This window comes from Oncorhynchus mykiss, chromosome 29 (genome assembly GCF_057628025.1).
Source record: "Oncorhynchus mykiss isolate SJ-2025 chromosome 29, ASM5762802v1, whole genome shotgun sequence".
NCBI classification, from domain to species: domain Eukaryota; kingdom Metazoa; phylum Chordata; class Actinopteri; order Salmoniformes; family Salmonidae; genus Oncorhynchus; species Oncorhynchus mykiss.
Genome location: NC_143050.1, coordinates 441955 through 514043, shown reverse-complemented (window position 1 = coordinate 514043; position 72089 = coordinate 441955). Strand labels below are relative to the sequence as shown.

The 72089-nt window shown below is 43.3% G+C and overlaps 2 protein-coding genes across 4 annotated transcripts in view; both read left to right on the top strand.

Moving 5' to 3' along the window:
• Positions 1-18822, top strand: part of LOC110510300 (dixin) — a 71895-nt gene extending 53073 nt beyond the window's left edge. For 2 of the 3 annotated variants that reach the window (XM_036967768.2, XM_090226283.1), the window contains exons 12-20: positions 3274-3327; positions 3720-3791; positions 3895-4005; positions 10282-10422; positions 10930-10996; positions 16230-16338; positions 16575-16683; positions 17665-17744; positions 17819-18822. In XM_036967768.2, coding sequence (XP_036823663.2) covers positions 3274-3327; positions 3720-3791; positions 3895-4005; positions 10282-10422; positions 10930-10996; positions 16230-16338; positions 16575-16683; positions 17665-17744; positions 17819-17840 — 765 coding nt within the window. In that variant the 3' untranslated portion in view covers positions 17841-18822. Of the gene's footprint in view, positions 1-3273; positions 3328-3719; positions 3792-3894; positions 4006-10281; positions 10429-10929; positions 10997-16229; positions 16339-16574; positions 16684-17664; positions 17745-17818 lie in introns of all 3 variants that reach the window. The other variant, XM_036967767.2, reaches the window with a different exon arrangement.
• A 15694-nt stretch (positions 18823-34516) lies between these two features.
• On the top strand, positions 34517-68229 carry LOC110509478 (dihydrolipoyllysine-residue acetyltransferase component of pyruvate dehydrogenase complex). Its single transcript, XM_036968234.2, has 14 exons — positions 34517-35266; positions 43041-43142; positions 49079-49200; positions 49310-49439; positions 49555-49681; positions 50911-51098; positions 54092-54227; positions 54309-54379; positions 54742-54855; positions 58480-58587; positions 60464-60582; positions 62622-62784; positions 62911-63047; positions 65075-68229. The coding sequence occupies exons 1-14, from the start codon at positions 35018-35020 to the stop codon at positions 65202-65204; spliced, it is 1896 nt and encodes a 631-aa protein (XP_036824129.1). The 5' UTR covers positions 34517-35017; the 3' UTR covers positions 65205-68229.
• The last annotated feature ends 3860 nt before the right edge of the window (positions 68230-72089 follow it).

Here is a 72089-nt window from a genome sequence, read left to right as displayed (position 1 = left end):
GAGGGTTAGCACGTTTAAATGCTTTACTCACGTTGGCTGCGGTGAAGGAGAGCTCTCAGGTTTTGGTAGCGGGTCGTGTCGTTGGCACTGTATTGACCTCAAAGCTAGCAAAGAAGTTGTTTAGTTTGTCTGGGAGCAGGACATCGTGGTCAGCGACGGGGCAGGTTTTCTTTTTGTAGTCTGTGATTGACTGTAGACCCTGCCACATACCTCTCGTGTCTGAGCCGTTGAATTTTGGCTCTACTTTGTCTCTATACTGACGCGTAGCTTGTTTGATTGCCTTGCGGAGGGAATAGCTACACTGTTTATATTTGGTCATGTTTCCGGTCGCCTTGCCCTGATTTAAAGCAGTGGTTCACGCTTTCAGTTTTGCACGAATGCTGCCATCAATCCACGGTTTCTGGTTGGGGAATGTTTTAATAGTTGCTGTGGGTACAACATCACCATTGCACTTGCTAATAAACTTTCTCACCGAATCAGCGTATTCATCAATGTTATTGTTTGCCACTATGCGGAACATATCCCAATCCACGTGATTGAAGCAATCTTGAAGCGTGGAATCAGATTGGTCGGACCAGCGTTGAGCAGATCTGAGCATGGGCGTTTCCTGTTTTAGTTTCTGTCTATAGGCTGGGAGCAACAAAATGGAGTCATGGTCAGATTTTCCGAAAGGAGGGCGGGGCAGGGCTTTGTATGCGTCACGGAACAATGATCCAGGGTTTTACCAGCCCTGGTAGCACAATCGATATGCTAATACATTTAGGGAGTCTTGTTTTCAGATTAGCCTTGTTAAAATCCCCAGCTACAATGAATGCAGCCTCAGGATATGTGGTTTACAGTTTACATAGAGTCAAATAAAGTTCGTTCAGGGCCATCGATGTGTCTGCTTGGGGGGGATATATATGGCTATGATTATAATCGAAGAGAATTCTCTTGGTAGATAATGCGGTCAACATTTGATTGTAAGGAATTCTAGGTCAGGTGAGCAAAAGGACTTGAGTTCCTGTATGTTATGATCACACCACAACTCGTTAATCATAAGGCATACCCCCCCGCCCCTCCTCTTACCAGAAATATGTTTGTTTCTGTCTGCACGATGTGTGAAGAAACCAGGTGGCTGTACCGACTCCGATAGCGTGTCTCGAGTGAGCCACGCTTCCGTGAAACGAAGAACGTTACAATCTCTGATGTCACTCTGGAAGGCAACCCTTGCTCAGATTTTGTCTACCTTGTTGTCAAGAGAGGCAAGGAAGCCCGAGAGGCAGCCTCAAACATTTTTTGGGTGTGCACACGAGGAGTGTGGCAGAGTCAGGTTGGAGACCTGAGCCCACTCCCCGTGCTTACCGTAGCGAACATGTGACTGGTCAGGCCCCGTGCTATAGGGTGATGCTCACGGTGTCGAGGCGGAGCATTCACAAGCCGGTGTGCTCGGTGCCAGCGTCCCGGTACCAGAACGGGTGGTGCCTGCTCTGTGCTCGAGACCGCCAGTGCACCTCCACGGCCCAGTGTATCCGGTGCCTCGGCCAAGGAAGAGGCCTCCTGTATGTCTCCCCAGCCTGGTGAGTCCTGTGCCTGTTCCCAGAACCAGGTATCCCGTGTATCTCCCCAGCCCGGTTCGACCTATGCCTGCACTCTGGAGGGGCCGGGCTAAAGTGGTCATCCAGCCTGGATGAGTGGTGTCCAAGGCTGCGCCCCAGAGCTCCAGTGCTCCGCCACAGCCCGGTTCGTCCGGTGCCTCCTCTACGCACCAGGCCTCCTGTAGGTCTCCCCTGTAGCAGCCCCACGCACCAGGCTGTCTCTGCGTCTCCTCCCTCCAGAGTCGCCCTCCAGTCCAGAGCTTCCAGAGGCGCCCTCCAGTCCGGAGCTTCCAGAGGCGCCCTCCAGTCCGGAACTTTCAGAGGCGCCCTCCAGTCCGGAGCTTCCAGAGGCGCCCTCCAGTCCGGAGCTTCCAGAGGCGCCCTCCAGTCCGGAGCTTCCAGAGGCGCCCTCCAGTCCGGAGCTTCCAGAGGCGCCCTCCAGTCCGGAGCTTCCAGAGGCGCCCTCCAGTCCGGAGCTTCCAGAGGCGCCCTCCAGTCCGGAGCTTCCAGAGGTGCCCTCCAGTCCGGAGCTTCCAGAGGCGCCCTCCAGTCCGGAGCTTCCAGAGGCGCCCTCCAGTCCGGAGCTCCCAGAGGCGCCCTCCAGTCCGGAGCTTCCAGAGGCGCCCTTCAGTCCGGAGCTTCCAGAGGCGCCCTTCAGTCCGGAGCTTACCACGAGGGTCCCTTCAGTCCGGAGCTTACCACGAGGGTCCCTTCAGTCCAGAGCTCTCTACAAGGGTCCGGGGTCGGCGGCGAGGGTTCTCGCTCTAGAGGCGCCACCTAAGTGGGCCAAGCCAGAGGTGGAGCGGGGTCAGAAATGCCCACCCAGAGTATCCCCTATAGGTTCAGGTTTTGGAGTCCGCACCATTGGGGGGGGGGGGGGGTACTGTCACACCCTGACCTTAGAGTTTTTTATGTCTCTATTTTGGTTTGGTCAGGGTGTTGTATTTCTTTGTTTTCACCGGGTATGGTTCTCAATCAGGGACAGCTGTCTATCATTGTCTCTGATTGGGAACCATACTTAAGTAGCTTTTCCCCACATGGTTTTGTGTGGGTAGTTAATTTCTGTTTAGTGTTTTGCACCTTTCAGGACTGTTTTGGTTATTCCCTTTGTTATTTTGTTATCGTGTTCAGTTTTAATAAAGAAAGCATGAACACTTACCAAGCTGCGCTTTGGTCCGATGATTCCTCTTCTTCAGACGACAAATACCTTGACCTATATATACTTGCATTCCTATGTTTCAAATTCGCGTTGTAGTTCTTGTTTTTTATTTTAATTAAATGTTTCCTTCTATTTTCTATTATTATCTGTGTTTATTATCACTGCATTGTGGGAAAGAGGTCTCAAGGTAACAATGTCACTGTACTGTTTTACACCTGCTGTATCCTGTGAACGTGGCCAATAAACGTTAACTTGATTACAATATTTTAGCTGTTAATGTAACTGGTTACCGTTTTTTTGGTAATCAGATGACATGTAATCCGTTACTTCCCAACCATCATCAACATCAAACCAACTTCCTCTTACACAAGAATGTTAATGGATGTGTTCTGGCTATCAGGTCAACGAGGAGGTCTGACAATACACTGATAGTGGGACTACCTATCTCACCGCAGTGGCTATTAAGTTCCTTCTACACACACACACACACATACACACACACTCCCATCCATATTGACCCAGTCGGTTGTGTCATAGGCGGAGCTACAGAGGAAGTTGGATGAGAGGAGCAGGTTGCTGAGTGAGTGCAAGGTAAGACACACATCCTCTCTCTCTCTCTCTCTCTCTCTCTGAGGTTCTCAGTCTGGGACTGTACAGAGGAGTAGGATCTCTCTCTCTCTGAGGTCTACAGTCTGGAACTGTATAGGGGAGTAGTTTCTCTCTCTATCTGAGGTCTACAGCCTAGAACTGTATAGGGTAGTAGGTTCTCTCTCAGGTCTACAGTCTGGAACTGTACAGGGGAGTAGGATCTCTATCTGAGGTCTACAGTCTGGAACTGTACAGGGGAGTAGGTTCTCTCTCTCTCTGAGGTCTACAGTCTGGAACTGTACAGGGGAGTAGGTTCTCTTTCTCTGATGTCTACAGTCTGGAACTGTACAGGGGAGCAGGATGTTCCATTTATGTGTGTGTGTGTCTGTATGTAGAAGGAACTTGGACAGAAGGACCGACTGCTGCAGCAGCACAAACACAAACTGGAGGATGGCCAGCTGCAGAAGGTAGTACCACAGACACACAGACAGGCAGACACTACACCACAGATCTTTGTTCTTTTTTTCAGTTTTACATATACATCATGTGTGTTTGCATATGTGTGTACAGGCTGGCTTGCAGAGAGAGCTGGAGTGTAAAGACAACATGTTGCAGGAGATGATGAGTCGTCATGGTGACCAGGCCCCGCCCCACCTCACGGCCACACCCCTTCCCTCTGGGGTAAGTCTACTGGCTTTTATTTAGAAAAGAGCCTAGCAACAAATGCAGCTACTTTTGAGGCTACCTTGGAGAGTTTAGCCACTGAGTTTTTTTTTAAGCTGCCTTCAATGGCAAAAAAAAGAGGCCAATAATAGATTTGATTGATCTGGGGGCCTACAAAAGGGGCCGCCAGTTGCCGATCCCCGATCTAATGCCTTCAAGTGAAAAGCCAATAGTGATTCTCACAGAAAAAATATTGGGAACACTGCTGGCAGTTTTATGGAAGTAGAAAAACTTGGACATAATTCTTCTTCTTCAGCACTGAACTCCTATTACACTTTTAAGCTGGAAACGCAGTTCAGACTTTTATATTTGTGTAAACTGGTCTGGATTGACATTTTCATATCTTGTCTACTTTTTAAACTGTTAAACTTTGCGTCCTCCGTCCATTTCATGGCATTTCCTCAACATTCTAAAGGTCCCATTGTGATGTCATCACTTCCAACATTCCATTGACTGTAAATGCAACAATGCAACTTTTGACACAAATCAGCAACTTTCACCACTTTTCCAACAATTTAGACAAGTTAGATGATATGATAACTTGGTCTACTTCCTTGCAATTCAAATTATTATCTGGTACCGATCCATCGTTATAGCTGTTTTAGTAACCGCATCAACAACATTTTCGGGAACTTTTTATAATCTGACATTTTTACTACTTTCCCAAAAAGTTAGATGGTATGACATTTCCGCCTACTTCTCTACTACTGAAATCTGTTGTCGGAACAATCTAATGACGCAGCAGTTGTAGTAACCACATTAACATATTTTCCTGGCACTTTTTCAAAACAACTGCCGTTTTGACCACTCCCCCAACAAGTCAGAGAAAAACGTATAGGGTATGAAATGTTCCTTTACTTCTCTGCTTTTCAAATGTGAGGTAGAGCTGTTTTAGTAACCCATCAACTGCTTTCATTAAATATGCAGTAAGTCATGTCAGAAGTCAGCAGATTCATTTACTTACCAACAACAGCTGCAAATTTCAATGAATCTACTGTACATCACATTTAAAGTTCACTTTCCTTGCTTTGTCTAACAACACTCATGAATCTAGAAAATACGTTTTGTGGATCATAGTTCAGTATTTATATAGCACAAATGGAGAAGGGCTGGCTGTATGTTGATCTTGCTGCTTTGATTGGGTAGAGTGAAGCTGTCTCCATTCACCCGCTTCATATTTCACCCGATCACTTCTCATCTTTCAGTTTTCACACGCAACAACTTTAGTTTAGACACTGACCACAACTACTGACCACAACCACACAACTACTGACCACAGCGACACAACTACTGAACCACAACTACTGATCACAACCACAAAACTACTGACCACAACTAGCTACTGACCACATCTAGTGACCACAACGACACGAATACTGACCACAACTAGCTACTGACCACATCGAGCTACAACGACTACTGACAACAACTAGCTACTGACCACATCTAGCGACCACACATACTGACCACAACGCCACAGACTGACCACAACTAGCTACTGACCACATTGACACAACTACTGACCACAACAACACGAATACTGACAACAACTATCGACTGACCACAACTAGCTACTGACCACAACGACACAAATACTGACCACAACAAGCTACTGACCACAACTACTGACCACAATGACATAAATATTGACCACAACCACTGACCATAACTAGCTAATGACCACAACCGCTGACCATAACTAGCTAATGACCACAACAGCTGACCATAACTAGCTAATGACCACAACCACTGACCATAAATAGCTACTGACCACAACTACTGACTATAACTACTGACCATAAATAGCTACTGACCACAACTACTGACTATAACTACTGACCATAAATAGCTACTGACCACAACTACTGACTATAACTACTGACCATAAATAGCTACTGACCACAACTACTGATCACAACCACAAAACTACTGACCATAGCTAGCTACTGACCACAATGACACAAATACTGACCACAACTAGCTACTGACCACAACCACTGACCACAACGACACAAATATTGACCACAACTACTGAACCTCAACCACCCAACTACTGACCACATCTACTGACCACAACTACTGACTACAACTACTGACCATAACTAGCTACTGACCACAACTGCCCACAACTACTGAACCACACAACTAATTATCACAACCACAAAACTACTGACCACAACTAATGACCACAACCACAAAACTACTGACTACAACTACAATTACTTACCACAATTAATAAACCACACAACTACTTACTAAAAGTTCTGATCAAAACCACACAACTACTGAACCACACAACTACTTACCAAAACTACTGACAACTACTGACCACAACAAATGAACCACACAACTTCTGACCAAATATACTGACCAAAACAACCGACCACAATCACACAACTACTGAACCACACAACTAATGACCACAACCATAAAACTACTGACCACAACTAAAATTATAACTACTTAAATGTGCATACATTTGCATATATAATACTCACCAACAATAATTGTTCTCTTGAACCGTTCAAGCTATACACCAAGGCCACTTTCACATATTCAAGCTACCCTATCCTAATCAATACATTTAATTATTTCATCTACACACTGAAAAAACTAGTCACCACCATTACTACTGCAGACACTACCACTACTATAACTTAATTCAAAGCCGTAAATACTTTAAAACAAGCTAGCAAGCACACATACCTTTCTAGTTAGGGGCACTTTCTGAAGGCAAAGCACCACTCTAGATTTCTTCCATAGTCTTATTATTAGTCTATTCATTCTGCCCACTCTTGAATATAAACTATTTAATAAGCTATTTATTAAAATGAAACCAACTTCCAAATGTCCAGACTGCCCCAACTTACATTGCTAGAGAAAATATTTGTTGATAGCATTTCAACTTTTTGAACTATAACAATATTTCAATGGGGAGAAAAGGCCATCGTCTTGAATGGTAAAAAAAAAATCTACAATTGTAGACCTAGAAGCGTGCCTTTACGCATTAATCATTCTAGTCTTCTCTTTATGCTTTGGGTCCATGGTCAGCACACATCTTCGGGGCTTTGTGTGAGGAACCCCCACAAACAAAATCGGTTGCACTGCACATAGTTTTCATGGGCCTTGTTTCGTGTGCATAATCTCTATGAAGCAATTGCGCGGCATGGTCTCTCGGAAAAGTCCTCCCCAAAATGACTCCACATCCATGCTCTTTCCATCGTACGCCCCGCGGACATCAGACCAAAATGACTCCACATCCATGCTCTTTCCATCGTACGCCCCGCGGACATCAGACCAAAATGACTCCACATCCATGCTCTTTCCACCGTACGCCCCGCGGACATCAGACCAAAATGACTCCACATCCATGCTCTTTCCATCGTACGCCCCGCGGACATCAGACCAAAATCACTCCACATCCATGCTCTTTCCATCGTACGCCCCGCGGACATACAAGAGTGCAATAAATGCTTAGAGATCATCCATAGACATGTCTCACGTACTGTTTCCTTTTCTGTGAGCAACAATCTCTGATGTGCTGGAATATCTGCATGTCACATAAACTCGTCTCTACCCAAACCGTCCCTCCCAGACTCCTGTCTCACCATGCCATCTCTCTCAGACACCTGTCTCTACCCAAACCGTCCCACCCAGACTCCTGTCTCACCATGCCATCCCTCTCAGACTCCTGTCTCACCGTGCCATCTCTCCCAGACTCCTGTCTCACCATGCCATCCCTCCCAGACTCATGTCTCACCGTGCCATCTCTCCCAGACTCCTGTCTCACTGTGTCATTCCCACCGGACTCCTGTTTCACCGTGCCGTCCCTCCCAGTCTCCTGTCTCACCGTACCGTCCCTCCCAGACTCCTGTCTCACCGTGCCGTCCCTCCCAGACTCCTTGCTCACCGTGCCTTCCCTCCCAGACTCCTGTCTCACTGTGCCATCCCTCCCAGACTCCTGTCTCACTGTGCCATCTCTTCCAGACTCCTGTCTCACTGTGTCATTCCCACTGGACTCCTGTCTCACCATGCCATCTCTTCCAGACTCCTGTCTCACTGTGTCATTTCCACCGGACTCCTGTCTCACCGTGCCGTCCCTCCCAGACTCCTGTCTCACCGTGCCGTTCCTCCCAGACTCCTGTCTCACTGCGCCATCCCTGCCAGACTTTTGTCTCACTGTGCCATCCCTCCCAGACTCCTGTCTCACCGGCTCAGGCATTGGAGGCTTGAAGTCAACATCAGAATCAGAAAACTCTTCATCAGCAACATTGATTTCAAGCTCACTATCTGATCCTCCATCCGACTCCAACTCATCTAAATTCTGCAGCATTTGCAATTTTGTCAGTGCCTCCATTCGTTTGGTTTGCCATTGTGAACTACACATATGTTGTACTCAGTGTCTGATTTGACACTCTGAGGAGAAATTATCTACCATTTCCAACCTTTCAAAATAACAGAATTATACCGCCCACAACACCCACAATTCTTCATTCATCATTACACTATTGTTCTAGATTCAATCACTCTTCGCCCTCCTCATCATTTAGTTCATGAAGTCACAATTATCAGTTTCTATCGCCCATTCATCCATGCTCTTTCTGATACTATATAGAAATCACAATGATTCACCTGCATGTGACTCTGAAGGAGGATTTGATAAAGTGATGCTCCTTTCCCTGCATCTGTCAATTACCAGATACCAACTTTCCCAGAAATACTCCTCAGTTTCATCAGCTGTCTCAGTGGCTGGTCTCAGACGATCCCGCAGGTGAAGAAGCCGGATGTGGAGGTCCTGGGCTGGCCTGGTTACACAAGGTCTGTGGTTGTGAGGCCGGTTGGACGTACTGCCAAATTCTCTAAAACGACGTTGGAGGCAGCTTATGGTAGAGAAATTAACTTCTCTGGCAACAGCTCTGAAGGAAATTCCTGCTGTCAGCATGCCAATTGCACGCTCCCTCAAAACTTGAGAAATTTGTGGCGTTGTGTGACAAAAATGCACATTTTAAAGTGGCCTTTTATTGTCCACAGCACAAGGTACACCTGTGTAATGATCATCCTGTTTAATCAGCTTCTTGATATGCCACACCTGTCAGGGGGATGGATTATCTTGGCAAAGGAGAAATGCTCACTAATAAATTTGTGCACAAAATTGGAGAATAATAAGCTTTTTGTTCGTGTAGAAAAATGTGGGATCTTTTATTTCAGCTCATTATGACCCCTCTGTGGAAAGATGAGACTCCCGATGTGTCACGTTCGTCGTAATAATGAACGGACCAAGGTGCAGCGCGATATTCCACATATTTATTTAGTGAAACGCACAAAACAAAGAAAGAATGAAACAAACAATGAACCGTGACTACAGAGGTGCTATGTACACTCGCTCAAAACAATATCCCACAAACACCAGTGGGAAAAATAACTACTTAAATATGATCCCCAATTAGAGACAACGATTAACAGCTGCCTCTAATTGGGAATCATACTAAAACACCAACATAGAAAAAACAAACTAGAACCCCACATAGAACATATAAACTAGACTAAACCCCTAGTCACGCCCTGACCTACTCTACCATAGAAAATAAATTTGAATGCACAGAGATACCGTGACAAGATCCTGAGGCCCATTGTTGTGCCATTCATCTACCACCATCACCTCATGTTTCAGCATGATAATGCCCGGCCCCCTGCCGGAAGGATCTGTACACAATTCCCGGAAGCTGAAAATGTCCCAGTTCTTACATGGCCTTTATACTCACCAGACATGTCACCCATTGAGCATGTTTGGGATGCTCTGGATTGACTTGTACGACAGAGTGTTCCAGTTCCCACCAATATCCAGCAACTTCACACAGTCATTTGAAGAGGAGTGGGAACATTCCACAGACCACAATCAACAGCCTGATCAACTCTATGTGAAGGAGATGTGTCGCGCTGCATGAGGCAAATGGTGGTCACACCAGATACTGACTGGTTTCACGCCCTTACTTTTTTTTTTAAAGGTATCTGTGACCAACATATCTGTATTCCTAGTCATGTAAAATCCATAGATTAGGGCCTAATGAATTTATTTCAATCCTCTGGTTTCCTTATATGAACTGTAACTCAGTAAAATCTTTGAAAATGTTGCATGTTGTATATATTTTTTTGTTCAGTGTACATATACTGTGTGTGTTTGTGTGTGTGTGTGTGTGTGTGTGTGTGTGTGTGTGTGTGTGTGTGTGTGTGTAGGCTGAGGAGCTGCAGCTGGTGCGGTCAGCGTTGAGGAGTCTGAGAGGAGTGTTCCGAGAGCAGGATCCTCAACACCACACTCTGGATACACTGGAGCAGGGCATCACATCACTGACCGACAGACTGACACACACACACCAGGTACAGGTACACAGATCCACCAGGTACACACCAGGTACACAGACCCACTAGGTACACAGACGCACCCAGGTACACACTAGGTACACAGACCCACCAGGTACACAGACCCACCAGGTACACACCAGGTACACAGACCCACCAGGTACACAGACGCACCCAGGAACACAGACCCACTAGGTACACAGACGCACCCAGGTACACACCAGGTACACAGACCCACCAGGTACACACCAGGTACAGGTACACAGACCCACCAAGTACACAGACCCACCAGGTACACACCAGGTACACAGACGCTCCCAGGTACACACCAGGTACACAGACCCACCAGGTACACAGACCCACCAGGTACACACCAGGTACACAGACCCACCAGGTACACAGACCCACCAGGTATCCACCAAGTACACAGACCCACCAGGTACACAGACCCACCAGGTACACAGACTCTCTCTTTCAACTTGTGCTATTAGAAATCCCTTGACTGTCGTGTGTTGTGTTCCTTAGGGGAAGGGGAAGTCTTCAGGATGCAACAGAGCCACACACAACCAGCACGACTCCTGGCCTCCAAGCAGTAAGATCACACACCGATGCCACAACGCATTATATTTTACAGCGAATGCTGCAGCAGAGGCGAACTCTTTCGTCCATTCGTGAGCGACACATTGGTGGTGGCTCCGTGGGAAACTTAATAAAAATAATTAAGTAGGTCATCTTAATATTATTTCACACCTTGATAGCTCTTCTTTGTCTATAAAAAATTACGGGAACGTTGACATGAGAATGAGAATATATTTGTTCGTATGGACAGTAAATGAAAATATTCGGATGGTTAAAGGCCAACATTTGGTAGTTTCAATGAAATAACACTTTGTAACATGACTATAGAAAGGGATTGGGGAACTCGTTTAAACCCGCCTATAGGGCTTATCTTCTTCCTGAAGAACAACAACCATTCACTGTTTATAATATCAAAAATAGTCTACCATGTGACTTACAGTATATCAAGGCCATGTCTACTTACTAAAAATAAAAAAATTGGATGAAGCCGCTTTTTCTCAAAAATAGTTATAACATATATTATCTATATTATACCTTATGTATACAGTTGAAGTCAGAAGTTCACATACCCTGAGGTTGGACTCAGTAAAACTCGTTTTTCAACCATTCCACAAACTTCTTGTTAACAAACTATAGTTTTGGCAAGTCAGTTAGGACCTCTACTTTGTCCATGACACAAATTATTTTTCCAACAATTGTTTACAGGCAGATTATTTCACTTATAATTCACTGGATCACAATTCCAGTGGGTCAGAAGTTTACATACACTAAGTTGACTGTGCCTTTAAACAGCTTGGAAAATTCCAGAAAATGATGTCATGGCTTTAGAAGCTTCTGATAGGCTGACTGAGTCAATTGGAGGTGGACCTGTGGATGTATTTCAAGGCCGACCTTCAAACTCAGTGCCTCTTTGCTTGACATAATGGGAAAATCAAAATAAATCAGGCAAGACCTCAGAAAAGAAATTGTAGGCCCCCACAAGTCTGGGTTCCCAGAACAACAGCAAACGACCATGTGTACATGCTTGACGAAACAGGTACAAAAGTATGTATATCCATAGTAAAATGAGTCCTATATTGACATAACCTGAAAGGCCGCTCAGCAAGTGTAACAGTATAACTTCAGACCGTCCCCTCGCCCATACCCGGGCGCGAACCAGGGACCCTCTGCACACATCAACAACAGTCACCCACGAAGCATCGTTACCCATCACTCCACAAAAGCCGCGGCTCTTGCAGAGCAAGGGGAACTAAAACTTCAAGGTCTCAGAGCAAGTGACGTCACCGCTAACTAACTAAACATCCGTTACACAGGGAAGAAGCCACTGCTCCAAAACCACCATAAAAAAGCAGACTACGGTTTGCAACTGCACATAGGGACAAAGATCATACTTTTGGAGAAATTTCCTCTGGTCTGATGAAACAAAAATATAACTTTTTGCCCATAATGACCATCATTTGGAGGAAAAAGAGGGAGGCTTGCAAGCCGAAGAACACCATCCCAACCGTGAAGAACGGGGGTGGCAGCATCATGTTGTGGGGGTGCTTTCCTGCAGGAGGGACTGGTGCACTTCACAAAATAGATGGCATCATGAGGAAGGCAAAGTTGTTGCAAAATGCCTTAAGGACAACAAAGTCAAGGTATTGGAGTGGCCACAAAGCCCTGAACTCAATCCCATAGAACATTTGTGGGCAGAACTGAAAAAACGTGTGCGGCCTACAAACCTGACTCAGTTACAGCAGCTCTGTCAGGAGGAATGTGCCAAAATGCACCCAAGTTATTGTGGGAAGTTTGTGGAAGGCTTCCCAAAACATTTGATCCAAGTTAAACAATTTAAAGGCAATGCTACCAAATACTAATTGAGTGTATGTAAACTTCTGATCCACTGGGAATGTAATGAAAATTAAAGCTGAAATAAATAATCCTCTCTACTATTATTCTGACATTTCACATTCTTAAAATAAAGTGGTGATTCATCAGAGAAAATGACTTTACCCCAGTCCTCAGCAGTCCAATCCCTATACCCTTTTCAGAATATCAGTCTGTCTCTAATGTTTTTCCTGGAGAGAAGTGGCTTCTTTGCTGCCCTTCTTGACACCAGGCCATCCTCCAAAAGTCTTTGCCTCACTGTGCGTGTAGATGCACTCACACCTGCCTGCTGCCATTCCTGAGCAGCTCTGTACTGGTGGTGCCCCGATCCTGCAGCTGAATCAACTTTAGGAGACGGTCCTGGCACTTGCTGGACTTTCTTGGGCACCCTGAAGCCTTCTTCACAACAATTGAACCGCTCTCCTTGAAGTTCTTGATGATCCGATAAATGGTTGATTTAGGTGCAATCTTACTGGCAGCAATATCCTTGCCTGTGAAGCCCTTTTTGTGCAAAGCAATGATGATGGCACATGTTTCCTTGCAGTTAACCATGGTTGACAGAGGTAGAAAAATTAAAATTCCAGTCTGTTATTCGAACTCAATCAGCATGACAGAGTGATCTCCAGCCTTGTCCTCGTCAACACCGACACCTGTGTTAATGAGAGAATCACTGACATGATGTCAGCTGATCCTTTTGTTGCAGGTCTGAAATGCAGTAGAAATGTTTTATTGGGATTCAGTTAATTTGCATGGCAAATGGGACTTTACAATGAATTGCAATTAATCTGATCACTCTTCCATGTAGTCATGGCTCTATGTAGTACTGTGTGCCTCCCATAGTCTGTTCTGGACTTGGGGATTGTGAAGAGACCTCTTATGTCTTGTGGGGTATGCATGGGTGTCCGAGCTGTGTGCCAGTAGTGTAGACAGACAGTTTGGTGCATTCAACATTCAACACCTCTCACAAATAAAAGTAGTGTTGAATTCAATCTCTCCTCCACTTTCAGCCAGGAGAGATTGACATGCATATTATTAATGTTAGCTCTCTGTGTACATCCAAGGGCCAGCCATGCTGCCCTTTTCTGAGCCAATTGCATTTTCCCTAAGTCCTTTTTTGTGGCACCTGACCACACGACTGAACAGTAGTCAAGGTGCAACAAAACTAGGGCCTGTAGGACCTGCCTTGTTGATCGTGTTGTTAAGAAGATAGAGCAGTGCTTTATTATGGACAGACTTCTCCCCATCTTAGCTACTACTGCATCAATGTGTTTTGACCAGGACAGTTTACAATCTAGGATTACTCCAAGCCGTTTAGTCATCTCAACTTGCCCAATTTCCCCATTATTTATTACAAGATTTAGTTGAGGTTTTGCGTTTAGTGAGTGTTTTGTTCCATATACAATGCTTTTAGTTTTAGAAATATTTAGGGATAACTTTATCTGTGCCACCCACTGAAACTAACTGCAGCACTTTGTTGAGTGTTGCAGTCATTTCAGTTGCTGTAGTCGCTGACGTGTATAGTGTTGAATCATCCACATACACAGACACTCTGGCTTTACTCAAAGTCAGAGGCATGTCGTTAGTAAAGATTGAAAAAAGCAAGGGGCCTAAACAGCTGCCCTGGGGAATTCCTGATTCTAACTGGATTATATTTGATAGGATTCCATTAAAGAACACCATCTGTGTTCTGTTAGACAAGTAACTCTTTATCCACATTATAGCAGGGGGTGTAAAGCCATAACACATACGTTTTTCCAGCAGCAGACTATGATCAATAATGTCAAAAGCCACACTGAAGTCTAACAAGACAGCACCCACAATCATTTTATCATCAATTTCTCTCAGCCAATCATCAGTCATTTGTGTAAGTGCTGTGCTTGTTGAGTGTCCTTCCCTATAAGCATGCTGAAAGTCTGTTGTCAATTTGTTTACTGTAAAATAGCATTGTATCTAGTCAAACACAATTTTTTGTGTTGGTAACAGGCTGATTGGTTGGCTATTTGAGCCAGTAAAGGAGCTTTACTATTCTTGGGTAGCAGAATGACTTTAGCTTCCCTCCAGGCCTGAGGGCACACTCTAGTAGGCATAAATTGAAGATGTGGCAAATAGGAGTGTCAATTTCGTCTGCTATTATCCTCAGTAATTTTCCATCCAGATTGTCAGACCCTGGTGGCTTGTCATTGTTGATAGACAACAATAATGTTTTCACCTCTTCCACACTGACTTTACAGAATTCAAAAGTACATTCTTGTCTTTCATGATTTGGTCTGAAAAACTTGGATGTGTAATGTCAGCGTTTATTGCTGGCATGCCATCCCTAAGTTTGCTTATCTTGCCAATGAAAAAGTCATTAAAGTAGTTTGCAATATCAGTGGGCTTTGTGATGAATGAGCCATCTGATTCAATAAATGAAGGAGCCGAGTTGGCTTTTTTCCCAAAAATGTAAGTTGCCCTTTTTACTATCATTCTTTATATAATTTATTTGTTTCATAGTGTAGTTTGTTTCTTTTTATTTTGTTTAGTCACATGATTTCGCAATTTACAATATGCTTGCCAATCAGTTGTGCAGCAAGACGTATTTGCCATTCCTTTTGCCTCATCCCTCTCAACCATACAATTTTTAAATTCCTCGTCAATCCAAGGGGATTTAACAGTTTTTACAGTCATTTTCTTAATGGCTTATTAGTAACTGGAATAGTAGTTTCATAGATGTGTCAAGTGCAGCGTCTGGTTGCTCCTCATTACTCACCACAGAGCAGCAAACATTCTTTACATCATCAACATATGAATCACTACAAAACGTATTGTATGACCTCTTATTCACTATATCAGGCCCAGCCTGTCCTCTTATTCACTATATCAGGCCCAGCCTGTCCTCTTATTCACTATATCAGGCCCAGCCTGTCCTCTTATTCACTATATCAGGCCCAGCGTTTGGAACGTAGGTTTTCCTAGATATGGCTACTATATTGTGATCACTACATCCTATGGATCTGGATACTGCTTTAAAGCAAATATCTGAAGCATTAATTAAGATGTGACCAATACATGTTAATGATTTCATTCCTGTGCTGTTTGTAACTACCCTGGTAGGTTGACTGACAACCTGAACCAGTTTACAGGCTGTGGTTACAGTTTGCAGTTTTTTCCTGAGTGGGCAGCTTGATGATAGCCGGTTAATATTTAAAATCACCCAAAAAAATACTTCTCTGTTGACGCAATTTTTGAAGGAGGTACCACTGTATTGTACACGGTCGTTGAGTGCACAAGGGGGTCTCCGCAGGCCTTCCCTGGCATGTGTTGCTTGACAAAAAGTCAAGTCAGCCACACACATGAAATGTCCCCTTTTTCTGATGGTGTGTGTGTGTGTGTTTCAGAGATGGCCCACTCCTACAGTAGTCCATTGCTGAGCTCGTGTGGTTCCACTAAGGTCCTCTACTTTACAGACCACTCACACACACCCTGCATGATCCACATCAACAAGAGGTACGTGTGTTTACCTAACTTCTAATCATAAGTCAAGGGGTATGAATACTTTCTGAAGGCACTGGAGACTATTCACATTCAGCCAACGTATTTATTTGTATGTAGAGATGTATTAAACAAAAGCAATGACAGGATCATGTGCAACGGAGGAACTATAAAATGTCAAGAGTCAGGATGATCATGTAGGGTGCATAGTCCGGGTGAGAAGATTATTGGAAACATTTGATGTGTGTTAGGTTGGGGAAAGTCACTCTGAGAGATGTGAAGACTGCAGTAGACAGAGATGACAACTACAGATTCCACTTCAAAGCCCTCGACCCCGAGTTTGGTACCGTTAAAGAAGAGGTGAGGAGGGAAGGAGAAAAGAGAGATGAGGGAGAGTAGAGCAGGGGGAGTGAAGAGGGGAGAGGGGAGGAGGGGGTGGGAGGAGGGGCGGGGGAGGAGAGTAGAGCAGGGGGAGTGAAGAGGGGAGAGGAAAGGAGAAGAGGGGCAGAGGACAGGAGGGGGTGGAAGGAGGGGGATGAGGGGCAGAGGACAGGAGGGGTGGAAGGAGGGGGAGGAGAGGAGGGGGCTAGAGAGGAGAGAAGGGGCAGAGGACATGAGGGGGGCGGAGAGGAGGGGCGGGGGAGGAGAGGAGGGGCAGAGGACAGGAGGGGGTGGAAGGAGGGGGAGGAGGGGCAGAGGACAGGAGGGGGTGGAAGGAGGGGGAGGAGGGGCAGAGGACAGGAGGGGTGGAAGGAGGGGGAGGAGAGGAGGGGGCTAGAGAGGAGAGAAGGGGCAGAGGACATGAGGGGGGCGGAGAGGAGGGGCGGGGGAGGAGAGGAGGGGCAGAGGACAGGAGGGGCAGAGGGGAGGAGAGGAGGTGGAGTAGAGAAGGGGGAGGAGAGGAGGGGCGGGGAGGAGAGGAGGGGCAGAGGACAGGAGGGGCAGAGGGGAGGAGAGGAGGTGGAGGAGAGAAGGGGGAGGAGAGGAGGGGCAGAGGACAGGAGGGGGGCGGAGAGGAGGGGTAGAGGACAGGAGGGGGCGTGGGAGGAGAGGAGGGGTAGAGGACAGGAGGAGAGGAGGGGCGGGAGAGGAGAGGAGGGGCAGAGGACAGGAGGGGGCGGAGAGGAGAGGAGGGGGGGTAGAGGACAGGAGGGGTGGGGGAGGAGAGGAGGGGTAGAGGACAGGAGGGGCGGGGGAGGAGAGGAGGGGCAGAGGACAGGAGGGGGGAGAGGAGGGGGGGGCAGGGGGGCGGAGAGAAGGGGTAGAAGGAGGGAGGGGTCTGGTGATCTATACCTGAATACAGTCACACTTGATATTTTGTGTGTGTGTGTGTATATATAGGTATTTGAAGACGAGGCGTTGGTTCCAGGCTGGGAGGGGAAGATAGTGGCCTGGGTGGAAGAGGACAACGGAGAGGAGAGGTACGCACTCAAACACATACACACACACTTCTCCGTCAGTGTTCAGTCTGTCATTGTTCTTTACTTTTCCACAGGATTAAAGGACCTAGCTGCTGAGGAACTGAAGGTCCTAGCTGCTGAGGAACTGAAGGGAACTAGCTGCTGAGGAACTAAAGGACCTAGCTGCTGAGGAACTAGAGGACCTAGCTGCTGAGGAACTGAAGGGAACTAGCTGCTGAGGAACTGAAGGACCTAGCTGCTGAGGAACTAAAGGACATAGCTGCTGAGGAACTAAAGGACATAGCTGCTGAGGAACTAAAGGACCTAGCTGCTGAGGAACTAAAGGACATAGCTGCTGAGGATCTAAAGGACCTAGCTGCTGAGGATCTAAAGGACCTACAGTTGAAGTCGGAAGTTTACATACACTTAGGTTGGAGTCATTAAAACAACCACTCCACACATTTATTGTTAACAAACTATGGTTTTGGCAAATCTTCTTTGTGCATGACACAAGTAATGTTTCCAACAATTGTTTACAGACAGATTATTTCACTTATAATTAATTCACTGTATCACAATTCCAGTAGGTCAGAAGTTTACATAAACTAAGTTCGCTGTGCCTTTAAACAGCTTGGAAAATTCCAGAAAATGATGTCATGGCTTTAGAAGCTTCTGATAGGCTAATTGACATAATTTGAGTCAATTGGAGGTGTACGTGTGGATGTATTTCAAGGCCTACCTTCAAACTCAGTGCCTCTTTGCTTGACATCATGGGAAAATCAAAAGAAATGTAAACCTCCGACTTCAACTGCTGCTGCTGAGGAACTAAAGGACACGCAGTGCATTCGGAAAGTATTCAGACCCCTTGACTTTTTTCAAATGTTGTTACGTCACAGCCTTATTCTAAAATAGATTTTTTTTTAAATACACAATACCCCATAATGACAAAGCAAAAACTGGTTTTCAGACATTTTTGCAAATGTATTTAAAAAAAAATGTAATATCACATTTACATAAGTATTCAGACCCCTTACTCAATACTTTGTTGAAGCACCTTAGGCAGCGATTAAAGCCTCAAGTCTTCTTGGGTATGACGCTACAAGCTTGTCACAACTGTATTTGGGGAGTTGTTCCCATTCTGCTCTGCAGAACCTCTCAAGCTCGGTCAGGTTGGATGGGGGGCGTTGATGCACACCTATTTTCAGGTCTCTCAAGAGATGTTGGGTTCAAGTCTGGGCTCTGGCTGGGCCACTCAATGACATTCAAAGACTTGTCCCGAAGCCACTCCTGCGTTGTCTTGGATGTGTGCTTAGGGTCATTGTCCTGTTGGATGGTGAGCCTTCGCCCCAGTCTGAGGTCCTGAGCACTCTGGAGCAGGTTTTCATCAAGGATCTCTGTACTTTGCTCCGTTCATCTTTGCCTTGATCCTGATTAGTCCTGAAAAACATCCCCACAGCATGATGCTCCCACCACCACGCTTCACCATAGGGATGGTGCCAGGTTTTCTCCAGACATGATGCTTTGCATTCAGGCCAAACAGTTCAATCTTGGTTTCATCAGACCTGAGAATCTTGTTTCTCATGGTCTGAGAGTCTTTAGGTGCCTTTTGGAAAACTCTAAGCGGGCTGTCATGTAACTTTTACTGAGGAGTGGCTTTCGTCTGGCCAGTCTACCATAAAGGCCTGATTGGTGGACTGCTGCAGAGATGTTTATCCTTCTGGAAGATTATTCCATTTCCACAGACAAGCTCTGTCAGTGACCATCGGGTTCTTGGTAACCTCGCTGACCATGACCCTCCTCCCCCGATTGCTCAGTTTGGCTGGCCAGCCAGCTCTAGGAAGAGTGTTTGTTGTTCCAAATTTCTTCCATTTAAGAAAGGGCCTAGCGAGGTGTTGCTAAGGAACACACTGTTACTAAAGGACCTAGCGAGGTGTTGCTGAGGAACACACTGTTACTAAAGGACCTAGCGAGGTGCTGCTGAGGACCACACGGTTACTAAAGGACCTAGTGAGGTGTTGCTAAGGAACACACTGTTACTAAAGGACCTAGCGAGGTGCTGCTGAGGAACACACTGTTACTAAAGGACCTAGCGATGTGTTGCTAAGGAACACACTGTTACTAAAGGACCTAGCGAGGTGCTGCTGAGGAACACACTGTTACTAAAGGACCTAGCGAGGTGTTGCTGAGGAACACAGTGTTACTAAAGGACCTAGCGAGGTGCTGCTGAGGAACACACTGTTACTAAAGGACCTAGCGAGGTGTTGCTAAGGAACACACTGTTACTAAAGGACCTAGCGAGGTGTTGCTGAGGAACACAGTGTTACTAAAGGACCTAGCGAGGTGTTGCTGAGGAACACACTGTTACTAAAGGACCTAGCGAGGTGTTGCTGAGGAACACAGTGTTACTAAAGGACCTAGCGAGGTGTTGCTGAGGAACACACTGTTACTAAAGGACCTAGCGAGGTGCTGCTGAGGACCACACGGTTACTAAAGGATCTAGCGAGGTGTTGCTAAGGAACACACTGTTACTAAAGGACCTAGCGAGGTGCTGCTGAGGAACACACTGTTACTAAAGGACCTAGCGATGTGTTGCTAAGGAACACACTGTTACTAAAGGACCTAGCGAGGTGCTGCTGAGGAACACACTGTTACTAAAGGACCTAGCGAGGTGTTGCTAAGGAACACACTGTTACTAAAGGACCTAGCGAGGTGTTGCTGAGGAACACAGTGTTACTAAAGGACCTAGCGAGGTGTTGCTGAGGAACACACTGTTACTAAAGGACCTAGCGAGGTGTTGCTGAGGAACACACTGTTACTAAAGGACCTAGCGATGTGTTGCTGAGCAACACAGTGTTACTAAAGGACCTAGCGAGGTGTTGCTGAGGAACACACTGTTACTAAAGGACCTAGCGAGGTGTTGCTGAGGAACACAGTGTTACTAAAGGACCTAGCGAGGTGTTGTTGAGGAACACACTGTTACTAAAGGACCTAGCGAGGTGTTGCTGAGGAACACACTGTTACTAAAGGACCTAGCGATGTGTTGCTGAGCAACACAGTGTTACTAAAGGACCTAGCGAGGTGTTGCTGAGGAACACACGGTTACTAAAGGACCTAGCGAGGTGTTGCTGAGGAACACAGTGTTACTAAAGGACCTAGCGAGGTGTTGCTGAGGAACACAGTGTTACTAAAGGACCTAGCGAGGTGTTGCTGAGGAACACAGTGTTACTAAATCCTTTGAGAACTGTGCCTTATGAAGGACATGCTTGGTTTTAAAGGTTTTTATTTAGAATTAAGAATGAATTATGTTTTGTATTGTTTACAGAGGAGAGTGTTTTTGCAGTAGAGTTGAACATCAGAACACTGAGCTGTTGCAAAAGCAGGATCAGTAAGTTAAGCCAGATAACTCTTATTAGGGGTAAAATATAGTTCTTGATTTACTGATATATTTATAAAGCTGAACTTGAATATGGTTGTCAAGTCAGTTATACAATGATGCCAGGTATACCTTGACGTTATTGCCATGATGCCAGTTATACCTTGACGTTATTGCCATGATGCTAGGTTATCCTTGACGTTATTGCCATGATGCTAGGTTATCCTTGACGTTATTGCCATGATGCTAGGTTATCCTTGACGTTATTGCCATGATGCCAGTTATACCTTGACGTTATTGCCATGATGCTAGGTTATCCTTGACCTTATTGACATGATGCCAGGTATACCTTGACGTTATTGCCATGATGCCAGTTATACCTTGACGTTATTGCCATGATGCTAGGTTATCCTTGACGTTATTGCCATGATGCTAGGTTATCCTTGACGTTATTGCCATGATGCTAGGTTATCCTTGACGTTATTGCCATGATGCCAGTCATACCTTGATGTTATTGCCATGATGCTAGGTTATCCTTGACGTTATTGCCATGATGCCAGTTATACCTTGACGTTATTGCCATGATGATAGGTTATCCTTGACGTTATTGCCATGATGCCAGGTATACCATGACGTTATTGCCATGATGCCAGGTTATCCTTGACGTTATTGCCATGATGCTAGGTTATCCTTGACGTTATTGCCATGATGCTAGGTTATCCTTGACGTTATTGCCATGATGCCAGTTATACCTTGACGTTATTGCCATGATGCTAGGTTATCCTTGACGTTATTGCCATGATGCTAGGTTATCCTTGACGTTATTGCCATGATGCCAGTTATACCTTGACGTTATTGCCATGATGCTAGGTTTTCCTTGACGTTATTGCCATGATGCTAGGTTATCCTTGACGTTATTGCCATGATGCCAGGAATACCTTGACGTTATTGCCATGATGCCAGTTATACCTTGACGTTATTGCCATGATGCCAGTTATACCTTGACATTATTGCCATGATGCTAGGTTATCCTTGACGTTATTACCATGATACTAGGTTATCCTTGACGTTATTGCCATGATGCTAGGTTATCCTTGACGTTATTGCCATGATGCCAGTTATACCTTGACGTTATTGCCATGATGCTAGGTTATCCTTGACGTTATTGCCATGATGCTAGGTTATCCTTGACGTTATTGCCATGATGCCAGTTATACCTTGACTTTATTGCCATGATGCTAGGTTATCCTTGACGTTATTGCCATGATGCCAGTTATACCTTGACGTTATTGCCATGATGCTAGGTTATCCTTGACGTTATTGCCATGATGCCAGGTATACCTTGACGTTATTGCCATGATGCTAGGTTATCCTTGACGTTATTGCCATGATGCCAGTTATACCTTGACGTTATTGCCATGATGCCAGGTATACCTTGACGCTATTGCCATGATGCCAGGTATACCTTGACGTTATTGCCATGATGCCAGGTATACCTTGACGCTATTGCCATGATGCCAGGTATACCTTGACGTTATTGCCATGATGCTAGGTTATCCTTGACGTTATTGCCATGATGCCAGGTATACCTTGACGTTATTGCCATGATGCTAGGTTATCCTTGACGCTATTGCCATGATGCCAGGTATACCTTGACGTTATTGCCATGATGCCAGTTATACCTTGACGTTATTGCCATGATGCCAGGTATACCTTGACATTATTGCCATGATGCCTGTTATACCTTGACGTTATTGCCATGATGCCAGTGTCAAGTCTCTGACATTATTTTAAACGTGTTTTAGTCGGCTAACTGATTGATCCTGCGGTCTGGAACAGCCCCACGTCTCTGTTCAACCACCAGACCTCCATGTTTTAATAAACACTCCGAACCAGACAGACATGTTTTAATAAACACTCTAAACCAGACAGACATGTTTTAATAAACACTCCGAACCAGACAGACATGTTTTAATAAACACTCCGAACCAGACAGACATGTTTTAATAAACACTCCGAACCAGACAGACATGTTTTAATAAACACTCTGAACCACCAGACAGACATGTTTTAATAAACACTCCGAACCAGACAGACATGTTTTAATAAACACTCCGAACCAGACAGACATGTTTTAATAAACACTCCGAACTACCAGACAGACATGTTTTAATAAACACTCCGAACCAGACAGACATGTTTTAATAAACACTCCGAACCAGACAGACATGTTTTAATAAACACTCCGAACCAGACAGACATGTTTTAATAAACACTCTGAACCAGACAGACATGTTTTAATAAACACTCCGAACCAGACAGACATGTTTTAATAAACACTCCGAACCACCAGACAGACATGTTTTAATAAACACTCCGAACCAGACAGACATGTTTTAATAAACACTCTGAACCACCAGACAGACATGTTTTAATAAACACTCTGAACCACCAGACAGACATGTTTTAATAAACACTCCGAACCACCAGACAGACATGTTTTAATAAACACTCTGAACCACCAGACAGACATGTTTTAATAAACACTCCGAACCAGACAGACATGTTTTAATAAACACTCCGAACCACCAGACAGACATGTTTTAATAAACACTCTGAACCACCAGACAGACATGTTTTAATAAACACTCCGAACTACCAGACAGACATGTTTTAATAGACACTCCGAACCACCAGACAGACATGTTTTAATAAACACTCCGAACCAGACAGACATGTTTTAATAAACACTCTGAACCACCAGACATGTTTTAATAAACACTCCGAACCAGACAGACATGTTTTAATAAACACTCCGAACCACCAGACAGACATGTTTTAATAAACACTCCGAACCAGACAGACATGTTTTAATAAACACTCTGAACCAGACAGACATGTTTTAATAAACACTCCGAACCAGACAGACATGTTTTAATAAACACTCTGAACCACCAGACAGACATGTTTTAATAAACACTCTGAACCAGACAGACATGTTTTAATAAACACTCTAAACCACCAGACAGACATGTTTTAATAAACACTCCGAACCAGACAGACATGTTTTAATAAACACTCCGAACCAGACAGACATGTTTTAATAAACACTCTGAACCACCAGACAGACATGTTTTAATAAACACTCTGAACCAGACAGACATGTTTTAATAAACACTCTGAACCACCAGACAGACATGTTTTAATAAACACTCCGAACCAGACAGACATGTTTTAATAAACACTCCGAACCAGACAGACATGTTTTAATAAACACTCTGAACCAGACAGACATGTTTTAATAAACACTCTGAACCAGACAGACATGTTTTAATAAACACTCCGAACCACCAGACAGACATGTTTTAATAAACACTCTGAACCACCAGACAGACATGTTTTAATAAACACTCCGAACCACCAGACAGACATGTTTTAATAAACACTCCGAACCAGACAGAGATGTGTTTCTATTAAATCGACTTGTTGCGTGATGACTTAGTGCACATAAAAATACCTTTTGCGGGTAAAATCCCATTTACCGAATAAAAATTACATGTTAAATTGCATTTTCAACTCTACTGATGTTGCGTTATAGTAAGTGTGCCCATTCTGGTATTGGCACATGCGTTCTAGCCAAGAGCGCTGTTGGCTAGAGTGCATGTATGGCCTACATAATGAGATTATTATGGACAAAATAGTACCATTTTGTAAAACGGCAGCCAAGCGTCGATGATCATGTCACCATAATAAGACCCTCAATATTTATTGGAAATACGCATCACTGTGCACTTTCACCACCCTGTGAAGTTCATCATTTATTTAATCTGTAGCCAAATAAACTGCATGCTTTCCTGACAAGTTGTAGTGGGAGGACTATGCGTCATCCTATGACTCCAAGTTTACTTCGATATGATGGTTATTATATGAATATTTGCGCATAAAAGCATTTGACATTTCTCGCATAATTAATTTTACTGACACAAAAACATCCCACCTTGTCTAGCGTATTTTGTTTTGTCGACATTTGGAAAGTCAGGCCTGTCAGGACATTTTTTATCCGACATGTACTTTACTCTTATTAAAAGGTTGGATGGAAACCTGGTTACTATAAACTCCTAGTCCGCCATAGTGGACACGTCATAATACCCATAAAACCTAGCGGTCAAACACGGAAATTGTTCCAATTGTTTTTCCACCATTAATTTTTCAAAGGTAATTTTCTCAAACACTTCAAATGGAGTATGTATTTGGTATAGGCTTACCTTGGCGTGATGTTTTGATAAACGTGTAAATTGTATCAATATATTTGACTCAAATTTGAAATGCTAATTAGCTACAGAGAAGACCTCAGCAAGACTACAACTTCCTGCAGGAAGCTGCTGCAGGTCATCTCTAGCCGACAGTCAGCTACAGTTCACCAGCGCAATCCGAGCCCTGAGCCCAATCCATGATGAATCCATGTGCTGTATTGAAATCAATTGAATAAAGTGTTGAAAATATGTTTGTATTACTTAGCCTAGATATACAGTGCCTTGCGAAAGTATTCGGCCCCCTTGAACTTTGTGACCTTTTGCCACATTTCAGGCTTCAAACATAAAGATATATTGTATATTATATATTGTGAAGAATCAACAACAAGTGGGACACAATCATGAAGTGGAACGACATTTATTGGATATTTCAAACTTTTTTGACAAATCAAAAACTGAAAAATTGGACGTACAAAATTATTCAGCCCCTTTACTTTCAGTGCAGCAAACTCTCTCCAGAAGTTCAGTGAGGATCTCTGAATGATCCAATGTTGACCTAAATGACTAATGATGATAAATACAATCCACCTTTGTGTAATCAAGTCTCCGTATAAATACACCTGCACTGTGATAGTCTCAGAGGTCCGTTAAAAGCGCAGAGAGCATCATGAAGAACAAGGAACACACCAGGCAGGTCCGAGATACTGTTGTGAAGAAGTTTAAAGCCGGATTTGGATACAAAAAGATTTCCCAAGCTTTAAACATCCCAAGGAGCACTGTGCAAGCGATAATATTGAAATGGAAGGAGTATCAGACCACTGCAAATCTACCAAGACCTGGCCGTCCCTCTAAACTTTCAGCTCATACAAGGAGAAGACTGATCAGAGATGCAGCCAAGAGGCCCATGATCACTCTGGATGAACTGCAGAGATCTACAGCTGAGGTGGGAGACTCTGTCCATAGGACAACAATCAGTCGTATATTGCACAAATCTGGCCTTTATGGAAGAGTGGCAAGAAGAAAGCCATTTCTTAAAGATATCCATAAAAAGTGTTGTTTAAAGTTTGCCACAAGCCACCTGGGAGACACACCAAACATGTGGAAGAAGGTGCTCTGGTCAGATGAAACCAAAATTGAACTTTTTGGCAACAATGCAAAACGTTATGTTTGGCGTAAAAGCAACACAGCTGAACACACCATCCCCACTGTCAAACATGGTGGTGGCAGCATCATGGCTTGGGCATGCTTTTCTTCAGCAGGGACAGGGAAGATGGTTAAAATTGATGGGAAGATGGATGGAGCCAAATACAGGACCATTCTGGAAGAAAACCTGATGGAGTCTGCAAAAGACTTGAGACTGGGACGGAGATGTGTCTTCCAACAAGACAATGATCCAAAACATAAAGCAAAATCTACAATGGAATGGTTCAAAAATAAACATATCCAGGTGTTAGAATGGCCAAGTCAAAGTCCAGACCTGAATCCAATCGAGAATCTGTGGAAAGAACTGAAAACTGCTGTTCACAAATGCTCTCCATCCAACCTCACTAAGCTCAAGCTGTTTTGCAAGGAGGAATGGGAAAAAATGTCAGTCTCTCGATGTGCAAAACTGATAGAGACATACCCCAAGCGACTTACAGCTGTAATCGCAGCAAAAGGTGGCGCTACAAAGTATTAACTTAAGGGGGCTGAATAATTTTGCACGCCCAATTATTCAGTTTTTATTTTGTTAAAAAAGTTTGAAATATCCAATAAATGTCGTTCCACTTCATGATTGTGTCCCACTTGTTGTTGATTCTTCACAAAAAAATACAGTTTTATATCTTTATGTTTGAAGCCTGAAATGTGGCAAAAGGTCACAAAGTTCAAGGGGGCCGAATACTTTCGCAAGGCACTGTATATGTTTGTACAGTATGTCGGCGGTGGTGTCTATTTCAGCTTTACTTGGCTTATCATGAAGTGGCGGGCCAGCAGGCTGACCTCGGCCGTCAGGTGAACGGTGTTTCCTCCGACACATTGGTGCGGCTGGCTTCCGGGTTAAGCGGGCGGGTGTTAAGAAGCGCGGTTTGGCGGGTCATCTTTCGGAGGACGCATGACTCGACCTTCGTCTCCCGAGCCCGTTGGGGAGTTGGCAGCAATGAGACAAGATCGAATTTGGGGAGAAAAATGGGGTAAAAAAATGTATACAAATGTTGTCATTGATGAGAATGAATCTAAAAATCGATTGACATTCAGAATTGATTTTGTTTAGACATCCAGCTGTTATTGTAGTTTCATGACCAGAGACAATCTTCAAAGGCACAGTATTTATTTATTCACAGTATTTATTTATTCACAGTATTTATTTATTCACAGTATTTATCCATTCAGAGTATTTATTTATTCAGAGTATTTATTTATTCAGAGTATTTATTTATTCACAGTATTTATTTATTCAGAGTATTTATTTATTCACAGTATTTATTTATTCATAGTATTTATTCATTTAGAGTATTTATGTATTCCGAGTATTTATTCATTCAGAGTATTTATGTATTCGGAGTATTTATGTATTCAGAGTATTTATTTATTCACAGTATTTATTTATTCACAGTATTTATTTATTCACAGTATTTATTTATTCACAGTATTTATTTATTCCGAGTATTTATTCCTTCACAGTATTTATTCATTCAGAGTATTTATTTATTCAGAGTATTTATTTATTCAGAGAATTTATTCACAGTATTTATTTATTCAGAGTGGTACATCCATTTATACAGTCTTGATTTATAGGATCCTTCCCACTATTTGATTGACATGTCAACTGATAAAGTTTTAATTTATAACTTGTGATTTTATGGAAAAACTTCACATGTCCTCATGTGAAAATTAGTTAAATATTCTATAGCTGTAATGAAATTTTACTTTACTAACTTTAACTTATCTTTATTTAAATAGCACAAGGTGTTCAAAGTCATGCATTAATAAGCATGTGGCACTTAACATCCTCCTCTCTAGGTGACAAGGGGATTCTCTACCACATGCGAATGTCTCCATGGAGCTCATAAGCGTAGCCTGCAGCCTATTTTGGCTGTTCACAATAAGGGCCGTATGGATGTGGAATGCGAGTGGAGGAAGCGAGCAGTGCCCAACCAGGTGCAGTCAGTTGAGGACCTGTACCCGGCTGAATTGGGGCTGGCCATTGTAAGTTCAGAGTCACTCGTCTCAACAGTGCGTGTGTGCTGGAGGTGAGCAAAAGCTCGGGAGAGAAGGGTGAGTGTGGTGAGGGTACCTGTACCAGACAGGGGGAGACAGACCAGGGAGAGAGGGGTGAGTGTAGTGGAGGTACCTGTACCAGACAGGGAGGACAGACCAGTCCTGGAGGTACCTGTACCAGACAGGGGGAGTCACTCGTCCCAACAGTGCGTGTGTGCTGGAGGTGAGCAAAAGCTCGGGAGAGAGGGGTGAGTGTGGTGAGGGTACCTGTACCAGACAGGGGGAGACAGACCAGGGAGAGAGGGGTGAGTGTAGTGGAGGTACCTGTACCAGACAGGGAGGACAGACCAGGGAGAGAGGGGTGAGTGTGGTGAAGGTACCTGTATCAGACAGAGGGAGACAGACCATGGCAGACGGTGAACAGAGAGGGTTGAGTGTAGTGAAGGTACCTGTACCAGACAGGGAGGACAGACCAGGGAGAGAGGGGTGAGTGTGGTGGGGGTACCTGTACCAGACAGGGGGAGACAGACCAGGGAGAGAGGGGTGAGTGTAGTGGAGGTACCTGTACCAGACAGGGGGAGACAGGACAGGGAGAGAGGGGGAAGTGTGGTGGGGGTACCTGTACCAGACAGGGGGAGACAGGACAGGGAGAGAGGGGTGAGTGTGGTGGAGGTACCTGTACCAGACAGGGGGAGACAGGACAGGGAGAGATGGGTGAGTGTGGTGGAGGTACCTGTACCAGACAGGGGGAGACAGGACAGGGAGAGAGGGGTGAGTGTGGTGGAGGTACCTGTACCAGACAGGGGGGGACAGGACAGGGAGAGAGGAGTGAGTGTGGTGGAGGTACCTGTACCAGACAGGGGGAGACAGGACAGGGAGTGAGGGGTGAGTGTGGTGGAGGTACCTGTACCAGACAGGGGGAGACAGACCAGGGCAGACGGTGAACAGAGAGGGGTGAGTGTGGTGAGGGTACCTGTACCAGACAGGGGGAGACAGACCAGGAGGTACCTGTACCAGACAGGGGGAGATAGACCAGGGCAGACGGTGAACAGATCACCAGGTGGAATCCAAGCAGCAGTGCAGCGGGCAACGGGACTAGGTGTCACACCCACTTGGGAGAAACCTTTATTTCCGAAGGCAGATTTGTTGTAGAAAATACCAGTGAATGGTCTTTGAACAGCAAGAGGGACTTCAATGACTCCTGACACTTGTTGGGCCCAAAGGCCTTTTACTTCACACCTTAGTGCTAAAACATGTTGAAAAATGTGAGAGCTCCCATCAAGCTGTGTCTCTCTCTCTGAGGGGGGGAATTAATGGGAATATATGCAAATTAGTATTAATACCATATACATGTAAATGTAGATGTTTTTTGCATTGGATATATTTACCATATCATATGGAGGCAGAAACATAAACATTTTAACCTTATCCTAAGTAAGTAGACAAATTGCAAATTACAAAATCCTTCCAATAGAAAAAACAAACAATTAAGTTATGAATTGAACTTTAATTAAATGGGTTGACTCTTCACATGGAATGATTTCCCTGAACAACAAAAGGGAATATTGAATGATCCCCAATGATCCATCACATCTCCCAAATATCTTTTCAACATCTGTAAAATGATAGTCTAGAAACTAAAGCTTTGGTTGTCTTCCTCTCAGGCTTCCATGTCTTCTCCCTGGACCTCCTCAATGTCCACCTCTTGAACATCAGACTGTGAGACCTCATCATCACTGTCACGTTCAACCCTTGTTGAGGATGGCTCGCTGTCAGGCTCAAAAAGCCTCAAACTTGCCTGGATGGCCACCAATTTTTCACTCCTTGTATTGGTCAGCCTGTTGCGTGCTATGGTGTGTGTGTTTCCAAACAAGGACCAGTTGCGCTCTGAGGCGGCTGATGTTGGTGGGATTTGGAGGATGATGGAGGCAACAGGGGAAAAATCCTCAGATCCACAACGTCCCTTCCACCAGGTGGCTGATGAGATATGTTGGCATGTCTGCCATATTGCATCTCAATCCCAAAGCCTTTGCTTGGAAGTGTACTTCACCAGACTGCCAAGAACCTTGCCCTCATCCAGACCAAGGTTGCGAGACACGGTAGTGATGACACCATAGGCCTTGTTGATCTCTGCACCAACATGTACGCTGCGGCTTGTATGGGCTTCAGGCAGAAGTCTTCACGCTTTTTAAAAATGTATTTCAGGACTGAAGTTTCCTCTGCTTGGAGAACAGTGAAGTGGGCAGGACTTTTGCGGGTTTCAGGCTGCTTACCACTCTCTCCCAAAATACATAATCTAGGAGGATCCTCTTGATGGGGCTGTCCATATCGGCAGACTGTGATATGGCCATTTCTTGGAGAGACTCCTTCGCCTCCAGGAGACTGTCAAACATGATGACAACACCACCCCAGTGGGTGTTGCTGGGCAGCTTCAATGTGGTGCTCTTATTCTTCTCACTTTGCTTGGTGAGGTAGATTGCTGCTATAACTTGATGACCCTTCACATACCTAACCATTTCCTTGGCTCTCTTGTAGAGTGCATCCATTGTTTTCAGTGCCATGATGTCCTTGAGGAGCAGATTCAATGCATGAGCAGCACAGACAATGGGTGTGATGTGAAGGTAGGACTCCACTTTAGACCAAGCAGCCTCCATGTTCGCAGCATTGTCTGTCACCAGTGCAAATACCTTCTGTGGTCCAAGGTCATTGATGACTGCCTTCAGCTCATCTGCAATGTAGAGACCGGTATGTCTGTTGTCCCTTGTGTCTGTGTAGAATACTGGTTGAGGGGTGGAGATGATGTAGTTAATTATTCCTTGCCCACGAACATTCGACCACCCATCAGGGATGACTGCAACACAGTCTGCTTTCTCTATGATTTGCTTGACCTTCACTTGAACTCTGTTGAACTCTGCATCCAGCACCTGAGTAGATAAAGTGTGTCTGGTTGGAGGGGTGTATGCTGGGCGAAGACCATTCAGAAATCTCTTCCAATACACATGCTACCATGTTGTCATGTTGTGTTGCTACCATGCTGTGTTGTCATGTGTTGCTGCCTATGTTGTTGTATTACGTCTCTCTTTATGTAGTGTTGTGTTGTCTCTCTTGTCATGATGTGTGTTTTGTCCTATATTCATATTATATTTCTTTATTTTTAATCCCAGGCCCCCGTCCCCACAGGAGGTCTTTTGCCTTTTGGTAGGCCACCAATGTAAATAAGAATTTGTTCTTAACTGACTTGCCTAGTTAAATAAAATAAAATAATAATTGAAATTGCCTGTGAGCATCAGAGGTGAACCAGTTGTACACACAGCTTGAGCATGACATTCATCAGCATTTCTCTGACTACGTTCCTCCATTGAGACAAAAAAAACTTCGGATTCCAGGAGGACCATGAGCTGTTGCTGTCGATAAGGTGTCTGATTCATCATTTTCACCTTGATTAGAAGGGACTTTTGTCAGAGGTTGCTTGTTGTGAGCGCTGAGGGAACTTTATGCACTGGGCCAGATGATTCTGCATCTTTGCTTCATTCTTCACATATGATTTGGCACAGTATTTGCAAATGTACACAGCTTTTCCTTCTACATTAGCTGCAGTGATATATCTCCACACATCAGATAGTGCCCGTGGCATTTTCCTGTGAAGATTTGTTAAATAGTTAATCAGTTAGATTAAACAACTCCTTTGTAAGATAAATGTTTTAAAATGAAACATGTATGGGAACAGGTGAATAAACACTCCTCAGTTAGCAGGCTCAAGCAAGCTAAACACCACATGGTAGCAAAAACTAACTAGTAGAAATTGTTACCAAGTTAGAAATTATTTAAACACACTTTGAAGTAGGCTACTATTTACTAGTTAACAAAAAAACACGTATGTCATAAAATATATTTCCCCCACCCAGTACTGTAATCAAAACTTACCAGAAAACATGTAGTCCTTGGCTCAGACAGTGTAGTAGTGTGGGCTCAATAGCATCTCAAGATCTTGTGAATCAGTTGTACATGTGATGGAAGAATGCACTGTTCATGCAGAGGGTTGCAATTCCATTGAATTGGGGATAGTTTAACCAAAATATGCTACAAGACCTAGAATTGCCTAATGTGTATCCCTCAAAAAAAGTTTACTGTTATAAGCCAACTTTTTTGATGAATTTAAGCAAAATTCCCAACATTCCTGGGCTTAACTTCCCATGGAAAATTTCCTGAGAAATTCCATCCCATTGCAACCCTAGTTATTGCTCTAATGTTCTATTATCATGACTCTATGTTATTATTCTACTATGAGAGATACTAGATACACACTGTGACAGCAATTCACTGTAATAGGTACACATGTTGTGTCTGGCACAAGTGCCGATTAAACTGATTTGGATTTCAAAGACTGCCATTATTGTAAATGTGTGATATTACAACATTGATGTGTGATAACTTTTTTTATCAGGGCACATGTTTTTTTTGCAAATGTATGCCTTTATTTCCATATGACTTATATTAACTGAATACTCAATGATGAGTAACACCACAGCTATGTGTTCTTCTGTCAGGGTTGTGGTCAAATGCATGTCATTTAAAGACAATTTAGCAAATTAACAAAAATCCAATTCAATTTGAAAATGTTCCTAATTGCAAAAACATGAAACATAATTTGGGTATTCCAGAACTGTAATTTACATGTAAATAAACATAACCCTGTTTTATGTTTTTAATACTGCAGTGTGTGCCAGAGATGGTACCATTCAGCTTGTGTGGGGATGACAAAGAAGGACTTCAACAAAGCCAAAACAGAAAATGATTGGAAGGGGCATCTTTGCTGTTAAACTAGAGACGTATAAATAAATTACTGTGCCGTGTAGCTACTTTAAAATGTGGAACTGTTGCACTAACAATGCAAACATTGATTTGGTATACATTTTAAGATTGTAAACATTGTACAACTTCATATAGAACCAATTGCACTTTAAATTAAAATTTCTTTAAAGTTATTGCAAATAAATGCATATCTTCACTCTTTTCTGAGACAATCACTGAATTTGATTTCTTCACATTTAAATGCAATATTTGAGATTTTATGTATTTCTATCAAATGAAAACTGGAATTTCTACTCAAAGCAAAGGATGTAAAAGTATACTAGACAGGTATAAAATAAATCCTACCTAATTTGATGATTCTGTTATAATCAGTGAAAACGTTATTGATTTATATAGCTTTAAATGGAATTTTATACATGTTATATTTCTATAAAATCCAAACTGGAATTTTTCCTCAAAACAAAGGTTGTACAACAAATGCTAGACATTTATAGAATAAATCACACATAGTTTGATGTTTCTGTGACAAATAGTGAAATAGTTCTTGATTTTTACATGGCTTTTGGTGAATGTCTGTTGAACGTCTGAATGTGTGAATATTGTAATGAAACAGCAGGGAACGGGTTTTGAACCCTCGACCTTCTAGGCTGAAGTCCAGCGCGCTAGCGACTGTACCACAAAAGCGCTTGTAAACCCAGGTTCGTTGCAATATAAAGCCAATTTTTACCTCGGTAAAAGGCTCACATACTTACTAGGTTACTTGCTACTTGTCGGTGAGAGTTTGTATGGAGTGATGTGGAGGTTTCTCCCACCCTGCACCTTGAGTGATTATGTAAAAACTTGCGACAGGATGTGTAGTTCTGTATGATAACTACATTAGCAGATTATTATGTGTTTACATTTTGGAGGTTAAATACAGGCGAATATATTGATAAAAGTGACCTGAGAGAGAATTGCGTGGTTATCAAAACATTACGCCATTGTAAGCCTACACGAAACACAGACATTATATGAAGTAGTTCTAAAATCCCCTACCAAAAAAATGAATGGCGTAAAAACAATTAGAATAATTTCCTGGTTTTATCTAGTTGTACTCAATTGAATACATCAATCCAGCCCAAACCGGCCTGTCAGCGCCCTCGGGTGGCGCTACTACCAAACTACAGGGCTCCCAGAGCAGCCGCTTTGTGATTTTTTTACGACAGTAGAACGAGTCCTCAACGTTGCCAGATAGAGATAGTTTTCTTTTAGAATTATAGTTGTTACTCACTGTGACAACTAGACAAACACTAGTAGAGACTGGCTTTATGGTGTTATCTAAATAATTGGGTAAATACACGTGGCTATATTCATCCTAATGTCATACTGATTAAGTAAATATAACACGGCAAAAAAAAAAATGAGTACACATGAAATGACGTCGGAGAGTTTCATCTGCAATTCAACCTGGCAACCTAGTTTAGGACGGGCGTAGGACGAGGGAAGGAGAGCCGTAAAGCGTTGTGTTGTGATGAGAGAGGTCATTGGAAAGTGAGCACAGAGCTACCTGGGCTGGTTCGGGGGACAGAAAGATACTTTATTGCTACCAGCTATTCCGGTACCGGAGTAGATCCAGCGGAATTTAAAAGGTCTTTAGCGACTAAACTAACCAAGACGAAATGCTTCGTCTCGTCCTGCGGCTGAGGAATTCTTCAGCGATTCCCCGGTGCCGTGGTGCCCTACCTGGGCCTGCCCTGAGCTCTCGCCCCTCTCCGGGACCTTGTCATCTGAGGCTTTACCATGGTTTTGTCCGGTCAAGGGCTGTTTGCAATGGAGGTAGTTTGAACACCGTGGTGTTCGCCAGCAGAACAGCCCCGCTGCCCGCCAGCGGCACCCAGCGCTTCTACAGCCTACCACCGCACCAGAAGGTAACTTTAGTGATGTAGCTTGCCAGCTAGCTAGTTAACTTTGTGCTTGTGTGGGCTATGACTAGAAGTCTTCTCGGATCCTAAAATTCAGTTCCTAACAGCATTGGATGCGTTAGATTCCTACCTGACCCCGACAGGATCCTGTAATTAAAAAAAAAAAATCAATATCCGATCCGAGGTGGACCAGATCCCAAAACATGTCTGAGGTGAGAGAGAATTGCATCCAAGTTGGTTCTGTTCTGTATCCGACCCAAATAGATCCGAAAGATAAAAATGCAGCTTTATTGGCATGCAAGCCATCGACATTGTTTTGAATTGTGTATCAGTTAACGTTAACTTGGTCCTGGTTTATTAAAAGTTTTAATTGCACGAAAATTAAGTAGTGGACTGCCCAAGGAGACCCCAAATAACATGTTTTTTTGATTCAACACTCCTGGCAATATTTATGCAATGTTACATATATGTATTTCAACCAGTGACGGTCAGTGCCATTGAGGGAGGACAATTATTATTATTTTCATGAGTATGGCCTTATTTCTATTACAGCATATTGGATGACTGTCATTCATATTCCATTCACCCAGTTCAATGTAACATCGATAGGTTTAGGCAACTACATGATACTCAAATTGTCCCTATGCCCATCATGAGATTGCTACAACCTAGCCTATGAATGAAAGTTTACAACGTAGGTGCGCACAGGTCGAGATAAACATTTGAGGTGACAAACACATGACAGTGACACATTCAACACCGCCTTTCACACTCTTGCCTGCATCTAGCTGATCTAGGGTGTAATCATTAGTCCAACAGTTGCAAACAAGAATTTCTATTGGACAAATTCAGGTATGTTTATCCCCGTTTCGTTCTGTTTGCAAGCTACAGTGGCTATAAATTAGTCAAAGCATAAGGTTATTTTGCCTTGGAAGAGTTCCACTATGGTGTTGGATAGTCATAGCCAGTTAGCTAACATAGCATCCCTCTGTTATAGCCAGCTAGCTAACATAGCATCCCTCTGTCATAGCCAGTTAGCTAACATAGCATCCCTCTGTCATAGCCAGTTAGCTAACATAGCATCCTTCTGTCATAGCCAGTTAGCTAACATAGCATCCCACTGTCATAGCCAGTTAGCTAACATAGCATCCCTCTGTTTGAGTAGACTAAACTAGCTAGCTGCATTTGCTAGCTAAGAAAGTGAAACTTCACATTTTAATCTCTCTAGCTCTCTCTTGCTTCTCCTTCATTTTGGAAGAAATTAATTTGTTCAACTATTGTCTTTCTCTCTCTGAGTCAACTACTAACCAACTTTTATGCACTGCAGTGCTAGCTAGCTGTAGCTTATGCTTTCAGTACTAGATGCATTCTCTGATCCTATGATTGGGTGGACAACATGTTAGTTCATGCTGCAAGAGCTCTGATAGGTTGGAGGATGTCCTCCAGAAGTTGTCATAATTAGTAAGTCTATGGAAGGGGGTGAGAACCATGAGCCTCCTAGGTTTTGTATGGTAGTCGATGTACCCAGAGGAGGACGGAAGCTAGCTGTCCTCCGGCTACACCATGGTGCTAACCTACATAATGCTGTTGAGGCTACTGAAGACCTTCATTGCAAAACAGCTTGTTTTAATCAATTATTTGGTGACGTGATTATATTTAGTATAGTGTTATCAAAAAATGTGCCACCCCCTCTAACCCCAGAACAGCCTAAATTTGTCGTGGCATGGACTCTACAAGTTGTCGAAAGGGTTCCACAGGGATGCTGGCCCATGTTGACTCCGATGCTTCCCACATTTGTGTCAAGTTGGCTGGATGTCCTTTGGGTGGTGGACCATTCATGATACACAAAGGAAATTGTTGAGCGTGAAAAACCCAGCAGCGTTGCACTTCTTGAGTCAAACCAATGCGCCTGGCACCTACTAACTTTATTTGTCTTGCCCATTCTCCATCTGAATGGCACACACACACACACACACACACACACACACACACACACACACAATGCATGTCTCAAGGCTTAAAAATCATTCTTTAACCTGTCTCCTCCCCTTCATCTACACTGATTGAAGTGGATTTAACAGGTGATATCAATAAGGCATCATAACATTCACCTGGATTCACCAGTCAGTCTGTACTGTTCCTAATGTTTTGTACACACAGTGTATATTCAATCAATAACAAGGGAATGACAACAATGGCGGCACTGACTTTAAAGGTGCTACATGTATATTGCACAAGTTGTTAATCTTCAGTGTGTCATTATTTCTGCATTGCCCAAATTCCATGCTTTCCATGTATGAAATACAGCCATGAAATATTAACACACATATAATAACAAACAAACAATACTTTGGAGAAAATGGTAATTGTTCAACCAGTCTGAAAATGCATTGCATATCATGCAAACACTAGTTGCGGTATTCAAGACTCCTGACTGTCATTGATGTTTACTAGATATATTACTGTTCAGATGGGAGGTTTACTAGATATATTACTGTTCAGATGGGTGGTTTACTAGATATATTACTGTTCAGATGGGAGGTTTAATAGATATATTACTGTACAGATGGGAGGTTTACTAGATATATTACTGTTCAGATGGGTGGTTTACTAGATATATTACTGTTCAGATGGGAGGTTTACTAGATATATTACTGTTCAGATATATTACTGTTCAGATGGGAGGTTTACTAGATATATTACTGTTCAGATGGGAGGTTTACTAGATATATTACTGTTCAGATGGGAGGTTTACTAGATATATTACTGTTCAGATGGGAGGTTTACTAGATATATTACTGTTCAGATGGGAGGTTTACTAGATATATTACTGTTCAGATGGGAGGTTTACTAGATATATTACTGTTCAGATGGGAGGTTTACTAGATATATTACTGTTCAGATGGGAGGTTTACTATATATATTACTGTTCAGATGGGTGGTTTACTAGATATATTACTGTTCAGATGGGAGGTTTACTAGATATATTACTGTTCAGATGGGAGGTTTACTAGATATATTACTGTTCAGATGGGAGGTTTACTAGATATATTACTGTTCAGATGGGAGGTTTACTAGATATATTACTGTTCAGATGGGAGGTTTACTAGATATATTACTGTAAAGATGGGAGGTTTACTAGATATATTACTGTTCAGATGGGAGGTTTACTAGATATATTACTGTTCAGATGGGAGGTTTACTAGATATATTACTGTTCAGATGGGAGGTTTACTAGATATATTACTGTTCAGATGGGAGGTTTACTAGATATATTACTGTTCAGATGGGAGGTTTACTAGATATATTACTGTTCAGATGGGAGGTTTACTAGATATATTACTGTAAAGATGGGAGGTTTACTAGATATATTACTGTTCAGATGGGAGGTTTACTAGATATATTACTGTTCAGATGGGAGGTTTACTAGATATATTACTGTTCAGATGGGAGGTTTACTAGATATATTACTGTTCAGATGGGAGGTTTACTAGATATATTACTGTTCAGATGGGAGGTTTACTAGATATATTACTGTTCAGATGGGAGGTTTACTAGATATATTACTGTTCAGATGGGAGGTTTACTAGATATATTACTGTTCAGATGGGAGGTTTACTAGATATATTACTGTTCAGATGGGAGGTTTACTAGATATATTACTGTTCAGATGGGAGGTTTACTATATATATTACTGTTCAGATGGGTGGTTTACTAGATATATTACTGTTCAGATGGGAGGTTTACTAGATATATTACTGTTCAGATGGGAGGTTTACTAGATATATTACTGTAAAGATGGGAGGTTTACTAGATATATTACTGTTCAGATGGGAGGTTTACTAGATATATTACTGTTCAGATGGGAGGTTTACTATATATATTACTGTTCAGATGGGTGGTTTACTAGATATATTACTGTTCAGATGGGAGGTTTAATAGATATATTACTGTACAGATGGGAGGTTTACTAGATATATTACTGTTCAGATGGGTGGTTTACTAGATATATTACTGTTCAGATGGGAGGTTTACTAGATATATTACTGTTCAGATATATTACTGTTCAGATGGGCGGTTTACTAGATATATTACTGTTCAGATGGGAGGTTTACTAGATATATTACTGTTCAGATATATTACTGTTCAGATGGGAGGTTTACTAGATATATTACTGTTCAGATGGGAGGTTTACTAGATATATTACTGTTCAGATGGGAGGTTTACTAGATATATTACTGTTCAGATGGGAGGTTTACTAGATATATTACTGTTCAGATGGGAGGTTTACTAGATATATTACTGTTCAGATGGGAGGTTTACTAGATATATTACTGTTCAGATGGGAGGTTTACTAGATATATTACTGTTCAGATGGGAGGTTTACTAGATATATTACTGTTCAGATGGGAGGTTTACTATATATATTACTGTTCAGATGGGTGGTTTACTAGATATATTACTGTTCAGATGGGAGGTTTACTAGATATATTACTGTTCAGATGGGAGGTTTACTAGATATATTACTGTTCAGATGGGAGGTTTACTAGATATATTACTGTAAAGATGGGAGGTTTACTAGATATATTACTGTTCAGATGGGAGGTTTACTAGATATATTACTGTAAAGATGGGAGGTTTACTAGATATATTACTGTTCAGATGGGTGGTTTACTAGATATATTACTGTTCAGATGGGAGGTTTACTAGATATATTACTGTAAAGATGGGAGGTTTACTAGATATATTACTGTTCAGATGGGAGGTTTACTAGATATATTACTGTACAGATGGGAGGTTTACTAGATATATTACTGTTCAGATGGGAGGTTTACTAGATATATTACTGTTCAGATGGGAGGTTTACTAGATATATTACTGTACAGATGGGAGGTTTACTAGATATATTACTGTACAGATGGGAGGTTTACTAGATATATTACTGTACAGATGGGAGGTTTACTAGATATATTACTGTTCAGATGGGAGGTTTACTAGATATATTACTGTTCAGATGGGAGGTTTACTAGATATATTACTGTTCAGATGGGAGGTTTACTAGATATATTACTGTTCAGATGGGAGGTTTACTAGATATATTACTGTTCAGATGGGAGGTTTACTAGATATATTACTGTTCAGATGGGAGGTTTACTAGATATATTACTGTAAAGATGGGAGGTTTACTAGATATATTACTGTTCAGATATATTACTGTTCAGATGGGTGGTTTACTAGATATATTACTGTTCAGATGGGAGGTTTACTAGATATATTACTGTAAAGATGGGAGGTTTACTAGATATATTACTGTAAAGATGGGAGGTTTACTAGATATATTACTGTTCAGATGGGAGGTTTACTAGATATATTACTGTTCAGATGGGAGGTTTACTAGATATATTACTGTTCAGATGGGAGGTTTACTAGATATATTACTGTAAAGATGGGAGGTTTACTAGATATATTACTGTAAAGATGGGAGGTTTACTAGATATATTACTGTAAAGATGGGAGGTTTAATAGATATATTACTGTACAGATGGGAGGTTTAATAGATATATTACTGTACAGATGGGAGGTTTACTAGATATATTACTGTACAGATGGGAGGTTTACTAGATATATTACTGTACAGATGGGAGGTTTACTAGATATATTACTGTACAGATGGGAGGTTTACTAGATATATTACTGTACAGATGGGAGGTTTACTAGATATATTACTGTTCAGATGGGAGGTTTACTAGATATATTACTGTAAAGATGGGAGGTTTACTAGATATATTACTGTTCAGATGGGAGGTTTACTAGATATATTACTGTTCAGATGGGAGGTTTACTAGATATATTACTGTTCAGATGGGAGGTTTACTAGATATATTACTGTACAGATGGGAGGTTTACTAGATATATTACTGTACAGATGGGAGGTTTACTAGATATATTACTGTTCAGATGGGAGGTTTACTAGATATATTACTGTAAAGATGGGAGGTTTACTAGATATATTACTGTAAAGATGGGAGGTTTACTAGATATATTACTGTTCAGATATATTACTGTTCAGATGGGAGGTTTCCTAGATATATTACTGTAAAGATGGGAGGTTTACTAGATATATTACTGTTCAGATGGGAGGTTTACTAGATATATTACTGTACAGATGGGAGGTTTACTAGATATATTACTGTACAGATGGGAGGTTTACTAGATATATTACTGTTCAGATGGGAGGTTTACTAGATATATTACTGTTCAGATGGGAGGTTTACTAGATATATTACTGTAAAGATATATTACTGTTCAGATGGGTGGTTTACTAGATATATTACTGTTCAGATGGGAGGTTTACTAGATATATTACTGTAAAGATATATTACTGTTCAGATGGGTGGTTTACTAGATATATTACTGTTCAGATGGGAGGTTTACTAGATATATTACTGTTCAGATATATTACTGTTCAGATGGGAGGTTTACTAGATATATTACTGTTCAGATGGGAGGTTTACTAGATATATTACTGTACAGATGGGAGGTTTACTAGATATATTACTGTTCAGATGGGAGGTTTACTAGATATATTACTGTTCAGATGGGAGGTTTACTAGATATATTACTGTTCAGATGGGAGGTTTACTAGATATATTACTGTACAGATGGGAGGTTTACTAGATATATTACTGTTCAGATGGGAGGTTTACTAGATATATTACTGTTCAGATGGGAGGTTTACTAGATATATTACTGTTCAGATGGGAGGTTTACTAGATATATTACTGTTCAGATGGGAGGTTTACTAGATATATTACTGTTCAGATGGGAGGTTTACTAGATATATTACTGTAAAGATGGGAGGTTTACTAGATATATTACTGTTCAGATATATTACTGTAAAGATGGGTGGTTTACTAGATATATTACTGTTCAGATGGGAGGTTTACTAGATATATTACTGTTCAGATGGGAGGTTTACTAGATATATTACTGTACAGATGGGAGGTTTACTAGATATATTACTGTAAAGATGGGAGGTTTACTAGATAAATTACTGTTCAGATGGGAGGTTTACTAGATATATTACTGTAAAGATGGGAGGTTTACTAGATATATTACTGTTCAGATGGGAGGTTTACTAGATATATTACTGTACAGATGGGAGGTTTACTAGATATATTACTGTTCAGATGGGAGGTTTACTAGATATATTACTGTAAAGATGGGAGGTTTACTAGATATATTACTGTTCAGATATATTACTGTAAAGATGGGTGGTTTACTAGATATATTACTGTTCAGATGGGAGGTTTACTAGATATATTACTGTAAAGATGGGAGGTTTACTAGATATATTACTGTAAAGATGGGAGGTTTACTAGATATATTACTGTTCAGATGGGAGGTTTACTAGATATATTACTGTTCAGATGGGAGGTTTACTAGATATATTACTGTACAGATGGGAGGTTTACTAGATATATTACTGTACAGATGGGAGGTTTACTAGATATATTACTGTACAGATGGGAGGTTTACTAGATATATTACTGTACAGATGGGAGGTTTACTAGATATATTACTGTTCAGATGGGAGGTTTACTAGATATATTACTGTACAGATGGGAGGTTTACTAGATATATTACTGTTCAGATGGGAGGTTTTCTCACTTTTTTTGCACATACAAATTGCCATAGGCAGATAACAATTTATATATTTAATAAAGAGATTCAGACTCTGAATGTACGTTTGTATTATTTGTGTGTGACTGTGTGGTAGGTGGAGCTGCCTGCTCTGTCCCCCACCATGCAGACTGGAACCATCGCTCGCTGGGAGAAGAAGGAGGGAGACAAGATCAATGAGGGAGACCTTATCGCTGAGGTGAGTACACACACACACACACACACAAGCCAGATTTTCTGTTAGGAAAATGTGGCGCCAGACAACGTGACCAGGAAGATATTAATTTACGGGCTATTTGAAATGTTTACCGGACCCATATGCATTGCGTGTGTAACCCATTAGGTGTCCACCCACGGTGGTCAGAATGACAGAAATCACGTTTAATACAGTTAGCAGGAAAACACCATTCTCAACAATCTAAAATATGTGTGAAGATAATGTGTCTTGAGTATATTTTTAATATACAGTACCAGTCAAAAGTTTGGACACCTGCTCAATTAAGGGTTTTTATTTTTACTATTTTCTACGTTGAAGAATAATAGTGAAGACATCAAAACTATGAAATAACACATATGGAATCATGTAGTAACCAACAAAGTGTTAACCTCTAGCGTCGAGCAATCCCGTATCCGGGAGCGTAATCATAGCCTCAAGCTCATTACCATAACGCAACGTTTCCTTTTCATGAAAATCGCAAATGAAATGAAATAAATATATTGGCTCACAAGCTTAGCCTTTTGTTAACAACACTGTCATCTCAGATTTTCAAAATATGCTTTAACCAAAGCTACACAAGCATTTGTGTAAGAGTATTGATAGCCTAGCATAGCATTAAGCCTAGCATTCAGCAGGCAACATTTTCACAAAAACAAGAAAAGCATTCAAATAAAATCATTTACCTTTGAAGAACTTCGGATGTTTTCAATGGCGAAACTCTCAGTTAGATAGCAAATGTTAATTTTTTCCAAAAATATTATTTGTGTAAGAGAAATAGCTCCGTTTTGTTCATCACGTTTGGCTAAGAAAAAAATCTGAAAATGCAGTCACTTACAACGCCAAACTTTTTTCCAAATTAGCTCCATAATATCGACAGAAACATGGCAAACTTTGTTTAGAATCTATCAGTGGTGGCAGCTGGCTTCTCATCAGAAGAAAACGGAAAAATACTGCAGCTGGAGATTACGCAATAATTGCGACGGAGGACACCAAGCGACCACCTGGTAAATGTAGTCTCTTATGGTCAATCTTCCAATGATATGCCTACAAATACGTCACAATGCTGCAGACACCTTGGGGAAAACGTGGAAAAGGTAAGATGACTCCTAGCTCCTCCACAGCCATATAAGGAGTCATTGCCATGAGGCGGTTTCAAAAAATGCGGCACTTCCTGATTGTATTTTTATCTGTTTTTTTTTATGTAACATCAGTTCTGTGGCACTCACAGACAATATCTTTGCAGTTTTGGAAACATCAGTGTTTTCTTTCCAAAGCTGTCAATTATATGCATAGTCGAGCATCTTTTCGTGACAAAATATCTTGTTTAAAACGGGAACGTTTTTCATCCAAAAATTAAAAGAGCGCCCCCTATATCGAAGAAGTTAAACAAATCAAAATATATTTTAGATTTTAGGTTCTTCAAAGTAGCCACCTTTTGCCTTGATAGCTTTACACACTCTTGGCATTCTCTCAACCAACTTCACCTGGAATGATTTTCCAACAGTCTTGAAGGAGTTCCCACATATGCTGAGCACTTGTTGGCTGCATTTCCTTTACTCTGTGGTTCAACTCCCAGATATCCAAGATGGCGTAGTAGTGGGATGTTTTGATGGTCTTGTCCCGTCCCTTGTATATATCGTTTCTTTCTTCGTATATATTTACTATATATTTGTATCAAATTTTTCCATCTACAGATTGGAATAATCTCCTGCCACCCGCCTCACCCAATGCGGTATGGATCTGCTATTCTTTATACTTTAGATCCGTAACCCCCTTCAAGCTAGCCAGCTACTAGCTAGTAGTCAGTTAGCCATCACCGTTAACTGGGACATCTGTCAGCTTCAGCCCGGTCAACTCCTGCGAGCCTGCACAGCACGATATAAACCCAGAGCATATCGGACTGCTTTTATCCACCATATATCTGGATTCCTACTACAAGCTCTGAACCTTTACTCCGAATCATCGCAGTTAGCTAGCTGCTATCCGAGTGGCTACTCCTGGCTAACGTCTCTGTCCCGAAGCAAGCATCAGTTAGCCTGGAGCTAGCCTCGAATCTAGGCCCATCTCCCGGCTAGCAAAATATATCTATCAAGAATCCATGGGCTTCAATTACCTCTGTTGCCAATGGGTCTGGACCCTTTGCTGCTGACAGGGAGCCCCGCCAATCCATCACGACTGGTCTGCCGACGAAACCGTCGGAGGGGGATTCAACAGGCTCTCCCATTGCGACGTCCCCCTGAGGCCCATCTGCTAACCTGCTGCTAGCCCCGGCCTGCTAGCTGTCTGAATCTCCGTGCCTCCAGCTCGCCTAGCTACTCACTGGACCCTATGATTACTCGGCTACACACGCCTCTCCCTAATGTCAATATGCCTTGTCTATTGCTGTTTTTGGTTAGTAATTGATGTCTTATTTCACTGTAGAGCCTCCAGCCCAGCTAGCCCTTGTGTTCCACCCCCCACACATGCGGTGACCGCACCTGGCTTAAATGGTGCTTCTAGAGACAAAACCTCTCTCTTGGTCACTCGATGCCTAGACTTACCTCCACTGTACTCACATCCTACCACTACCTTTGTCTGTACATTATGCCTTGAATCTATCCTTGCCGTGCCCAGAAACCTGCCTCCTTTACTCTCTGTTCCGAACGCACTAGACGGCCAGTTCTTTTAGCCTTTAGCGGTAGTCTTATCCCACTCCTCCTCGGTTCCTCTGGTGATGTAGAAGTGAATCCAGGCCCTGCAGCCCCCAGCATCACTACCATTCCCCAGGCGCTCTCATTTGTTGACTTCTGTAACCGTAAAAGCACTGGTTTTATGCATGTTAACATTAGAAGCCTCCTCCCTAAGTTTATTTTATTCACTGCTTTAGCACACTCCGCCAACCCGGATGTCCTAGCCGTGTCTGAATCATGGCTTAGGAAGGCCACCAAAAATCCTGAAATGCCCATCTCTAACTATAACAATTTAGTGGTCGCCTGATTGCTCTTCAAAAGTGCTTTCCTCTCCATCTTAAGTAAACATGCCCCATTCAAAACATGTAAAACTAAGAACATATATAGCCCTTGGTTCACCCCAGACTTGACTGCCCTTGACCAGCACAAAAACATCCTGTGGCATTCTGTATTAGCATCAAATAGTCCCCGCGATATGCAACTTTTCAGGGAGGTCAGGAACCAATATACTCAGTCATTTAGGAAAGCTAAGGCTAACTTTTTCGAACAGAAATTTGCTTTCTGTAGCACTAATTCCAAAACTTTTTGGGACACACATGGAGAATTAGAACCCCTCCTCCCAGCTGCCCACTGCACTGAGGATAGGAAACACTGTCACCACCGATAAATCTACGATAATCGATCATTTCAATAAGCATTTTTCCATGGCTGGCCATGCTTTCCACCTGGCTACCACTACCCCGGCCAACATCTCAGCACCCCCTGAAGCAACTTGCTCACCCAAATCCAGATAGCTGATGTTCTGAAAGAGCTGTAATATCTGGTTCCTTCCAAATCAGCTGGGCTAGACAATCTGGACCCTCTCTCTCTAAAATGATCTGCCGAAATTGTTGCAACCCCTATTACTAGCCTGTTCAACCTCTCTTTCGTATCGTCTGAGATCCCCAAAGATTGGAAAGCTGCCGCGGTCATCCCCCTCTTCAAAGGGGGAGACACTCCAGACCCAAACTGATAGGCAGGGCAGGATGGATATAGGTCTTTCTAAAATCTTCGAAAGCCAAGTTAATAAACAGATCACAGACCATTTCGAATTCCACCGTACCTTCTCCTCTATGCAATCTGGTTTCCGAGCTGATCATGGGTGCACCTCAGCCACGCTCAAGGTCCTATGCGATATCATAACCGCCATCGATAAAAGACAGTACTGTGCAGCCGTCTTCATCGACCTGGCCAAGGCATTCGACTCTTGTCAATCACCGCATTCTTATCGGCAGACTCAATAGCCTTGGCTTCTCAAATGACTGCCTCGCCTGGTTCACCAACTACTTCTCAGATCGAGTTCAGTGTGTCAAATCGGAGAGCCTGTTTTCCGGACCTCTGGCAGTCTCTATGGGGGTGCCACAGGGTTCAATTCTCGGGCTGACTCTTTTCTTTGTATATATCAATGATGTCGCTCTTGCTGCTGATGATTCTCTGATCCACCTCTACGCTGACGATACCATGCTGTATACATAACAAACCTCCAAATGAGCTTCAATGCCATACAACACTCCATCCGTGGCGTCCAACTGGTTTTAAATGCTAGTGAAACTGAATACATGCTCTTCAACCGATTGTTGCCGGCACCTGCCCGCCTGTCCAGCATCACTACTCTGGACAGTTCTGACATAACATGTGGACAACTACAAACACCTAGGTGTCTGGTTAGACTGTACACTCTCCTTCTAGACTCACATTAAGCATCTCCAATCCAAAATTACATCTCGATTCAGCTTCCTATTTCGCAACAAAGTCTCCTTCACTCATGCCTCCAAACATACCCTCGTAAAACTGACTAGCCTGGAGGTGTGTTGGGTCATTGTCCTGTTGAAAAACAAATGATAGTCCCACTAAGCGCAAACCAGATGGGACGGCGTATTGCTGCAGAATGCTGTTGTAGCCATGCTGGTTAAGTGTGCCTTAAATTCTAAATAAATCACTGACAGTGTCACCAGGATGCACCATCACTCCTCCATGCTTCACGGTGGGAACTACACATGCAGAGATCGTCCGTTCACCTACTCTGCGTCTCACAAAGACACGGTGGTTGGAACCAAAAATCTCAAATTTGGAGTCCACTGAAGTCCACTGGATAAATTGCCACTGTTCTAATGTCCATTGCTTGTGTTTCTTGCCAGAAGCAAGTCTCTTCTTCTTATTGATGTCCTTTAGTAGTGGTTTCTTTGCAGCAATTCAACCACTCTCCACAAGCTTCATGAGGAATGCTTCCCACATATGCACTTGTTGGCTACTTTTCCTTCACTCTGCAGTCCAACTCATCACAAACCATCTCAATTGGGTTGAGGTCGTGTGATTGTGGAGGTTAGGTCATCTGTTTCAGCACTCCATCATCAGCAATTAGACCACGAAGGCCTGATTCACGTTGTCTCCTCTGAACAGTTGATGTTGAGATGTCTGTTACTTGAACTCTGTGAATCATTTATTTGTGCTGCAATTTCTGAGGCTAGTATGCCAAGTGTCGGCTGGAGTGGTGTAAAGCTCGCAGCTATTGCACTCTGGAGCAGTTGAAACGCGTTCTCTGGAGTGATGAATCACACTTTACACCAACTAGTAATTAAACACACTCACAGGGAGGTGACAACTAGTAATTAAACACACTCACAGGGAGGTGACAACTAGTAATTAAACACACTCACAGGGAGGTGACAACTAGTAATTAAACACACTCACAGGGAGGTGACAACTAGTAATTAAACACACTCACAGGGAGGTGACAACTAGTAATTAAACACACTCACAGGGAGGTGACAACTAGTAATTAAACACACTCACAGGGAGGTGACAACTAGTTATTAAACACACTCACAAGGAGGTGACAACTAGTAATTAAACACACTCACAAGGAGGTGACAACCCCACCACCACGGCGCATGTCCCCACCACCACCACGGCGCATGTCCCCCACCACCACCACGGCGCATGTCCCCCCCCCCACCACCACGGCGCATGTCCCCCCCCCCACCACCACGGCGCATGTCCCCCCCACCACCACCACGGCGCATGTCCCCCCCCCACCACCACGGCGCATGTCCCCCCCACCACCACGGCGCATGTCCCCCCCCACCACAGCGCATGTAATTTGTCATTTGAATGTTACTTTGTTCATGGTTTGAATGGTTCTCTTCTCTATATCTTCACCGTGTGTTCCTCTGTTTCATACGCAAACCTGGCTAACTGTGTGTGTGTTAGGTGGAGACTGACAAGGCCACGGTGGGGTTTGAGCTGTTGGAGGACTGTTACCTGGCTAAGATCCTGGTAGCTGAAGGAACTGGAGTTTCCGTGGGCTCTGTCATCTGCATCACTGTCGACAGGTACGTCTGTGTGTGTTGTCCACAGGGGTGTGTGTTTGAGTCTATTTTACCGTGTGTGTGTGTTCTAACCTCTCTGTGTGTGTGTTCTAACCTCTCTGTGTTTTATCAGTGCTGATCTGATCCCAGCCTTTAAGGACCTGACGTTGGACAAGCTGGCTGCTAGCTCCGCCCCTTCTGCAGCTGCCCCTCCCCCCCCCACTGCTGTCGCCCCTGGAAGCTCCCTACCACCCCACATGAAGGTGGGACACACCTTACATTTTCCTGTACTAAACACTTTCAATTAAGATTGTTTCAAGTCCCCGACCAGTCTGCGTCTCCGGTCCATTTAGTCTTATCAGGAACCCTGTGTGTTAGGTGTGTCTGCCAGCCCTGTCTCCTACTATGACCATGGGGACAGTGCAGCGCTGGGAGAAGAAGGTTGGAGAGAAACTCAGTGAAGGAGATCTACTGGCGGAGATAGAGACCGACAAGGCTACCATCGGTCAGTACACACACCCACGGGGTATACACACCACACACACACCCATGGGGTATACACACCACCCACGGGGTATACACACCACACACACCACCCACGGGGTATACACACCACACACACACCCATGGGGTATACACACCACACCATAGACACACAAGACTACCATCGGTCAGTACACACACCCATGGGGTATACACACCACACACACCACCCATGGGGTATACACACCACACCATAGACACACAAGGCTACCATCGGTCAGTACACACACCCATGGGGTATACACACCACCCACGGGGTAATCACACCACACACACCACCCATGGGGTATACACACCACCCACGGGGTATACACACCACACACACCACCCATGGGGTATACACACCACACCATAGAAACACAAGGCTACCATCGGTCAGTACACACACCCACGGGGTATACACACCACACACACCCACAGGGTATACACACCACACCATAGACACACAAGGCTACCATCGGTCAGTACACACACCCACGGGGTATACACACCACACACACACACACGGGGTATACACACCACACACACCACCCATGGGGTATACACACCACACCATAGACACACAAGGCTGTCACGAACCGGCTCAAAGCCCGTAACAAAGGGAGACAACGTGGAGATAAGGAGTAACAAAAGATATTTATTAACTAAAGCAACTAAGGAAAATATACAATGATGTGTGTAATCAGTAATCAGTAGCGTAAGTGAGTGTTTTGCATGCATGAATGTGATAATGCAGGGTGTTGAAAGGTGCCAAAGCAAACAAACAAAAGGTCAACAAGAACCACAACACAATCTACAAATGTCTGCATGGAGAGAGTCTCCTCCATGAATGGGGAAGGGGTGTATTTATCCTGGGAAACACCTGGGCCCAGGTGTTTCCCATGTAGCTGACGACCCTCTCAACTCCGCCCACCGGCATCCTAATAAGGAAACAAGAACAAAGACAAAATACGGCAGACAGAGTGGGAGGGTCGTCACAAGGCTACCATCGGTCAGTACACACACCCACGGGGTATACACACCACACACACCCACAGGGTATACACACCGTAGACACAAGGCTACCATCGGTCAGTACACACCACAGACTGTACACACACAATGTATAAACACACAGACAGACTGTACACTCAGTGTGATTTCAATTGTGTGTGTGTGATTTAAATTGTGTGTGTGTGTGTGTGTGTGCAGGGTTTGAGGTGCAGGAGGAGGGTTACCTGGCGAAGATCATGGTGTCTGAGGGAACGCGTGACGTTCCTCTGGGCGCTCCTCTCTGCATCATCGTGGAGAAGGAGAGTGACATCGCTGCCTTCAGCGACTATGTAGAGGCAGCGGGGACTGATGTCTCCACCCCACCCCCTGCTCCTGCACCAGCACCGGTAAAACACACCCTAACCCCCTTCCCAGCACCGGTAACACACACCCTAGCCCCCTCCCCCGGTACCGGTAAAACACACCCAAACCCCCTTCCCCAGCACCGGTAACACACACCCAAACCCCCTCCCCCAGCACTGGTAAAACACACCCTAACCCCCTCCCCCAGCACCGGTAAAACACACCCTAACCCCCTCCCCAGCACCGGTAACACACACCCTAACCCCCTCCCCCGGTACCGGTAAAACACACCCTAACCCCCTTCACCAGCACCGGTAACACACACCCTATCCCCCTTCACCAGCACCGGTAACACACACCCTAACCCCCTCCCCGGCACCGGTAACACACACCCTAACCCCCTCCCCAGCACCGGTAACACACACCCTAACCCCCTTCACCAGCACCGGTAACACACACCCTAACCCCCTCCCCCGGCACTGGTAACACACACCCTAACCCCCTCCCCCAGCACTGGTAAAACACACCCTAACCCCCTCCCCAGCACCGGTAACACACACCCTAACCCCCTCCCCCGGTACCGGTAAAACACACCCTATCCCCCTCCCCAGCACCGGTAACACACACCCTAACCCCCTCCCCCGGTACCGGTAAAACACACCCTAACCCCCTCCCCCAGCACCGGTAACACACACCCTAACCCCCTCCCCAGCACCGGTAACACACACCCTAACCCCCTCCCCCGGCACCGGTAACACACACCCTAACCCCCTTCCCCAGCACCGGTAACACACACCCTAACCCCCTTCCCCAGCACCGGTAACACACACACTAACCCCCTTCACCAGCACCGGTAACACACACCCTATCCCCCTTCACCGGCACCGGTAACACACACCCTAACCCCCTCCCCCGGCACCGGTAACACACACCCTAACCCCCTACCCCAGCACCGGTAACACACACCCTAACCCCCTCCCCCGGCACTGGTAACACACACCCTAACCCCCTACCCCAGCACTGGTAAAACACACAGGCGTTTTATGGGTTCCTGACCAATTCTTGTGTTGTTCTTTGTTTTTTTTACATTGATCTCAACTTTTTTACTACATAATGTTTCTGCCATCGTTTCCTTTGACCGAAAACAGCTTCTGGACACCAGAACAGCGCTCACTAACCTTTAATTTGGATGACAATTTCTACATCGAGTCGGCAGTGGAAGCGGCTGTGAAAGAGGCAGTCGAGGCAGCATGCTGACAAGACTATGTTGGTGAACAAATCAATTGCCTCTACACCTCTAACGTACAATCACTAGAGGACAAACTGGACAGGTTCCATTCGAGACTATCAACGGGACCTGAACAACTGGAACATTCTATGTTTCTTGGAGTCGTGGCTGAACAAGGACATGGATATACATCCCGCTCGTTTCTCCATGCATCGTCTAGACCGGACAGCGTCTTTGGGTAAGATGAAGAGAGGAGGGGTGTGTCTCTTTGCTAACATTCACCAGGATGCGTACACCGAGCAGACAACCATACATTCAGAACACCGTAGTCCCTGTGCCCAAGAACACCAAGTTAACCTGCCTAAATGACTACTTCCCCGTAGCACATGCTTTGAAAGGCTGGTCATGGTTCACATCAACACATTCATCCCAGAAACCCTAGACCCACTCCAATTCGCATACAACCCCTACAGATCCACAGATGACTCAAACTCTATTGCACTCCACACTGCCCTTTACCACCTGGACAGAAGGAACACCTATGTGAGAATGCTGTTCATTGACTACAGCTCAGCGTTCAACACCATAGTCCCCTCCAAGGTCATCACAAAGCTAAGGACCCTGGGACTAAACACCTCCCTCTGCAATTGGATCCTGGACTTCCTGACGGGCCGCCCCCAGGTGCTGAGGGTAGGCATCAACACAGATGTGAAGAACGCACAACAACGCCTCTTCCCCCTCAGGAGGCTGAAAAGATTTGTCATGGGCCCTCGGCACCATTGAGAGCATCTTGACTGGCTGCATCACCCCTTGGTATGGCAACTGCTTGGCATTTGACCGCAAGGAGCTACAGAGGGTAGTGTGACATTGCCCAGTACAGCACTGGTGCAGAGCTTATCACCACCCAGGACCTCTATACCTGGCGGTGTCAGAGGAAGGCGGTAAAAACTGTCAGGCTCCAGCCACCCAAGTCATGGACTGTTCTTTCTGCTTCTGCAAAGCATGCGATACCGATGTACAAAGTCTAGAACCAACAGGACCCTGAACAGCTTCCACCCCCAAGCCATAAGATTGCTAAATAGCTACCCAAACCATCTGCATTGACCCCCTTTTGCACTCTTTTGAATCATCACATAAACAGCTGCTACTGCTTATTATATATCCTGTTGCCTAGTCACTTAACCCCTACCTATATGTACATATCTACCACAATTACCTCAAACACCTGCACATCAACTCGATACTGGTGCCCTGTATATATCGCCCAGCTCTACTCAATATGGATGTGTGTCCGTATCGCCCAGCTCTACTCGATATGGATGTGTAGCTAGCGTTGTTAGAGATCTTGTATTTTAACATGTTAGCTAGCGTTGTTAGAGATCTTGTATTATAACATGTTAGCTAGCGTTGTTAGAGATCTTGTATTATAACATGTTAGCTAGCGTTGTTAGATCTTGTATTATAAGATGTTAGCTAGCGTTGTTAGATCTTGTATTTTAACATGTTAGCTAGCGTTGTTAGAGATCTTGTATTATAACATGTTAGCTAGCATTGTTAGAGATCTTGTATTATATATAACATGTTAGCTAGCGTTGTTAGATCTTGTATTATATATAACATGTTAGCTAGCGTTGTTAGATCTTGTATTTTAACATGTTAGCTAGCGTTGTTAGAGATCTTGTATTTTAACATGTTAGCTAGCGTTGTTAGAGATCTTGCTACATTTTCCAGATAGTTCTCTGACAGACTAGAGAATAACAGAACATCAAGTCATAGCGACACGTGGCAACAACACTGTGTGTCTTCTAGGTTGTTGCCCCCACTCCTGCAGCAGCTAGCCCAGCTCATGTGGCCCCGGCAACCCCAAGGAAAGGGCGTGTCTTCGCCAGTCCGCTAGCCAAGAAGCTCGCTGCAGAGAAGGGCATTGACCTGGCCCAGGTCAGCGGTGAGTGTCCACACACACACACACACACGCGCACACCTTCCTCTCTCTGACACATGCTTTTTGTTTGTGTGTGTGTTTCAGGCTCCGGTCCTGATGGTAGAGTCACCAGGAAAGACATTGAGACTTTCGTCCCCCCCAAGGCTGCCCCTGCTGTAAGTCACCACACACTCACTTTACTGCATTTATCCTAAATGTTTTGTTTTTTATACTTACCATTGATACATATTGAGCATAAAACATTGTCTGTAGACCCATCTGATGCAATGTTCGGTCTAGACTGGATTGGTTTTCTGATGCAATGTTCGATCTAGACTGGATTGGTTTTCTGATGCAATGTTCGATCTAGACTGGATTGGTTTTCTGATGCAATGTTCGATCTAGACTGGATTGGTTTTCTGATGCAATGTTCGATCTAGACTGGATTGGTTTTCTGATGCAATGTTCGATCTAGACTGGATTGGTTTTCTGATGCAATGTTCACTTTAGACTGGATTGGTTTTCTGATGGTGTGTAGGCTCCTGTTGCTGCAGCCCCTCCTTCCCCGGCTAGCCACGCCCCTACACCTGCCCCGGGTGTTGCCGTGCCAACAGGCACCTTCACTGACGTTCCTATCAGCAACATCCGCAGGGTAATGCACACACACACACACTAGTCCTGAGCAATTAAGCGATGTCGGTTCAATTACTTGAATACAATTTAGTAAAAAAAAAAAAATTGTGAGCCCAATGCGCCATTTCTCTGGAGAGAAATCAAATCATTCACTAGAGAAATTAAGTCAAGAACTATGTGGGACACTGGGCTGAAGCGCTGTAGTTTTCATAAAGTAAATATTCAACCTAGTTCAGAGCAGGAACGTGATAATTAACTACAATGACCATAATCCATTGCGCCTGTTCCACCTGGACAGAGATGGATACACTTTTACACCTGCTACGTTAGGTTATATACACATCGACCGCATGACAGAGGAATTTAGCCTACACAACAATGAGAAAGAGGGATAGAGTTTGTGAAAGTATGCCTTATCTATTGTGAACTAGTCAAATGAGCTCCCGAGTGGCACTGCATCTCAGTGCAAGAAGCATCACTACAGTCCCTGGTTCGTATCCAGGCTGAATCACATCTGGCCGTGATTGGGAGTTCCGGTCAAACCCATCGTCTGGCTGACTTGCCTAGTTAAATAAAGGTTAAATAAAAATGAGGGCAGACAGCTCTGCAGCAAATTTATGCAGGCTAGCTAAATACGATGACTAAAGACTGTTCAGTCTGGTGAATAGGAGGACTAAAGACTGTCTGGTGAATAGGAGGACTAAAGACTGTCTGGTGAATAGGAGGACTAAAGACTGTCTAGTGAATAGGAGGACTAAAGACTGTCTGGTGAATAGGAGGACCAAAGACTGTACAGTCTGGTGAATAGGAGGACTAAAGATTGTACAGTCTGGTGAATAGGAGGACTAAATACAGTCTGGTGAATAGGAGGACTAAAGACCGTCTGGTGAATAGGAGGACTAAAGACAGTCTGATGAATAGGAGGACTAAGGACAGTCTGATGAATAGGAGGATTAAAGACTGTCTGGTAAATAGGAGGATTAAAGGCTGTACAGTCTGGTGAATAGGAGGACTAAAGACTGTAGGAGGATTAAAGACGGGTGTCTGGTGAATTGGAGGACTAAAGACTCTGGTGAATTGGAGGACTAAAGAAGTCTGGTGAATAGGAGGACTAACGAGTGTACAGTCTGTTGAATAGGAGGACTAAAGACAGTCTGTTGAATAGGAGGACCAAAGACTGTTCAGTCTGGTGAATAGGAGGACTAAAGAGTGTACAGTCTGGTGAATAGGAGGACTAAAGACTGTCTGGTGAATAGAAGGACTAAAGACTGTCTGGTGAATAGGAGGACCAAAGACTGTTCAGTCTGGTGAATAGGAGGACTAAAGACTGTCTGGTGAATAGAAGGACTAAAGACTGTCTGGTGAATAGGAGGACCAAAGACTGTTCAGTCTGGTGAATAGGAGGACTAAAGACTGTCTGGTGAATAGGAGGACCAAATACTGTACAGTCTGGTGAATAGGAGGACCAAAGACTGTACAGTCTGGTGAATAGGAGGACCAAAGAATGTACAGTCTGGTGAATAGAGGACCAAAGACTGTACAGTCTGGTGAATAGGAGGATTAAATACTGTACAGTCTGGTGAATAGGAGGATTAAAGACTGTACAGTCTGGTGAATAGGAGGATTAACGACTGTACAGTCTGGTGAATAGGAGGATTAAAGACTGTACAGTCTGGTGAATAGGAGGATTAAAGACTGTACAGTCTGGTGAACAGGAGGATTAAAGACTGTACAGTCTGGTGAATAGGAGGACTAAAGACAGTCTGGTGAATAGGAGGACTAAAGACAGTCTGGTGAATAGGAGGACTAAAGACAGTCTGGTGAATAGGAGGATTAAGGACAGTCTGGTAAATAGGAGGATTAAAGACTGTACAGTCTGGTGAATTGGAGGATTAAAGACTGTACAGTCTGATGAATAGGAGGATTAAATACTGTCTGGTGAATAGGAGGATTAAAGGCTGTACAGTCTGGTGAATAGGAGGACTAAAGACTGTAGGAGGATTAAAGACTGTCTGGTGAATTGCAGGACTAAAGACTGTCTGGTAAATAGGAGGATTAAATGCTGTACAGTCTGGTGAATAGGAGGACTAAAGACTGTCTGGTGAATTGGAGGACTAAAGAAGTCTGGTGAATAGGAGGACTAACGAGTGTACAGTCTGGTGAATAGGAGGACTAAAGACTGTCTGGTGAATAGGAGGACTAAGGGGTGTACTGTCTGATGAATAGGAGGACTAAAGAGTGTACAGTCTGGTGAATAAAAACTGTACAGTCTGAATAGGAGGACTAAAGACTGTCTGGTGAATAGGAGGACTAAAGACTGTCTGGTGAATAGGAGGACTAAAGACTGTCTGGTGAATAGGAGGACTAAAGAAGTCTGGTGAATAGAAGGACTAAAGACTGTCTGGTGAATAGGAGGACTAAGGGGTGTACTGTCTGATGAATAGGAGGACTAAAGAGTGTACAGTCTGGTGAATAAAAACTGTACAGTCTGAATAGGAGGACTAAAGACTGTCTGGTGAATAGGAGGACTAAAGACTGTCTGGTGAATAGGAGGACTAAAGACTGTCTGGTGAATAGCAGGACTAAAGACTGTCTGGTGAATAGGAGGACTAAAGACTGTCTGGTGAATAGGAGGACTAAAGACTGTCTGGTGAATAGGAGGACTAAAGACTGTCTGGTGAATAGGAGGACTAAAGACTGTCTGGTGAATAGGAGGACTAAAGACTGTCTGGTGAATAGGAGGACTAAAGACTGTCTGGTGAATAGGAGGACTAAAGACTGTCTGGTGAATAGGAGGACTAAAGACTGTCTGGTGAATCGGAGGACTAAAGACTGTCTGGTGAATAGGAGGACTAAAGACTGTCTGGTGAATAGGAGGACTAAAGACTGTCTGGTGAATATGATGATTAAAGACTGTACAGTCGGGTGAATAGGATGACTAAAGACTGTACAGTCGGGTGAATAGGATGACTAAAGACTGTACAGTCTTGTGAATAGGGGGACTAAAGACTGTCTGGTGAATAGGAGGACAAAAGACTGTACAGTCTGGTGAATAGGATGATTAAAGACTGTACAGTCTTGTGAATAGGGGGACTAAAGACTGTCTGGTGAATAGGAGGACTGAAGACTGTACAGTATAGTGAATAGGAGGATTAAAGACTGCACAGGCTGGTGAATAGGACTAAAGACTGTACAGTCTTGTGAATAGGAGGACTAAAGACTGTCTGATGAATTGGAGGATTAACGACTGTACAGTCTGGTGAATAGGAGGACTAAAGACTGTCTGGTGAGCACAGAGATGTTAGATGGTTGTCTGGCTGATACTGCCTCTGATGAGATGATGACTAAGGAATTAAATATAATAAAGTCATCAAATAAAAACAAAGTAATATACTCAACTGAAAATGTGGCTTTAATTTTCATTCAAATAGTCAAGTCTTCTTGTCATTATTTCATAATACATTTAATGTTTTAAAAATAATCGTGGTTAATCGTGGAAACTGAACCGACCTTAAAACGCACCAATCGCTCAGCACTAACACACGTACACACACCAGTTACCTACATATCTGAAAGATATCTTCACCATTATGTTAAACATTGTTCTGTGTGTCCAGGTGATATTGTTATTGTTGTTACCTAGGTGATAGCCCAGAGGTTGATGCAGTCTAAACAGACCATTCCCCACTACTACCTGTCTGTTGACGTCAACATGGACCAAGTCCTGGAACTACGCACGGAGCTCAACGCTGTGAGTCTGTCTGTCTAACCCTTACTCTGTGAATAGACAGGACTTAGCTTCCTTAGTAGAGAGGTTGCCTGGGTCCTTCTGTACCTTGTGTCAGTTTGACCCCCAGCACCTGGATGAGTTTCTAAGCATGCCTCGGAGAGATATTGTGAGATTCTGGGAAAACTCTGTCCTCTCCTGAACTACTCCGTGACCCGGAAACTGGTAAATGGTGGTCTGATGTAGGAGATTGTTAATGAATTAATAATCAACAGTCGAAAGGAGGCTAAGGAGAAGGAGACTAAGGATGCTCGTGTGTGTCTGACGGGCTCCCTATCACAGAAGCGTTTTGAAATCCGCCACACCCCCTTTGAATCAGCCGTTGTTCTCTCGGAGGAGAGAGGCATGCACACATTTAAAAACAACATGCTACTTGGAGAAACATTAGTGCTTGGCGCCAGTGCAGCGTCAACGCTCAGTATTGCAGGTGCTACATACACTGTCACAGAGCACAATCCCGTGCTACATACACTGTCACAGAGCACAGTCCCGTGCTACATACACTGTCACAGAGCACAGTCCCGTGCTACATACACTGTCACAGAGCACAGTCCCGTGCTACATACACTGTCACAGAGCACAGTCCCGTGCTACATACACTGTCACAGAGCACAGTCCCGTGCTACATACACTGTCACAGAGCACAGTCCCGTGCTACATACACTGTCACAGAGCACAGTCCCGTGCTACATACACTGTCACAGAGCACAGCCCCGTGCTACATACACTGTCACAGAGCACAGTCCCGTGCTACATACACTGTCACAGAGCACAGTCCCGTGCTACATACACTGTCACAGAGCACAGTCCCGTGCTACATACACTGTCACAGAGCACAATCCCGTCAATGGAAATCTGCTTAGGTGGATACATCGATCCACAGTTCTTCATCAGGAAATATGAAAGGACTCAAGTATGCGTAAATTCAAGCACTCACAGTCATGACAAACAACCAAAGAAAAGAGCTATCGCTGACAAGGGGCCTGACAACTTCTCATTTAACTGAGTTCTTTTGAAGCCTATTTAATCAATTAAATCACAACAACTGACAAGTTCATTACAACCTCCAAAATAATCTCTATTGGCCTATTATATAATCTGATTTCATATGTTACTTTCCACTAACCTCCCAAATAATCTCTATTGGCCTATTATATAATCTGATTTCATATGTTACTTTCCACTAACCTCCCAAATAATCTCTATTGGCCTATTATATAATCTGATTTCATATGTTACTTTCCACTAACCTCCCAAATAATCTCTATTGGCCTATTATATAATCTGATTTCATATGTTACTTTCCACTAACCTCCCAAATAATCTCTATTGGCCTATTATATAATCTGATTTCATATGTTACTTTCCACCAACCTCCCAAATAATCTCTATTGGCCTATTATATAATCTGATTTCATATGTTACTTTCCACTAACCTCCCAAATAATCTCTATTGGCCTATTATATAATCTGATTTCATATGTTACTTTCCACCAACCTCCCAAATAATCTCTATTGGCCTATTATATAATCTGATTTCATATGTTACTTTCCACTAACCTCCCAAATAATCTCTATTGGTCCATTTGTATCAGCTGATTTCATGTTTCCACCAATGACCATAGGTTTCTTCCCCGCTTTCTACAGCTCTGAGCCAAGCATCGGCAGCAGACAGTAAAACCCAGTGTATTTTATTTTTTATCTTATTCTGGGGGGGAAATGCAACGGCAGAAATGTAGCTGCTTTCATTGATTACAGCGAGACCAATTTATTTCCAGTTTCAAATAAAACAATTTCCCAAATTGGGATTATTAAAGTAATACTCTACTCTCCTTCCTAGGAGGTAAAGGCCCAGAACATCAAGCTGAGTGTGAATGATTTCATCATTAAAGCCAGCTCTCTGGCCTGCCTCAAGGTCCCGGAAGCCAACTCCCAATGGCTCGACTCTGTCATCCGACAGTGAGTACCTCTTTCTGTCTGCCTCCCCTTGTCTGCCTCCCCTTGTCTGTCTGCCTCCCCTTGTCTGTCTGTCTGCCTCCCCTTGTCTGTCTGTCTGCCTCCCCTTGTCTGTCTGTCTGCCTCCCCTTGTCTGTCTGTCTGCCTCCCCTTGTCTGTCTGTCTCCCCCTCTCTGTCTCCCCTTGTCTGTCTCAAGGGCTTTATTGGCAATGGACACACATACTGAGCCCTAGGACCATGCCCAAGGACTACCTGACATGATGACTCCTTGCTGTCCCCAGTCCACCTGACTGTGCTGCTGCTCCAGTTTCAACTGTTCTGCCTTATTATTATTCGACCATGCTGGTCATTTATGAACATTTGAACATCTTGGCCATGTTCTGTTATAATCTCCACCCGGCACAGCCAGAAGAGGGCTGGCCACCCCACATAGCCTGGTTCCTCTCTAGGTTTCTTCCTAGGTTTTGGCCTTTCTAGGGAGTTTTTCCTAGCCACAGTGCTTCTACACCTGCATTGCTTGCTGTTTGGGGTTTTAAGCTGGGTTTCTGTACAGCACTTTGAGATATCAGCTGATGTACGAAGGGCTTTATAAATACATTTGATTTGACATATGTATTTACCCTGGTGTTTGTTCTTCACTGGTTTACCTTTTCTTGTGGCAACAGGTCACAAATCTTGCTGCTGTGACGGCACACTGGTATTTCACCCAGTAGATATGGGAGTTTATCATTATTGGCTTAGTTTTCAAATTCTTTGTGGATCTGTGTAATTGGAGGGAAGGTTTGGGAATCGCTTTCTTTTAGGTGGTTGTAGAATTTAACGGCTATTTTCTGGATTTTGATAATTAGTGGGTATCGGTCTAATTCTGCTCTGCATGCATTATTTGGTGTTTTACGTTGTACACAGAGGATATTTTTTGCGGATTTCTGCATGCAGAGTCTCAATTTTGTGTTTGTCCCATTTTGTGAATTCTTGGTTGGTGAGCGGACCCCAGACCTCACAACCATCTATAACTGATTCAAGTTTTTTTTAGCCAGATTCTAGTTGGTATGTCGAATTTTATGTTCATTTTGATGGCATAGAAGGCCCCTCTTGCCTTGTCTCAGCTCGTTCACAGCTTTGTGGAAGTTACCTGTGGCGCTGATGTTTAGGCCGAAGTATGTATAGTTTTTTTGTGCTCTAGAGCAGTGATTCCCAAACACTTTAACCTCCAGCTGTACCCCCTCTAGCACCAGGGTCAGCGCACTCTCAACTGTTGTTTTTTGCCATCATTGTAAGCCTGCCTGCCACACGCACACTATACTTTATTATTTTTATTTTACATGGCAGTTAAGTCAGTTAAGAACAAATTCTTATTTTCAATGACGGCCTAGGTTAACTGCCTGTTCAGGGGCAGAACAACAGATTTGTACCTTGTCAGCTTGGGGATTCGAACTCGGTCGGTTGCTAGTCCAACGCTCTAACCACGAGGCTACGCTGCCAGTCCTGCCACTATACGATACATTTATTACTCATAGGAATGAGTGTGAGTTTTTGTCACAACCCGGCTCGTGGGAAGTGACAGAGCTTTTATAGGACCAGGGCACAAATAATAATATTATAATAATCAATCATTTTGCTCTTTATTTAGCCATCTTACATGTGAAACCTTATTTGTTCATCAAAAATTGTGAATAACTCACCACAGAGTACTCAGTCTTCAATCACTTTCTAAACACAGTATGTGCCTGTATCTAGTTTTCATGCTAGTGAATCCACCCTCACATAGGTATGTGGTTGCAAAGGGCATCTCAGTGTCTTAACAGCATGATTTGCTAAGGGTAGGATACTCTGAGCGAAGCCCTATCCAAAAATCCGCTTGTTGCAATTTCGATGAGGCTCTCTTGTTCAGATATCGGTAAGTGGACTGGAGGCCGGGCATGAAAGGGATAACGAATCCAGTTGTTTGTGTCGTGCGTTTCACACCACAACCACTCACGTCACACCACCCAAAAACACATTTTTGGATAGGTCAAGTTTTTGTGTGTGTGTGTGTGTGTAGGAACCATGTGGTGGACGTGAGTGTGGCGGTGAGTACACCCAACGGTCTGATAACGCCCATCGTGTTCAACGCCCACACCAAGGGACTGGCTGCTATCAGTTCTGATGTCTCAGCCCTGGCTGCCAAGGCCCGCGACGGGAAACTACAGCCGCATGAGTTCCAGGTAACTACCAACTACACACTAAAAACAAATGATTACACACTAAAAACAAATGTGTTAAACACTTCTGCAACATTAGTTGGTCCCACAGGTTCCAGGAGTTGAATCCTCTAAAACTGTGCGTTTCAGGGAGGCACGTTTACCATCTCTAACCTGGGAATGTTTGGCGTCAAGAACTTCTCAGCCATCATTAACCCTCCCCAGGCCTGTATTCTGGCAGTAGGGGGCTCAGAGAAGAGACTGCTGCCCGCTGACAATGAGAAAGGGTAACTACACTACCACTATACTATACTACTACTACTATAGCTACACTATACTAGGCTAAAATACTACCCCAGGCCTGTATACTGAACGGGTAAATACACTACCAGGGGTCTTCAAACTTTTCTTCCCCAGGGACACCCATCCTAACCCACCTTTTAAGCTAAAGTCATTCCCCTACCCAAGAATAGTAAAGCTCCCTTCACTGGCTCAAATAGCCGACCAATCAGCCTGTTACCAACCCTTAGTAAACTTCTGGAAAAAATTATGTTTGACCAGGGGGGGTAAACACATATACACCCACCAGTTTTCCGCATTTTATTTAAAATATATATATATTTATTTTTTTCTCACTTTACCAATTTAGATTTTTGTGTATGTCCATGACATGATATCCAAATAAAGATACATTTAAATTACAGGATGTGTTGCAACAAAATAGGAAAAACACCAAGAGGGATGAATACAAGGCTCTGTACCACAGCGACTGAAACGACTCCAACACTTATCGAAGAGCTGCAGTTAGTTTCAATTTGTGGCAAGAAATAAGAAATAATAAGTCCTAAATATTTATAAAACTAAAAGCATTGTATTTGGGACCAATCATTCACGAAACCTCAACTACATCTCGTAATGAATAATGTGGAAATTGAGCAAATTGAGGTGACTAAAAGTGCTTGGAGTCACCCTGGATTGGAAACTGTCATGGTCAAAACATTACAACAGTAGCTAAGATGGGGAGGAGTCTGTCCATAATAAAGCGCTGCTCTGCCTTCTTAACAACACTGTCAACAAGGCAGGTCCCTACAGGCCCTAGTTTCTACCTTCTTAACAACACTGTCAACAAGGCAGGTCCTACAGGCCCTAGTTTCTACCTTCTTAACAACACTGTCAGCAAGGCAGGTCCTACAGGCCCTAGTTTCTACCTTCTTAACAACACTGTCAACAAGGCAGGTCCTACAGGCCCTAGTTTCTACCTTCTTAACAACACTATCAACAAGGCAGGTCCTACAGGCCCTAGTTTCTACCTTCTTAACAGCATTATCAACAAGGCAGGTCCTACAGGCCCTAGTTTCTACCTTCTTAACAACACTATCAACAAGGCAGGTCCTACAGGCCCTAGTTTCTACCTTCTTAACAGCACTATCAACAAGGCAGGTCCGACAGGCCCTAGTTTCTACCTTCTTAACAGCATTATCAACAAGGCAGGTCCGACAGGCCCTAGTTTCTACCTTCTTAACAGCACTATCAACAATAACCCTATCTCATCCCAACCCTATCTCATCCCAACCCTATCTCATCCCAACCCTATCTCATCCCAACCCTATCTCATCCCAACCCTATCTCATCCCAACCCTATCTCATCCCAACCCTATCCCATCCTAACCCTATCTCACCCCAACCCTTTCCCACCCTAACCATCCTATGTTACCAAAACCTGTGATGTCTTGTCATCAGGTAAATGATAATGGCTCATCGCTAACATGATTGAATGTGATATCGGGACGTTGACATGATTGAATGTGATATCGTGACTTCATCGTTGACGTGACTGAATGTGAAATTGTGACGTCATTGTTGACATGATTGAATGTGATACTTGTGATGTCATCGCGATATTAATAGGCTGCACGTTTCGTCACAATATCGTTGGACGCCCGACTAAGCGTTTTACTCGATGCATTGTCAATTGATGCTGATGAAAATTACAATATTGCCATCCGTCTAAAGGAAATGTGACAACATGATGATGGCAAAGTTGTTCCTACAAAATATTTGCCTACTTAAGCAATGTCATCGTATTTCCAAATCACACTGGTGTAATTTGATGGAAACAGTCATTAGCCTCCATTCAGAATGACTGGGCACCACTTGACTTTCAGGCACCAATATGGCTGCCCCTGCAGCGTCTGTAGAACAGTTATAACAATGGCATGACGTGACATAGGTGCCACCCATGAATTGACTGGACAGGGCCTTTTAATCTTAAGGTTGATCATACGCTGTTCTGTTATTTACTGTGTGTGTGTAGGTTTGATGTGGCCAGCATGATGTCGGTGACGTTAAGTTGTGACCATCGCGTGGTGGACGGAGCAGTGGGAGCTCAGTGGCTCGCAGAGTTCAGGAAGTTCCTGGAGAAGCCTGTCACCATGCTGCTCTGATTGGATAACACCCTCACCAGGCCACACTGTGGTTGGCTGGAGCCGTCGCCAAGCTGATTGGTGGAAACCGTTCATCATGTTTCTGTGATTGGCTGGCCCACCACAAGGACACTCCCCCTCCCCCTTAAAGGGGTGAGGCAGGACTCACTCCCCTCAGAATATAAGACACTTTTCCCTCTTCCTCTGTCTCTCGCCCTCCATAACTGTTGACATAGTTATTGACATAGTTACAGTTTAGCCTAGTGGCTGTGATGTCACTACAACATGTTGTTTATAAAGGTAACTGTTACAGTTGGGAGAAGATTGTGTTTAAAGTTTAAAAAAAATATGAGATTGGAGCTAAGAGTACGTTAGCAAAGAGAGAGAGAGACCTGAAGAGACACACAGACAAACACACACACTAGCCCAGCCCCTCTGATCAGCCTGCTATGTAGAACCAGTATAGTCACACTAGCCCAGCCCCTCTGATCAGCCTGCTATGTAGAACCAGTATAGTCACACACTAGCCCAGCCCCTCTGATCAGCCTGCTATGTAGAACCAGTATAGTCACACTAGCCCAGCCCCTCTGATCAGCCTGCTATGTAGAACCAGTATAGTCACACCATAGCCCAGGCCCTCTGATCAGCCTGCTATGTAGAACCAGTATAGTCACACACTAGCCCAGCCCCTCTATTCAGCCTGCTATGTAGAACCAATATAGTCACACACTAGCCCAGCCCCTCTGATCAGCCTGCTATGTAGAACCAGTATAGTCACACGCTATCCCAGCCCCTCTGATCAGCCTGCTATGTAGAACCAGTGTTGTTTATGTAAATACATTGACAGGAGGTCCACATCTCTGCTGGTTGTCTTCTCTCCATGGTAGGTAATTGAGCGATTGAATGTCACTGATTGGCCAGAGTTCAATCGCCTATAGCAGGTCTGAATCAGTCCCTGATTACAGAGGAAAGATGACAACTAGCCGTGCAGCTGACCTCCAGGTATGGAGCTGAGAACAGCTGATCTATCTTGTGATGCTCTATGATCAGCTGATCTAGCTTGTAATGCTCTATGATCAGCTGATCTATCTTGTGATGCTCTATGATCAGCTGATCTATCTTGTGATGCTCTATGATAGGGGTCTCCAACAGGTCCATCTACCAGTAGCTACCAGCCCACCTATGAGTAGTTCACCAAACTATTCTGAAAGTACATGCAATTGTCAGTATCAGACACAGAAAGCTCCCAACTACTATCTAAACAACACAAAGTTGACATTATCCCACCCCTGGTTAGCGACTATTGGCTTCAAAAGCCAAACCTAACACAATATCTGGCAATTATTTTCCAACAATATTGCCTCTGTCTGTGTGGTGTGCATGTTTTTCTATCACTCAGTGTGTAGCCAGTTAATATGATAACCGTCTTGTGGTTTTACAAAAAGACTTTCGGCAAAACCTTCTCAATTAAATGTTAACTGCAAAGTAGGCTTTTACCTGGCAGAAGCATATCATGAGTAAGTACGTCATTTGCATCTGTTATTTGTTAACTGCCATGAACTGAGCAGCAGCAGTCCAGAACCATCACTATATCAGCACATTAGATGGGACATTCCTCACTCCCCAGATTCACAATTAAAGGGCCAGATGCACAATTAAAGGGGAATTATACCCCAAAAAGTCTAAATTTGTTTGTTTTCTTCCAGACGCCCATAAAATGGCTTTGTGTGATTTAAGTATTGACATGGACTCAGAACATCCATTATGACACCTCCACTGTGGGGCTCTATAGGTCTTCTGATGTGATGTATTGACATGGACTCAGAACATCCATTATGACACCTCCACTGTGGGGCTCTATAGCTCTTCTGATGTGATGTATTGACATGGACTCAGAACATCCATTATGACACCTCCACTGTGGGGCTCTATAGGTCTTCTGATGTGATTTAATGACATGGACTCAGAACATCCATTATGACACCTCCACTGTGGGGCTCTATAGGTCTTCTGATGTGATGTATTGACATGGACTCAGAACATCCATTATGACACCTCCACTGTGGGGCTCTATAGCTCTTCTGATGTGATGTATTGACATGGACTCAGAACATCCATTATGACACCTCCACTGTGGGGCTCTATAGGTCTTCTGATGTGATTTAATGACATGGACTCAGAACATCCATTATGACACCTCCACTGTGGGGCTCTATAGGTCTTCTGATGTGATGTATTGACATGGACTCAGAACATCCATTATGACACCTCCACTGTGGGGCTCTATAGGTCTTCTGATGTGATTTAATGACATGGACTCAACCTAATGTCGTTGTTTCTCTATGAACAATTCTAACCATCATTTAGGAGAGAAAAAACAGATTTTATAGCCCCCCTTAGAGTTGTTTATGAATGAACTGTTATTTGACCAGGTATATTGACAGAAAACACAGTTCACTACTTTCTGAGTAGCAGGAAAGAGGAGAATGTGCCTACAGTGAGGGGAAAAGTATTTGATCCGCTGCTGATTGTGTACGTTTGCCCACTGACAAAGAAATGATCAGTCTAATTTTAATGGTAGGTTTATTTGAACAGTGAGAGACAGAATAACAACAACAAAAATCCAGAAAAAACGCATGTCAAAAATGTTATAAATTGATTTGCATTTTAATGAGGGGATCAAATAGTTTTTTCCCTCACTGTATTTGAAAGCTAGAAAGAAATGAGTAGCTGAAGACATCTCTAGCTCTTATGCTAGAAAAGGTTGGAGACCCCTGCTCTATGATCAGCTAATCTAGGATGGGTGGAGTCTTCATTTACAGTGGGAGGGGCTTTATTTATGACATCACCCCCTGACTAAGCACTCGGCCAATCCCCTTCTTCCCCTGGACATGTTATTATTTTCTAACCTGTTAACAAACATTCTGAACAGGAAACGTTGTGTATTTACATGACATCATCTGAAAACAAGTGAAACGCACAAAGAAGTGAAGCTGGATGTACCGTTGCCATGGGAATTATTGCTGAATAAATTGAGTCAAAATGAGCTACTATGGTGCTGTTGTGGAGAGTCCTATATTAATATATATATTAAAGCTCTGTTATATGTAATATATATATATTATACACTGAACAAAAATATAAATGTGTTGATCCCATGTTTCATGAGCTGAAATAAAAGATCCCAGAGATGTTCCATATGCACAAGAAGCTTATTGCTCTAAAATGTTGTCCTCACACTTGTTTACGTCCCTATTAGTGAGCATTTCTCCTTAGCCAAGATAATCCATCCACCTGACAGGTGTGGCATATCAAGAAGCTGATTAAACTGCATGATCATTACACAGGTGCACCTTGTGCTGGGGACAATAAAAAGGCACTCTAAAATGTGCAGTTTTGCCACACTGCCACAGATGTCTCAAGTTTTGAGGGAGCATGCAGTTGGCATGCTGACTGCAGGAATGTCCACCAGAGTTGTTGCCAGAGAATTGAATGTTCATTTCTCTACCATAAGCATTCTCCAACATCATTTTAGAATTTGGCAGTACTTCAAACCAACCTCAACCGCAGACCACGTGTATGGCGTCGTGTGTGCAAGTGGTTGTGAACAGAGTGCCCCATGGTGGGTTTATAGTATGGGCAGGCATACGCTACGGACAACGAACACAATTGCATTTTATCGATGGCAATTTGAACGCACAGAGATACCATGACGAGATCCTGAGGCCCGTTGTCGTGCCATTCATCCTCCTCCATCACCTCATGTTTCAGCATATTGCACGACCCATGTCGCAAGGATCTGTACACAATTCCTGGAAGATGAAAATGTCTCATATTGTCCATGGCCTTTATACTCACCAGGTATGTCACCCATTGAGCATGTTTGGGATGCTCTGGATTGACATGTATGACAGTGTTCCACTTCCTCCCATTATCCAGCAACTTCGCACAGCCATGGGGACAACATTCCACAGGCCACAATTAACAGCCTGATCAACTCGATGCGAAGGAGTTGTGTCGGGCTGCATGAGGCAAATGGTGGTCGCACCAGATAATGCTGTATTCCCAGTCATGTGAAATCAAAAATTAGGGCCTAATGAATTCATTTCAATTGACTGATTTCCTTATGTGAACTGTAACTCAGTAAAATCTTTGAAATTGTTGCATGTTAGGATTATATTTTTGTTCATATAGTGCATTCGGAAAGTATTCAGACCCCTTGGCTTTTTCCAGATTTTGTTATGTTACAGCCTTATTCTAAAACAAATGAAATAATAACTTTTTTTTAAATCTCAATCTACACACAAACCGAAAAGTTATTTTGAAAATTTTGCAAATGTATTAAAAATATATGACAGGAACATCTTATTTTCATAAGTATTCAGACCCTTTGCTATGAAACTTGAAATTGAGCTCAGGTGCATCCTGTTTCCATTGATCATAATTTTAGATGTTTCTACAATTTGATTGGAGTCCACATTTGGTAAATGCAATTGATTGAACATTATTTGGAAAGGCACACACCTGCATAGTGTAGAGGTCGACCGATTTTATAATTTTTCAACGCCGATACCGATACTGATTATTGGAGGACCAAAAAAGCCGATATCGATTAATCGGCTTATTTATTTATTTGTAATAATGTCAATTACAACAATACTGAATGAACACTATATAATACATAAATAAAATCTATTTAGTCCCAAATAAATAATGAAACATGTTCAATTTGGTTTAAATAATGCAAAAACAAAGTGTTGGAAAAGAAAGTAAAAGTGCAATATGTGCCATGTAAGAAAGCTAACGTTTAATTTCCTTGCTCAGAACATGAGAACATATGAAAGCTGGTGGTTCCTTTTAACACGAGTCTTAAATATTCCCAGGTAAAAAGTTTTAGGTTGTAGTTATTATAGGAATTATAGGACAATTTCTTCCTATACCTGTTCTTATAGGCTCTTTAGTATTGCCAGTGTAACAGTATACCTTCCGTCCCTCTCCTCCTGGGATCGAACGAGGAACACATCGACAACAGCCACCCTCGAAGCAGCGTTACCCATGCAGAGCAAGGGGAACAACTATTCCAAGTCTCAGAGCGAGTGACGTTTGAAACGCTATTCGAGCGCACCCCGCTAACTAGCTAGCCATTTCACATCGGTAACACCAGCCTAATCTCGGGAGTTGATAGGCTTGAAGTCAAAAACAGCAGAGCTGCTGGAAAAACGCACGAAAGTGCTGTTTGAATGAATGCTTACGATCCTGCTGGTGCCTACCATTGCTCAGTCAGACTGCTCTATCAAATCATAGACTTAATTATAACATAATAACACACAGAAATATGAGCCTTAGGTCATTAAGATGGTCGAATCTGGTCGAAAACAAAACATTTATTCTTTCAGTGAAATACGGAACCGTTCCGTATTTTATGTAACGGGTGGCATCCATAACTCTAAATATTCCTGTTACATTGCACAACCTTCAATGTTATGTCATAATTATGTAAAATTCTGGCAAATTAGCTCGCAATGAGCCAGGCAGCCCAAACAGTTGCTTATAGCCCGACTGCCTGCAATGAACGCAAGAGAAGTGACACAATTTCACCTGGTTAATATTGCCTGCTAACCTGGATTTCTTTTAGCTAAATATGCAGGTTTAAAAATATATACTTCTGTGTATTGATTTTAAGAAAGGCATTGATGTTTATGGTTCGGTACAATCGTGCAACGATTGTGCTTTTTTCGCAAATGCGCTTTTGTTAAATCATCCCGTTTGGCGAAGTTGGCTGTCTTTGTTAGGAAGAAATAGTCTTCACACAGTTCGCAACGAGCCAGGCGGCCCAAACTGCTGCATATACCCTGACTCTGTTGCAAGAGTCAGAGAAACAAAGAAATGTTAGCAGGCAATATTAACTAAATATGCAGGTTTAAAAATATATACTTCTGTGTATTGATTTTAAGAAAGGCATTGATGATTATGGTTAGGTACCTTTTTCGCGAATGCGCACCGCATCGATTATATGCAACGCAGGACATGCTAGATAAACTAGTAATATCATCAACCATGTGTAGTTAACTAGTGATTATGATTGATTGATTGATTGTTTTTTATAAGATAAGTTTAATGCTAGCTAGCAACTTACCTTGGCTTCTTACTACATTCGCGTAACAGGCAGGCTCCTCGTGGAGTGCAATGAGAGGCAGGTGGTTAGAGCGTTGGACTAGTTAACCGTAAGGTTGCAAGATTGAATCCCCGAGCTGACAAGGTAAAAATCTGTCGTTCTGCCCCTGAACAAGGCAGTTAACCCACCGTTCCTAGGCCATTGAAAATAAGAACGTGGTCTTAACTGACTTGCCTAGTTAAATAATGGTGTAAAAAAAAAAGAAAAAAATCTGACAAATTAGTGTCCTAAAATACCGATTTCCGATTGTTATAAAAACTTGAAATCGGCCCCAATTAATCGGGCCTAATTAATCGTCCATTCCGATTAATCGGTCGACCTCGAGCCTAGTGTCATGACGTTGGCCTGTTGGGGGAGGTTTATGACCCCCATAAATACCTTTCCCCTTTTTCCTGTCTCTACTCTACCAATGTGACTGTTGAAAATCCCTTTGTTAACAGAGAGTCTGGTAACATCGAAAGGTGAGAAACTGTACCATATTTTGGTAATCCAACCAGTTGAAAATATACATTGATACTTAATGAATATGATGTCAGATCAGTTGGCATCTGAGACATTATTACTGATGATAGGATGACATAAACTGTATCTTGGAAAGTCTACAAATTCTAGTTATCAGATTCACTTGGAATTGTTGTATAATTTCAATGTTTAAATATGAAACTATTTGTGAAAAGATTAAATGTAATTTCACTTCTTAAATGAGAGAACGGTTTGTCAAATTTTTGAGT

Bases quoted from the DNA above. Each gene is read 5' to 3' on its own strand.
- LOC110509478 (XM_036968234.2), top strand. From the start codon at position 35,018: ATGCTTCGTCTCGTCCTGCGGCTGAGGAATTCTTCAGCGATTCCCCGG. The intron at 43,143-49,078 runs GTGAGTACACAC...TGTGTGTGTTAG, and splicing joins AGGGAGACCTTATCGCTGAG to GTGGAGACTGACAAGGCCAC. The intron at 49,201-49,309 runs GTACGTCTGTGT...GTGTTTTATCAG, and splicing joins ATCTGCATCACTGTCGACAG to TGCTGATCTGATCCCAGCCT.